Raw genomic sequence first — 72,089 nt, 5'->3', positions numbered from 1 at the left:
TTAAGACCTTAACTTCCAAACCTCAAATATAGGTCTAAATAAGGTCTTAATCAATAAATTTGGCAACTTTACTCCTTTGCACATCTTAATGGGACACAAAACCCATTTTATCCATATAGTTCCATGATATGAACACCAACTCTAGCACGCTTCATCAACACCCATCAAGATGACATTTTTGCACTAACAACATAAAAAATCCTAAGATCTAACATTCTAAGCTCCTAGAGTAGCTCAAACTCACAAGGATGACTCAAGGGACCAAAATATACCCAAAACAAGACCTAGATTAGATCTAACACATAAAGTCATCAAGATAGAAGCTTTATCCCTCCAAATGCTAGCAAAACTGATGAAGACTCTAGATCTAAGAGCTTTACTCCAACCAAGGCTTGAACACAAAGCTCCATCTTCTTCAAAGTGAGTAAAAACACCAAAAGTTAACCACCAAAGCTCAAGAACAAGCTAGGGTTTTATAGGGTATCTTTAGAGGGAATGAGGCTAATGAGGGAAAGGATCTTTAGTCCATAATGATGCTTAAATATGGTCCAAACCATAAAAATTAGGGTTTGTCCCCAATCAACGTATGCCCAGTGTACGTGTCCCCGATCAACGTATGCCTAGTGTATGTGCCCCTCCCTAAAAGTTTTGATTTTCACCACTTAGGACCAAGTTTGCAAACTAATTTAATATCAAGGGTCAAAATAAGACATACATGGGATCCGGGTGTTACAATTCTTCCCTACTTGAATTAAACTCCGTCCTCAAAGTCTGATGTCGGAAATAACTCTAGGTAATGCTCCCTCATCTTGTCCTCAGGCTCCTATGTCCACTTCGAACCCTTTCGGTGCTGCCACTACACTATCACGAGATCCACCACCTTGTTCCACAAGGTCTCCGTCCTCCTATCAAGGATCACTGGTGGTCTCTCTATATAATTCATGCGATCATCCACCTGTATATCCTCTAATGGAACCACTGCAGAATCATCAATCAAACATTTCCACATATGGGAGACATGAAAAGTACTATGGATCTGACTAAGCTCCTCGGACAGATCCAAAAGATGTGCAACCTTGGCCACGTGGGCTATCACCCTGAAATGACCAATATACCTGGGCCTAGATTACCCCGCTTCCTGAATCAAATGCCACCTTTCTGTTGGATTAGGTGTCTAAGCTCATAATTATAATTAGTATATACTTGAATTGATACTAGCATAGTCCTTTTGGGTTGCCTTCAAACTTGAGAATTGAATATGATGGCTATTAGATAGAGTAGAATGATTTATTAATTTATTACTTGGTTAATAAATTAATTAGAAATCAAAATAAATGATTTATTAATGTATTATGGAAATAATATATTAATTAGAAATCATATTATTTAATTAATATATAATCAGGAATTAATTTGAAATTAATTTTGGGATTATATGAATTAATTAAAACTATTTGGACTAAAGGTGATAATGTTCAATAGTTGAACATTAGGCAATTCTAGAACCTCCCCAAAGAGGGGGGAACAAAATCTGGAGCATCTCTAGGGTTTCCTTGGGCTCTAAGGGTTTCTTTGGGCTCTAAGGGTTTCTTGGATGCCTTAGGGAGGAAGTTAAGGAATTAGGGTTATCTTGGATACATTTGCCTTATCCAATACCCTCATAACACCTATATAAACTGATGTGTGTAAAATGCACTAGTTTTAATCCCACTTTTAATTATAATTTAGACACACAAAAGACAGTGTACCTGTCAATTGGTGGTATAGTCAAGCAAGCTGGATATCGAACACAGGGAACAATAATTAAACTAACTACTAGACTTATCTAAAAAAGCAAATAATAAAAGGAAAGAGGTTTTCTCTAGTTTTGCAAGACTCAACTTAAGTACTTAACTAAGACTCAAACAAGACAATTAGCAACTAAAACAAATAAAATCCAACTAAATTCAATATTAAAGGAGACTTCTGTTCAGGTTCAACATATTTATTCCTATGGTTGATTTTATGGCAAGTGCAATAGATTAATTTGTCATTGGCTACCGATTAATGTGATTAGGTTCATGTTCACTATTACCAGTGTTGCAGAAATCGGCCTTGGTGAGCGATTAATCGCTTGACGGCCTCGAACCAATTACGATTAGAGTGTTTCACGGAAATTGGTCAAAATCGGTCAAACCCGGGCTTGGTGGCCTTGGCACTCCTCGGCGGTCATTGGCGGAAAATATTTAAAAATTAAAAAAAAAAAAATTCAAATACTACACCAAAATTTTAAAATTTTAAATTATTAAGCTTTTAAATTTTAAAATATTATACTAAAATTTTTAAAATTTCAAAATTTCCAAATACTTAATCTTTTAAGAAATATTAATTTTTTAAATAATTTTATTAATAATTTAGGGAACAATAATTAAACTAACTACTAGAATTATCTAAAAAACAAATAATAAAAGGAAAGAGGTTTTCTCTAGTTTTGCAAAACTCAACTTAAGTACTTAACTAACACTCAAACAAAACAATTAGCAACTAAAACAAATAAAAATCAACTAAATTCAATATTAAAGGAGACTTCTCTTCAGGTTCAACTTATTTATTCCTATGATTGATTTTATGGCAAATGCACTAGTTTAATTTGTCATTGACTACCGATTAATGTGATTAGGTTTATGTTTACTATTACCAATGTTGCAGAAATCGACCTTGGTGGGCGATTAATTGCTTGACGGCCTCGAACCAATTAAGAACAGTGTGTTTGGCGGAAATTGGTGAAAATCGGTCAAACCCGAGCTTGGCGGCCTTGGCGGTCCTCGGCGGTCATTGGCGGAAAATATTTAAATAATTCAAAAAAAATAATTTTCAAATACTACACCAAAATTTTAAAATTTTAAGCTTCTAAATTTTAAAATATTATACTAAAATTTTAAAATTTAAAATTTCCAAATACTTAATCTTTTAAGAAATATTATTTTTTTAAATACTTTTATTAATAATTTAGGGTCCCCGATTAATCCCCGCCGAGTCTGATTAATCGCTTATCGCCAGTCGACCAACGAGCTACCAACGAGCGATTTTTACAACGTTGACTATTAGTAATCCTTAGAAAACAAATCAATTCAAACAGTGACCAATTGGTTAATTTAATGAGTAATTTTATTGATTCAGGTTAAATAAGACTTGTAGTTTGCTAATTCAATTAACTTCTTATATGGTTGTTCGTCACACAAGCTCACACATTGATTTACCTATTTTCTAATTAATCCCTAGTTTTATGTTCACTATTCCTAGGCATATAACATTGTTTTCACATAAATTATATGAGACAAGCAATCAATAGATGTTCATGCAACTTAATATACTTGATAATTAATAGAAAATAGTCATTGGCAACACATGAGGGTCTTTAACAAGCTTAACAAAACAAAATTTACAAAATTAAATTAATCCAACCACAAAATCAAACCATAGTAAAAAATTTGTCTACCCTAAACAGAAGAAACGAGTTTTTAGCTCATATTCATAGCAGAAAACGTCTAATAAACTAAACCTAATGATTCAAACATGATGTAAACACTAGATTAAGAAAAGAGAATATTATTGTGCCTTTCGATCTCCTCACACTTGAAGGCTAGGGTTGATCCATGAGTTCCAGAGCTCCAACTGCACTTTCAATCGCAATTCAATCCCCAAGGGTTCCAGAAAAAGTTCTTGTTTCGTGGGTTTATGCCCATTATATAGATTTATGAAAACAGGGGTGACTCATCGAGTCCATAGGCTGACTCGCTAAGTCCCTCACTTAAAATCCGTGCGTGGTTAGGCATCCATTTGTTCGCGAAGATTCATGCCTACTCGCTGAGTAGGTGTCCGACTCGCCGAGTAGATGTAGTTTTTTTTACTCTTTTTCTTCTTTCTAAAATTCGGAGCTTCCGATTGCATTTCCCGCTTCCTTTTGCTTCCAAGCATGTCTTTTAGGCTGAAAATATGATTTAAACATAAGTAAGTACCTTTTGTTGATTAATTAAAATAAAATAGCCAAAAAGTATTAAGATTCTACACAAAATATATAACTAAATATGCACATATCATAAACCCTTCTTAGGATTAAATTTCGCCTATGACTCCTCTAAGAGCCCAAGGGTCGGAATTTCTCTTTTATTACTCTCTCTTTCTCTATAGTATTCCTTGGTTTCTTGAGTTTGTTTCTAAACCATTAGAGGCGCGACACTTGTGGCGCTTGCTACCAAAGGTCTTTCAAGCAAGGATTCAAGATTGTTTACAATAACAATCTTAAAGGTATGAATCATAAACCTTATTATGTGATTTTCAATTATTATCCATAGATATGGGGTTTATACTTTGTTGTTCATTATTCTATGTTCAATTAGAGAAAACGTAAATATTCAATTAGGGTTACATGCACACATAGGATTGTATGTTTTGCTCAAAACCCATCACTTTCCAAGGTAACACCTTTAGGAGTACCATGTTCCCAACCTGGAACTCCAAGTTTGACCGGTGTCTATCTGCTTAACTATTATGTCGATTATGTGCTATCTGAAGTCTGCTGCAAACCTACTAAATCAATTTCGTCATTTTGAGCACCACCTTCGTACTCCCCATGACCAGTTAGACGAACTCACCCCAAAATATCGGGGTCCTACACTTCCTCCCGTAGAAAATATCAAAAAGAGGTCGATCAATGCTTGCATGATAACTCTTGTTATATGAAAATTCCGCCAAAGGAAGATACGCATCCCAACTGTTTCCAAAATCTAATACACATGTTCGTAGCATGTCCTCCAATGTCTGGATAGTCCGCTTACTCTTACCATCAGTTTGTGGGTGGAAAATTATGCTGAAATGCAGACGAGCACCCAAATCCTCGTGGAATCTCTTCCAGAACCTGTAAGTAAACTAAACATCCCTATCAAAGACCATGGATATCGGCACCCCATGCCGTTCCACCACTTCTTGAATGTGGATATCAGCCAGCTTCTCCGCCAAAATACTCTCTTGGATTGGAATAAAATGTGCGCTCTTGGTCAATCGATCCATGATGACCCATATCGAATCCACTCTACAAGCCGTCTGAGGCAATTTGGTGATAAAATCCATTGTAATCTCTTCCAATTTCCAAATGTGGACTTCTAACAACTCCATTTTTCCGTGAGGTCACTGATGGTCGGCCTTGACATTCCTGCAAGTCAAGCACCACTCCACATACCATGTTACATCTCGCTTCCTACATGGCCACCAATAGTCAAGCCGTAAATCTCTATACATCTTTGTTGCTCCAGGATGAATGGATAATCTTGACTTGTGCGTGGAAATCGGCACCCCATGTGGTGATAAATTCCATCGTAATCATTTCCCATTTCTAAACGGGGACTTCTAAGAACTCCATTTTGTCGTGAAGTCACCGATGCTCAACCTTGACTTTCTTGTAAGTCAAGCACCACTCTACATACCACGCTACATCTCGCTTCATACATGACCACCAATAATCAAGACAGAGATCTTTGTACATCTTTTTCGCTCCATGATGAATGGAGAATCTCGACTTGTGTGCCTCCTCCATCAAAACCTGATGCGTACCACTCCAATAGGGGATCCACACCCTTCGATTAAGGCTCAATAATCCCCGGCTATCATAATCCACGGAAGCCACTTGACCTACTATACGCTCACTCTTCCGGTGCTCTTCCTTTATAGCCTCAACCCGAGTTAGGGATGTCAAAAAGTCCCGTGGAACCCCGAACCCGTGGGGCCCCGATCCTGAATGGGGAATATTTGTTTCAAAAATTGGGGACGGGAGCGGGGGCAGGGGCAATATTAACCCCCGTTTTAGTTTCGGGGGCGGGGGCGGGGGTGTGTAGTCTCGTCCCGAACCCCCAATGGGGACCCCGTTAATATTATTTATATTGATATATATTAATTATAAAAATATAATAAATAATAGCAATGATTTTGAACTTCCAAAATTCAATTAAATATCATGTTTTTAAGTTTATAATATAACATTTTTAAGATGTTATAATATTTTTATTTTAAATATATAAACTTATGCTATAAATAACTATTTTTTTTTATCCAAAATGGTTTCTTTTAGCTCAAAAAATAACTTCTTTTAGCCTAAACAACACCTTCGTTCGCCCAAAAAAAAGTCAACCCAAATGGGGGCGGGGGTAATCCTGAAATTCGGGGGCGGGGGCGGGGATGGGGAGGCTAGAGATTTCGGGGGCAGGGGAACAGAAAAATTTCGGGGGTGGGGGCGGGGGATGCAATCCCCGCCCCGTTTGCCCCCGTTGACATCCCTAACCTGAGTGACATGTAACCATCATCTTAATTGCTCTAAGAATCTTCTAAAACTCTATTTTTCTTCACGTTTGATGCAATACTAATCTTGTTTATCTCTCGATCAACCCCGTACTTATGAAAAATTGTGGGTCTTGAATCTCGACTCTAAACGACATGACTTAACTCCTAAACGCTCTCGTATATCTAATTCTCTGTCTTTTCGCGTTTTCTCTCACAAGTCTCTATCAATAAACAACTAAAAGATGTGGAAAGCAGAAACATAACAATCTTAAAGTATTATTACATAACCAAATCAAAATAAAATAAAAACAAACACACTAAAATTAAACAAGACAAAAACTCAAAAGAAATAAAAGGATAAAAATTAATCATCATCCTCCTCATCACGTGCCCCGCTCGTTCCTGCTCCATCTCCACCCCGACTCCAATAGTTACTCCATGTAGGACAGATTGGATAATGATCTCCTAATTGAGGTGGTTTCTCAATGTTAAAGTGTCAGACCATGTCTTCCATAGTTCCCCCAATCCAATTCATACTTCAAGAAAATTGGTCAAAATAACCACCCATAGCTTCTTCTCCAAAACTAGCACCTCCCATGGGTGCATTATGATGTACTGGTTTTCTTCTCTCTCCATGCCCTCTCATATTCCTCCTTCCTCGCGGTTGCGACTACTGTTTGGGTTGAGCATGTGGCTCCACATCATTGTATACAGGTATACTCCAGTATGAACCCATCTTGACCACAACATGCATTGACTCGAAATATCCCATAGAAAGGTCATCCCCTAGCTTACGTGTTAACATCCTAGTAAATCATGGTGTAATAAGGCCATAATATCTCGCCAAGCGAGTAATAAAATGCCCTCCATTGATAGGGATTCCGGCTCGGGAAATGGCTACCTTGCTACCTAAGTAGTTAGCCAAATGATGAGGGATGTTACAAAATACTCTCGGTGTAACAATGCTCCACAAGAAAAATAAGTTCAAACCCGTAACCCTATCTCCATGTCTTTAGTGGTTGATAGAAAAACTAATCAACCGATGAAATAATCGATGAATCGGGGATTAAATATGATTCTCTTGTGAGACACCCGAATGGAACACTCCGTTAGCAATTGTGGCCCAAAAATCGTATCCACTGACACCCGACAAATATTCTCGAACAACTGTTCTCAAGAAAAGTTCAAAGGCTGGTGAGCACGTCTCATTTTCCTCATATATCCCCATACGCCAAGAAAATTCTGCGAGGCTACATTCCCTAAATTCACCACCGAGGCGAAAAACCAAAGCCCATGGCTAAAAAGGATCAAAAGTGGCATCTTTAAATGAAACTGAGGTGAAAAAATCCACACACAGTTCTTGGAAAACTGGATCACTTATGGGAAATAAAATTTCCACCCATTACAGGTGAAAGTAAAGCCATCCACTGAAAAAGTCTTCGTTAAATATGGAGCCATTCTTTCCATAAGTCCAACTTCTCCCAAACTCACCCAATCAATTCTTAGGGAAATGGAAAACTCTCTGTTATGAAGCCATCCCAACTTGTTGGTGAATATTTTTATCACATTCGAGGGCATATTAATTGGAATTTGATACATCTTGTGGCGATCAGAAACATGTCCTTGGAACTACTCGTTTGCCCTTCTTGAAGCCATTTCCTGTAAAATCAACAGACAAGAAACAACCAACAAGATACACAAAACACTTAATAGAGCATCAAAATAGAAAATCATAATACCTAGGACTCACGTTGTGAGCCCGAAGCTCACGTCGTGAGTTCGTATCTGGCAGGTTAAATCGAATTTAGCATGAACATAATCTGACTTAATGTGTGGTTGGGGTTTAGTAACAACTTGATTCTAAGTACGTTTAAGTAACATACAATAATTAAATAACACTAATTTGGAATCAATTTCAACACTTTGTCTAGCATAAACCCTAACTCTAAAATTGAAGAAATTAACAAAAATCAAGGGAAGAAATCTTACCAATCATGGAGAATAACACAAAAACAAGAGATTAAGGGGAAAAATCTTGGCAAATATCGAAGTTGGGGAAGCCTCTTACTTCCATTCCAAAGTTTTCGGGTTCCACCTCGAAGTAACTTCTTCAACATCAACAAAGATTAATTCGTCTTCACTCTCCTTGCTTAACCAAGATGTTGGACTTTTATATGCAATTACTTCAAGGACCGTAAGAATGGATGTTCTCATCTTTGTATGTCTACCTTTTTGGATTGACTTAAGTTCTTATTCCATTAACTTCTCCAACTCTTCAAGCTCATTTTCTTCTCCTATGTTGAAAAATTCACATTGAGCATCATTAATTTGAAATCCGTCTTTAACTCTAAAGGTAATTTCATCATTTCCCACTCTTAAAGTAAGTGTGGACTCGCGAATGTCTACCAAGGCTCGAGCAGTATTTAATAAAGGGTGGCCAAGAATGATTGAGACATTGGCATCTTCCTTTATATCCAAAAAAATCAATTGGAAACACGGATTTCCCGATTTTTACCAAAATATCCTCCACCATGCCCCGTGGATGAGCTACTGAACGATTCGTCATGTGAATTGTCATTCTTGTAGCCTTCAAATCGGGAAGATTCAACTTTTGATAGAATAAAAAGGCATTAGATTTATGCTAGATCCAGAATCGGCTAGAGCATAAGTCTTTGTGTTATTTCTAAATTCACACGGAAGAGTAATGCGTCCAGGATCTCCCATTTTCTTTGGTAACTCTCTCAATATTACTTTAGAACTTTGATCACCAAGTATTACCTTGGAATTCTTCTCTAGTTGCTAGCATGTATCGAGTAAATCTTGCAAAAACTTTACATATTCAGGAACCTTGGACAACGATTCAATGAAAGGGGTATTGATTGAAATACCCTTCACTTGCTTCATAAACTTCAAGTGTTCCTGCTCTAGTGGGTGAATATGAGCTCGAGATGGAAATGGTAAAGGAGGACAATGAGCTCCAACATCATCAAAAAATTTCTTTTCGGACTCACCCAAAGCAATAAATCATTCAAGAATAAGTGATGATACAGCTTTATCGATAGTTGTGTTCGATGAAATTTTGGAGAAAGAGCTTGGATGATGGAAGGAAAAGAAAACTAAGGGTTAAATGGTGCTACAAGAAGGAAATTTTGATGTTGAACATGAGTTTCAAGAAATAGAGAATCTATAAGAAGAAAGTAAGTACAATGAATTGAAGAAGGCTATCAAAATCCACCATGGCATGGTAATGACACCACAACGTGGAAATCTGAATTTACTTGATCATACATAAAAAACTATGACACCACGGTGTGGCAAGATGCCCACATCATGGTCACTAAACAAAGACCGAAAATCGAGTTGAAAGCTTTGCCCGAACATTTGGAGTATGCATTCTTGGAAGAAAATGAACAAATTCCAGTCATCATAGAAGTTGATCTCATACAACACGAGAAGGAAAGCCTAGTAGATGTACTCAAGAAACAAAAGAATGCCATCACATGGAAGATCAATGACATAAATGGCATTACTCCCTCATATTGTTCACATAAAATCAATTTAGAAGTAGGAGCAAAACTAGTGGTGCAACAAAAAAGGAGATTAAAACCTAACATGCAAGAAGTAGTCAAACTCTTAGATGCTGGTATCATTTACTAAATATTGGATAGCCAATGGGTGAGTCCAGTGCATGTGGTACCTAAAAAACGAGGCATGATGGTAGTAACAGAAGAAGAAAACAAGCTCATTCCAATAAGAACGGTAACCGGTTGGCATGTGTGCATCGATTATTGCAAGATAAACGATGCCCCATGTAAGGACCATTTTCCTTTACCATTTATTGATCAAATGCTCGAAAGATTATCTGGTCACCTTTATTAATACTTTTTAGATGGTTTTTTAGGATACTTTGAAATCCCAATTGATCCTCAAGACCAAGAAAAGACCACGTTCACTTACCCTAGTAAGACCTTTGCTTATCAACGGATTCCATTCGGGTTATGTTACGCACCCGCCACATTTCAAAGATGCATGATGGCTATTTTTCACAATATGGTTGAAAAGTTCATGGAAGTCTTCATGGATGATTTTTCAGGTTTTGGTTCCGCTTTTGACTATTTCTTGTGCAACCTATATTTGATTCTTGAATGATGCGCAAAGACCAACTTGATCTTGAATTGGGAAAAATGGCATTTTATGGTCAAAGAAGGGATTGTCTTGGGACATAAAGTCTCCGAATCTAGGATATAGGTGGACCATGCAAAGGTGGACACTATAGCCAAATTACCACCTACAACAAATGTGGATAGGGATAAGAAGTTTTCTAGGCCATGCGGCATTTTACCGCCGATTTACAAAGGATTTCTCAAAAAATTACAAGGCCTTTAACCCAACTTCTTTTGAAAGATGCCACATTCGATTCCACAAACGAATGCATTGAAGCCTTTCAATTATTGAAAGATAAATTAACCAATACCTCTATAATGATTGCCCCAAATTGGAATCTCCCATTTGAACTCATGTGCGATGCTAGTGATATTGCGGTAGGAGCGGTGGTTTACACTACCACAAAAAATAGCTTCTTACTGTGGTTTATGCTTTTGATAAATTCTGCCCTTACTTAGTTTTATCTAAAACTATTGTCTTTACTAACCATTTTGTCCTTAAGTATCTTTTTGCTAAACATGATGCTAATCCAAGACTGATCCGATGGGGGCTACTATTACAAGAACTTGACATCGAGATAAGGGATAAAAGTGTATGGAAGATGTGGCGGTTGATCACCTATCGAGACTATAAAACCTGGAGATGGAGAAATTATAAGAATACAAGATTGGAGACGATTTTAACGAAGAATATTTAATGGTATTCGCAGGAGAGGTGCCATGGTATGCTGATATAGCCAAATATTTGGCTAGTGATTATCTTCCAACAGGATTGACTCATCAAAAAAAAAATCGGAGATCAAGTACTACTTTTGAGATGAACCATATCTCTTCAGAAGTTGTGTGGATGGAATTATATGAATATGTATATTTGGGAAGGAAAGTTTGGAAATCTTGAAGCATTGTCATAACGGGCCCACCGGAGCACATCACGGAGCGTAGTACACGAAAAGGAAGGTATTTGATTCGGGATTCTATTGGCCAACAATTTTCAAAGATGCCACCAAATTTTTCAAGGAATATGATTCATGCCAATGATCGGGTAACATATCATCCCGCAACGAGATGCCCCAAAATAGCATCTAAATTTGTGAAGTATTTGATGTTTGGGGTATCGATTTTATGGAGTCATTTCCGATTTCTCGAGGGAATAAATACATACTTGTGGCAGTTGAATATGTTTCAAAATGGGCAGAAACACAAGCCTTACCAAAAAATGATGCTCGGGTGGTAGTAAGATTCCTTAAAAGATTATTTTCATGTTTCGGTGTACCAAGGGCTTTAATAAGTGATTGGGGAACTCATTTTGCAAATTAACAACTAGCCAAAGTGTTACAAAAATATGGTGTGTGTCATATATTTGCAACACCCTACCATCCATAAACAATTGGGAAAACTGAAGTCACAAATAGGGCATTAAAAAGAATTCTTGAATGATCAGTTGGTAGTAATAAGAAGGAGTAGTCAGAAAAGTTAGATGATGTGTTATAGGCATTTTGGATCGCCTTTAAAATACCTATCGGTACTACACCTTATAGGTTGGTATTTGGAAAGAATTATGTAACGCGTGGTTCATGGTATGTACTTTAATTATAATTTATTTATTTTGTAGAGCAACTCGACGAGTTGGGAGACCCAAAATCGTCGAGTAGAGATCAGAAGATATGCGAGTTTTAAGTAAACTACTCGACGAGTTGAGGGCCCTCAACTCGACGAGTAGGCTGGTAGGGGTGAAACCCTAATTTCGGGGATTTACACCCTATAAAAGCAATTTTAATCCCCTCATGCTAGCCTCATTCCCAGCCTCCAAGTCCGAAACCCTAAATCCAGAAACCCTAATGCATATGTAATCTTGTGAGCAATTTTTGAGAGACATTTTGTGTTTGAAGCTTGTGGAAGAAGTTGAGGCTTGAGGACTCAAGAAGGAGATTATAGATCCACCAACTTCATCCTATCCTCATCATTTTCTAGTAAGCAAGTCTCAAACTTGCTTAATAATCTCTTAGATCTCTTCATTATCTCTTTTATTGGGTTTTGGTCCAAGTAGCATGGTATTTGGGAAATGGACGTCCCAAGTTTGTATACTTTCAGATCCAGAACCTTAAAGGGATTTCATGGCATAAAGGTAAACTTTATGGCCACTGAATCCGCATGCAAGCTTTAGGATGTGATTTTGGACTTTTAAGCCACAAAAGGCCATGCATGGAGAGAAAGGTAGAGACTTTACGTATTCAAGTGGTGTCTAAGTTCTAGATCTCAGTTTGTATGCCTTAAATTGAAGTATTAATTGCTTTTAGGTAAATATCTAGGTCTTATAGCGTTAGGGTTTGAGCTAAATCACTCAAAGGAGGGTATTAACAGGTAAAGTGGGATACTTTACCCTTAAAAGGACATTTTTAGTATATGAAATAAGGAGCTTAGATATGAAGGATATCAACTTAATCCATTAAGAAGGGCTTAACAGACTGGAGAACTCAGCAAGTTCATTAAGGGACTTGACGAGTTGGGTCAAAATGACCCGAACCTATATAAGGAAAGACTCGACGAGTTCAACGACGGACTCGATGAGTGGAGTTGGAAAGTTCCGTTTCTACTGTTAGGAGAAACTTGATGAGTCCGTGAAAATCGACGAGTTGGATCGCAATTTCAAGGTTCTTCGGATTTTTGGAACTCAGCTAGTTGATGGGTCAACTCGGTAAGTTGAGTCAACCCAGGGTGTTGACTTTGACTTTGACTTTGACTAGGGGTAAAATGGTCATTTTACCCAAAGAAGGATTATTGGATTTTGACTAAGTTTCATTGTTATAATGATAGCCCATAGTCTTTGGAGCAGCCGTTAGAGATTCCTTACCGTGAGATTCGGCAGTCAGCTTTGCGAGGTGAGTTTTCTCTTGGTTTGAACAAGTCGAAGGCACCAAGGCCAGCCTGTATATTTTATGTGTATCGATTAGTAGCTGAGTGGGGCGGGGCCCGTATCTCATTGATAATCAAGTGTGGGTGGGGCCTGTATCTCATAACATTATTTTAGTATGGAATAGGATTGATTGATAGACTTGATTATACTTGTTGTCTGTGTGATATTTGTATGTATGCTTAGTAGTTAAGTGTGGGCGGGGCCCGTATCTCATAGTTAGAAAAGTGTGGGCGGGGCCCGTATCTCCTAGTCAGCGGAGTGTAGGTGGAGCCTATATCTTCTAGTCAGCGGAGTGTGGGTGGGGCCCTTATCTCCTATTTAGCGGAGTGTGGGCGGGGCCCGTATTGCCCTGATTGTGGGCAGGGACCGCATCTCCTAGTATTATGATTATGTGTATGGTATGTGGTAGTTTGGGTAGATTCGCTAGCTTCATGCTTATAGTTTTCAGTTTTGGTTTCAAGTACTTCCGCTAGCAAGAGCTCGGGATGACTACATTGCACACACCATAACATTTAGCGTGGGATGTTATACTCTGATATTTTGACATGTAATTTTGAAACAATGTTTTGACGTGATGTTTTGAGATACTATCACCTATGTTTTGATGAGATGATTTTGTTTACTATGGTTTTATTTATAAATTAAAAATGAAATTTTTGGTCATGATTTTTGGGCTGTTACAAGTTGGTATTAGAGCCTTGGTTTGAGGGATTCAGGAAAACTCTCGGGTGTGTCTAAAATCAAATTGAGGACTTGGTATAAGATTTTTAAAAGAAAATCATTTCTTTTACAAAAAGGATTTGGAAAAAAAGAAAAAGGGTGTGTTGCATGCAATCAACCGAGCTTAAGTAAGTTCTCCCAAATTACCCATAGAAGTTTATGTTATGATATGATTATGAGAACTGCATGCTAGATTAGGGCTAAGAATCTAGGAATGATGCCTTGTATGCCTATTATATGTGTATAAAAACTACATGCTAGTTAGGGCTAAGGATCTAGGAAGGATGCCTTATATGCTTGCTGTATAAGCTTATTGAACAGTATGCTAGTAGTGATTAGTCACAAATATGATAGCTTAAGAAGGACATGCTTGATTATGTTTACTCAATGCTCGAATGCTGCTTGCTTTGTGCTTTTAGGAGTTCTAGTTATTTTCAACAAACTAATGAACGAATACGTTAAATTACATATTATGAGGACTAAATAATTTCAGAAGGTTAGGTCTAGCCTCATTTCACAGTTCTTGTCTGAGTCCAACCATTGTAGGATAGGTGTAACATCCCGACTCCCATGTATAAATTTTAAAGCTTTTAAACTCACATTATAGAACCTACTCGACAAGTTGGTTACCCCCAACTCGTCGTGTAAAGATTTATCAATCCATGAGGATTTTAGAATCTACTCGACGAGTTGGAGGACCCAACTCGAGGAGTAGAGTATGTGCATAGAAACCCTAATTTTTAGGGTTTGCACCCTATTTAAAGGATCTTAAGTCCTTTCCCCTAGCCACCCTTTCTAGTTTCACATCCATAGAAAAAACCCTAAGTGAAATAAACCCTATTTGAGTGTCTGTGAGGCTAAAGTGTGTGTTTGGTGCATTTCTTGAAAAAGGCTTGAAGATTTAGAGGCTTGGAATGAGACGAATCTTGAAGATCCAACATCTACATTGTGTTGGTATCCATTTAGAGGTAAAAAGTCTTTACTTTGGCTTTCCATTGCTTAGATATCTTCTTATACAAGTTTATGCACACTTTGGTGCAAAATGGGGGCCATCTCGGGCTTGAGCTTGTCACAAGGATATGGCTTCATATCTGGACTCCTCTAGGCCCTCTTTGACATAAAGCCTAAAGCTTTATGATTGGTCCTTCTCCATGCCCTAAACTTCTCCTTAGACTTAGTTTTGGTGTTTTAAGCCTTTTGAGACCTTGCATGCACATAAAGTTAGCAACTTTACGTGGTAACTATAGGGTTTTGAGCATTCTAACACTCGTAAGGTGTACATGCAACCCTAGAAACCTTGAATCTATGTTTGTCTAAAATACATGCAAAATTTGATTTCCAAGGTTTTTAATCTTATCTTGGATACATGGGGAAATTTAAACATAAAAGATAGCTAGAAATACATACCTTGTAGTGATTTGGATTCCTTGAAAACCTTGTGAGCCTAGCACCCCAAATGTGATGCATCAAATGTCTCACACAACAACAAATGCACTTGGAATAAACTAGAGAGTAATGTCACACTTCTAAAAATCGGCTTGCCTTCTCTATATGCTCTAGTAGTCGATTTTGGTGTGTAATGTCTTACTTATATAGTGTGTTACAATTAGAGTTACACCATGTAAACCCTAGTTGTCATGACCTTTCATTTCCATGACCCATAGATTCAATAACCACCATGGAGCATCCTATGGGTTTTAGCCCAACTTGATAATCCATGAAGCATTAGCCCACTATACAAGTTATGGATGATTTACACAATCAACCTATATATTTAATTAGTCACCTTTTTGATCACTTAATTAATTCTTGATCAATACTAATTAAGTAATATTATTAATATATTAGAACTTATAATTAGTAGTCTTTAACGAACTCACTATATGACTCAGGAAGTGACTAAAGAACCCAGTCAATAGTGTAACATCCCAAATTTCGAGTCCAAAAATTTCATTTGAGTTAAGTAATTTATAAAATTGTTTACTGAAAACCTTCTCGATATCATAACAAACCATAAACCATCAAAACATGTCTCAAAATCAAAGCATCGAATAATAATAAAAAGCAGAGTACAATCCCATGAATCACAAAATGCGGAAATCTAATGTGCGTGTGATGTGCGCCAGATCCTTCCCCTTTGATGAAGAGGTACCTGAAACAAAACTGAAAACTGTAAGCACGAAGCTTAGTGAGTTCTCCCATCATACCACATATCATACATAACACATACTGTCAGTCATATCTGGGTGCCTGGCCTACCTCTTTAGTCCTCTTGACCGGTAACCTTGCCTAGCACACATGGGTGCTAGCCTACCCCTTCGGTCCTCTCGACCGGTAACCTAGCCTAGTGTATCTGGGTGCTGGCCTACCCCTTCGGTCCTCTCGACTGGTCATCGGGGACTATTTCACCCTTCTACTACTATCACATAAAATCATAGCACATAACATAAGATAACTAATGGGATTGGGCAATAACTACCCCTTTGGTCCTTCCGACCAGTACTGGGGTGTATCCTACCCCTACTATCATATAACACATAGCATCATTGCATACTAGCACGTAATCATAACGTATCACACATACCAGACAATTATCACAAAGACTATAATCTCAACTATAACTCATACTAGTGGGCCAGCCTTGGTGCCATAGACCCACTTCTACTGGAAGGTAACTCACCTCGATGTCGTGTAGTATCCGCACAGTCCTCGGCACGAGTATCAACTTGTCTCGACTCCTCAATCCCTACACAATGATCTTTCTCGATTACTATGCATACTAATAACCCTTACACGAGTCAACCCAAACCCAAGTCAAAGTCAAGGTTAAAGTCAACCTCTAGTTGGCTCGACTCGCCAAGTTGGCCCGCCAAATCCTCGAGTCCGTATTCCATTATCTGCTCCCAACCCAACTCTACTCATCGAGCCTAGCAAGAACTCCACAAGTTTTCCTTCAATAATAACATCGGGGAAATCTTCAATTGACTCGCCGAGTTCTTCCTTGAACTCGTCGAGTTCAACTTCCTCATATGAGCTTGTCTATTTTGTGACTCACCAAGTTGTATGAACAACTCGTCGAGTCTGTCCTCATGGGTTGGAAGATTGCCTTGGACTAGTTGAGTCTGTCCATACACTCGCCGAGTCCTATGATTTCCAGGTCCAAAAAAAACCCTTAGCAGGTGGAGTGTTCCTTCCACTCAACCAAAGCCATTTCCAGAAGACGATTATGGGGGAAAAACGTCCCGACTCGCTGAGTCACCCATGTGACTCGTCGAGTCCCTCTTTGTCCAAAACTATACAGTCAATTACAATGCGTCTTAACGCATTAAAACTATAGATCTGGCCTCATAGGGTCCCTTTTTTCACGTAAAGCTAAAAACTTGATGTCCATGCATGGATCTTTAAGCTCAAAAGACCAAAAATGAGGTCTACAAGCTGTTCTAGACCAAGATCTTATGAATTGAATAAGCATGATCATTACCACATCAAAAACAGGTTTATAAGTCCAAAAACAGTTTAGGGTAATGACGCTAGTCCAATTCCAGCCTTAAAAGTTGAAAAACTGCACTCTAGAGCACCAACTCGTCGAGTTGGTCAGAATTGTGCTTGGACTCGGCGAGTCCATTGTCCAGAATAGTAGAAAATCGATTTTTAAAGCATTTTGCATCAAGTATATAGGAAAACAACCCTAGGCTTTGATACCACTGAAGGGTTCTGAGCATTCTAACACTCCTATGGTGTACATGCAACCCTAGATGCTTTGCATCTATGTTTTCTCTATTATACATGCATACATTCAATATTTTAAAGCCTCACCCTAACTAACATTTAATGGAGTATAAAAAACATGAAATACAAGTTAGATGACATACCTTTTAGTGTAGTTGAAATCCTTGGACCTTTAAGAGCTTAACACTAATAGTATGAATGCCGCAAATGGAATCACAACACACCTAAGACAAAAGGAAGCTTTTGAGAGAGTATGATGCACACAAGAAATCACCTATATGGCTCTCCAAGAACCTCTAGTGCAATTTCACCAACCAAGGGGCTTCTGATATAGTGTGGCACATTAGGGTTACACTACGTAAATATTAATAGCCATGACCTTCCGTATTCCTTAGGATCCATGGGTTTAAACCTCCATGGATCATCCATGGGTTGTCACTTGGGTAGTAGCCCAACCTAAGGAATCATGGATCATTGGCCCACACTATAAGAATGACTGATTTACCAATCAATCCTTATATTTAATTAGTCTCCTTTTGATCACAAAATTAATTCCAAATTAATTCTTGATCAATACTAATTAAATAATATGATTTCATGTTAATATATTAGAACTTATAATATATTAACAAATCATAAATATCCTCTTCTCAAAAGTCTATCCTATCAAATTGTCCTGGTGATATGCAACCCAAATGTACCATGCTACTCTCGGGTCAAGTACATACCAATAATAGTTATAGGCTTAGACACCTAGTCTAATAGAGATATCCCACACATGATCTTGAGTTGGGAGCGATGGTTTTCGCTCTCAATATTTGGAGGCATTACCTTTATGGGGTCCGTTGTACCATCTACACGGATCACAAGAGTTTGAGGCATATTATGGATCAGCCAAACCTGAACATGAGGTAGCACAAGTGGCTGGACGTAGTCAAGGATTATAACTACGGGATCCTTTACCATCCGGGTAAAGCGAATGTGGTGGCAGATTCCCTGAGCCGTAAGTCGGCTGGATCTTCTATTCTAATGACATGTATAAGGATATCTGTGGATTCTCCACTTATAGGTTTGATTAGGTAGGCTCAGAATGAGGGTGTTAGAGAGGAGAACTAGAAGATTGAGATGATCAGGGGTGAGATTACCAAATTTTTATCGGACAGTCGTGGTTTGTTGACCCATTTCACTCGGGTATGGGTTCCTATGTCTGGTGGGGTCAGACAGATTGTGTTGGAAGAGGCTCATAATTCTTACTTTTCTATCTATCTGAGGGCCACCAAGATGTATCGGGATCTAAGTTTGAGTTATTGGTGGCTATGCATGAAGAGAGAGATCACTTGGTATGCTGAGAGGTGTTTGACCTATAGGATGGTCAAGGCCGAGCATCAGAGCCCACATGGCAAGTTGCGGCCTCTGGAGGTTCCCATGTGAATCGATTTTATCACCAAGTTGTCGAAGATGGCATAGGGTTTTGATGCTATTTGGTTCATCGTGAATCGATTGACCAAGAGTGCCTATTTTCTAGCAATTCGGGAGAGCTCGTCGGCCGAGAAGTTGGCTAATGTGTATATTCGTGAGATCGTTGCTCACCATGGGGTTCCTGTCTCTATTGTTTCAGACTCTGATGTTCCGTTCACCTCCCGTTTCTGGCAGAAGTTCCATGAGGAACTGGGCACGAGGTTGCATTTTAGCATAACTTATCATCTACAGACAGATGACCAAAGAGAGCGGACCTTTCAGACTCTTGAGGAAATGTTTCAAGCCTGCTTCAATGATTTTGGTGGGAGCTGGGACTCCTACCTACCTCTTGCAGAGCTCTCCAATAACAACAGTTTCCACTCCAGTGTTGGTACTCTGCCTTTTGAGTTATTGTATGGGCGGAGGTATCGTACCCCAGTCTGTTGGGGCGAGGTTGGTCATAGGGTCATGGGTCGGACCAAGGTGATTTTGTAGACTACATAGATGATTCAGCAGATCAGAAATGATTGCAGACTGCTCAGAGTCGATGGAAGAGTTATACCGACCGATGCTGATTTGAGTTGGAGTTTCATGTCGGTCACATGGTGTTGCTGAAGGTCTCACCCTAGAAGGGTGTGATTTTCTTCAAGAAGAGGAGGAAGTTGGGGCCTCGATATATTGGACCATTCCAGATTATTTACAAGGTTGCATATAGATTGGATCTTCCGGAGGAGCTCAGCCAAATTCATAGCACTTTCCACGTTTTGCAGTTAATGAGCACTTGAACTATGTTGAGAGATCAGTGGTTATTCTGGAAAGGAAGGTAAAGGTTCTGCATAACAAAGAGGTACCTTTAGTAAAGGTACAATAGCAGCATCCGAAGGGATCCAAGTGGACCTGGGAGCCAGAGGCTGAGATGTGGGAGCATTATCCGAATTCGTTCACCGCAGCAAGCTTCGAGGATGAACCTTAGTTCAAATGGGGGAGATTTGTAACATCCCGATTCCCAGGTATGAGAATTTTTATTAAAAAAGGTAATTATTTCCTTGGAACCCATCGAGTTGATGGCCTCAACTTGACGTGTTGAAAGTATTTGGGCCACGTATATTTTTGGACCAACTTGACGAGTTGGACAGGAAAACTCGATTAGTTGGTGGCTGATTAAGAAACCATAATTGAAGGGTGATTCACCTTATTTAAAGGCCTTATACCCTTTGGGTGGCCTCCTTACCCGTCTCCCCTGTCCAGAAACCCTAGTCTCGTGCTTTCTCTCCCATATTTTAGTGTGTCTGAGCTTGAAGAGTATTTTCTTGGTGTTCTTTTGGAGAGATTGAAGTTGGTGTTGCCTAGCTTGAAGGGGAAGCTTTAGATCCAGAATCTCCTTAAGTTTAGCTACTCTTTTGAGGTAAAAAGTAGAGAACTTGCTCATCTATTTCTTAGATCTCTTCCTTGGAAGATTATTGTCATTTTTAGCTCAATTTGGGATCATTCTTCGGTTTGGGCATTTCATGAAGTTATTACTTCAGATTTGGACATTTTGTGGCGTCTTTGGGCTTAAAGTTTCAAGCTTTATCAAGTTCTAGGCCGTTTTCATGTTTTAGGTCCTTTATTAAGTCTTCTTTGAGCTTTGAAGCCTCTTAGTGAGATGCATGGACATAAAGTTAGCAACTTTACATGGTTTTCTAGCTCTTGGGTATCAGATCTACATTCTTAAGCTTTAGAATGGATGAAAAAGGACTGAATGAGTTAAGCTGGGAAAACTCGGCGAGTTATCCTGGCAACTCAGGGAATTGGCTTGGGTTTTCCCGCTTCTTTGGATACTGTAGGAACTCGACGAGTTGTTATGTGCACTCGACAAGTTGGGTAAACATGGACTGTTGACCTTGACTATTGACTTTAACTTTAACCATGGTTGACCAAGTCTGACTTTGAGGACATTTTGGGTATTCGGGGTTTTGATAAACATGGTTACATGGTGGTTGTATGCTTTTGAGTCCGGAGCTGAGTTTTAAAGTTTGATTTTACCAGTTCAGCACTACTTGTGACGTGAGTTTTCCTCACTGTACATACGGGTCAAAGACACCAATGTCGGCCCTTTTTGGATGGTTATCCTGGTAGATAGGATGTTGCTATGTTGTTATGATATGTTAGATCTGTATCTTGGTAGATAGGATGATGCTACTTATTGATTTGTATGATTTGTGTTTGTCTGTTAATCGGCTATGTAGTTATGAGTTATGTATATGTCGACATGTGTGTGTGTGTGGTTGGGTTGAGGCGGTCCTACTTTGTGCTATAGTCCAACAGACCAAGGGCGTTCCGGATAGATTGAAGGCCTGTGAGGCGGTCTAGTCAGGCCAAAGGCCCGACGAGCGGTTCGGATAAGATGTAAGCCCTGCGAGGCGGTCCAATCATGCCGAAGGCCCTGCGAGGCGGTTCAGTCAGGCTGAAGGCTCATTTATGCATGATATGGTCTATTATTTTATGTGGTGGTATTTTGGGAAAGACTCACTAAGCTCTTGGCTTAAAGTTTTTTTTTTTATTATGTTTCAGGTACCTCATATGATCGCGAAATGGTGAAGGCTTGATCGTGCACCTCCTCATATTTTGTGTTATGATTTCTGAGAAAAACTCTGATGTGAAACCTATCTTGAAAACAATATGTAATAAATGATGATTTTTGGACTTTTGTAAAAGTTTTAGATTTTTTAAAATTTTATGGATGTTACACTAGAAATATTAAGAGAATCCTAACTTGCACCTTGCGTCTGGCCTAAAGGTGAACCTTCGGAAGAGCAAGATTTTAGGTATTGGGGTTTCTAGACGTAAGGTATCTTTTATGGCTCGGTCGTTGAAGTTTCATTAAGGCGAACGTTTGTTCTATTATCTTGGTATGTCGGTGGGTGGGGAGTCTTTTAAAGTGTCGACTTGTGTTCCTCTTATTGACAAGTTCCAAAAAAAATTAAATGTGGAAAATTAGAACTTTATCCATAGGAGGGAGACTAACTACGGCTGGTAATTCTCGACACGACCCACGACACGATCCGCAACACGATACGAAATAAATGGGTTTGGGTTGAGTTTTTTAACCCGCCAACCCGTTAACCCGCCAACCCATTTATTAAACGGATCATATATGAGTTTCTCAAAAAATAAACGGGTTGACCCGCCAACCCGTTTATATTCTCAATAAAAAAATTATTTTATTTTTAAATGTATTTATATATCAAGTATTAATATTTAATAAGTATTATATAATATATACCATTGATTCATAGACCATTTGACTATTTTGACATTTTGACTCGTGGTGGATGGTCTAAGGTTGTAAGTCGTAACCTCTAAAGCTAAGTCTGTAACATGTTTCTATAAATGTTTTTAATTTTCATTGGGATGTTTAAGACTTAAATGTTTAAAATTTGGACCCACGAACCTGCCAACCTGTGAACCCGTATAGATAAATGGGTTGGCGGGTCATATATGGGTTTATGTTCCAAACCCGCCAATCCGTGACCTGTATATTTAAATGGGTCGTGTTTGGGTTGACATATTTTGATCCGCCAACCCGCGACACGCCAACCCGAACACGACACGATTGCCAGGCCTAAGACTAACCTTGATAAGGTCCGTTCTTGGCAGCCTTGGAAAATTTTTCTTTTCGCTTTAAAGTCCTTAAAAAGATAATTTCAAAGCTTGAAAGTATTTGTAATGGGTTCTTATGGGATACTTCCTTAGATCAAAAAAAAAAAAAAAAAAAAGATCACCTGGATTGCACGACAGGAAACCATGAACTCCAAAGCTTTAAGGGGCTTAGAGATTAGAAGGTTACGCGCATGTAACCTTGCTCTTATCACGAAGTGATAGTGACGCTATAAAGATGATATATAAGGAATTTGGAAAAAGGTTATTACTTGCATTTATGGGGATCACGGGGGGCTAGGAGTGACGATACTACTGGGTAAAGGAGTACAATTTAGGGCAGAATAAGCAAGTGTGTAAGGATTTGGAGCCTTTTAATATTGATCTTAATACACTTTTCTTAGAAGCAACAATTATGGGGTAATTCGAGTGTAGTGAGTGGTGCTGGAGTCTTGATGCTAGTGGCGGTTTTACTGTATCTTCCCTTAGGAAAGAAATTAATAAAAGTTTCTTGGAGTATGCTAACATGCATACGGTTTGGATTTACATTGTTCCGGGGAAAATCAACACTTTCATATGCATACATGACTTGGTAGACTACTGATGAGAGCTAACCTTGTTTGGAGGGGGTGGGTATTCCAAATACGTTATGTCTGATGTGTAACGCTTTTAAGGAGAATGAAGATCATATATTTAAAGATCGTTCAACCACTAAGGAGTTGGGAGTATTTCTATGCGTTTGGTGGAAGGATGCTCCCATTGACAATGACTCTTTGGACAACTTCATTAGAGTTAACTCAATAAAAAAAAAGGATGTCATCTCTAAAACTTCTTATGGTTTAGGACGAACATGAATAGTTTGATTTTTAATAGCAAAGTGAAAAACTCATTCCTTCTTGCTTTTGATGTCATTGCTGATTTTTTTGGCTCAAAAATAAGATTACAGGGGGAGATCTTTGTCTTGGGACCTATGGGTTTATACCCCAATCTATGTCTTGTTGTTTTTTAATAAAATTTTGCTATCAAGAAGTCGTGTTTACCTTTTTTTTTTTTTTTTTTTTTTATCAAAATGATAACACACAACAAGAATTAGAAAAATGTTTTTACTTTTTAGCTTTAATGGAATAGTTGATTAAAAAATTAAGTAAAAGAAATTGAATTAGCTTGTCGAAAGAGACTGCAGACTTTGAACAAGTGGGACATTAATTTCCTCTTATATTTATCCAAACCAACGCATCTCTTGCAGGCTGCTTCTTCAACGACCTTCATCTCTCTCCATCTTCCCCATTTCTGGCAAAGAAAGATTGATATGTATCCCACCTCCAATTCATCTTCCGCATCTCAGACTTCAGGAGGAGATCCTAACGCCATCAATGGCAGTAACGTTAGCGGCGGTGGGGGAGGAGCACAGCAAGGCCTCGCTCGCTACCGTTCTGCTCCCGTCTCCTTTTTAACCACCACCGTAGACTCCGTCATCAATGGGCAAACCCAACATACCACCGTCGGAAATCACAATATGGTTGGCGGAGGCGGAACCCCTACTCGCTTTTTCTCACCTCCAGACTCGACCTCTTCGCATCTCTCCACCGGAGATCGGTTACAAACCACCTCATTCCGTTTAAACGAGTTCGCAACCGCTTTTAATGGTTTGAAAGGTACATCTCAGACTCCGTCTCCCTTATTCCGGCACGGCAGCTCCCCCGCCGGTTTTCTCAACACCCTTGTTTCTTCTACCCCCACTGGTTCGTCCCTTAATTATATTTTCACACCCTATTTTACTTATGTATCTAATTGAAATACATACTTAATTTGTTAATTAGCAGGAAGATTATATTAGCTCGGTTAAATTATAAAAACATCTTGACCTAGAAGTTTCCATGATGATATATAGTATTCATCGGACTACGCATAAAGGGAAACCCTAAAAATTATATTATATTCATAATTGCTTTCAACTTGCATTGTTCGTTTAAAACGTTTCAAAAATCATTTTTTTTTTATCTCTATCACTGTTCGTTACCTTTTAATGCGTATACCCTTACAACATATAGGTTTATCAAATGCATGGTTGAAGATATAATACACATTTGACCACCCTCGCTTAAACTCTTCAATTTCTTGATCTCTTTCTGCAATTTAATGTATTGCATATATAGAGAACTAACTTATTATTTAATATGAAATGAGGGCCTAATTTAGTGAATTTCTACAGGAATGCACATATATAAAGTATCACACACATTAGTATTCCAAAAAAACAAATGTACCAATAACACTTGATAAAATCGTAGAGACATGCACAAGGTAAATGTATTTTCATGCAAATACATGAGTATTTTTCCTATAGTTTTAAAGATAAAGCAATCTTATACGATATATATCATATACTTTCAGAAACTTAAATTCTAACTTTTTTTCATCGCAAAACTGGATATTGCTCTAAACATTATTTAATTATGATGTTTAATTCATGCAACGTATGTGTACTATTATGCATTTTCAGCACTCTTAATGGGGAGATTATTCATTAATTCACGACTTTCTGATGCATTCTGAATTTTTTTGGTAGTTGAAAATTTGAAATATATGATTAATGTATTAAATTCAAAATTGAATAGACTTATATTTTACATCTTTTGCACTAATACTTCAATAGTTATTAATTATATAGATACTATATATTATGCATATTTATCTCTTGATGGGGGTATTATTCATTAACTCACGAATTTCTTATATGTTAAGTATTTGTTAAGGTTGAAATTTTGAAATGATGAATTTATTAAATTCAAAATTGCATAAAATTATATTTTTACATCTTTTGCATTAATAGTTATTCTCTTTGATAAATAAAAGTTTTTTTTTTTTTTTTTTTATCACATATCTTCTTCTCATTCATTTTGCTACATGATTTTTTTTAATTTATTTTCATTTTCTTATTTTTCACTTGTTATTTTTCGAGATTTTCATTATTATATTAAATTTCTAGAATTATATATATGAAAGGTTCTCATTCTATTTATATAAAATTATCATTTTATTAATTTAAGAATAAATTCACATAAATATTAGAAACTCATTGATTTTTTTTTCAATTATTTTATAAACTATTTAATATTTACATATTGATATTAAACTTTTTATTCTACCTAATAAATTAAAATAATTTTATCACTTGTCGTCTTCTAATACATTGTGTTATTTATTTTTTATATGTCATTTTATGGTTTTTGCATTTTATTAAATTTCGCATAGAATTTAAATGTTATAATAAATGCATATTAATTTTATTAATGAACTTTACTTCTAATTTTAAAATTACTAAATTAAACCTTATTAGTTTCATTTATTTATTTATCTAAATTATTTGTTTAAATTAAAAAAAAAAAACATTTTATTTTTCTTATTTTTTTATAAATTCATAAAATACATGGATGTCACACCTAATTAGTTATGCATATCATTATATTTTGTAATAAAACAAATTAGGCTTACGTACATTATATTTCTCCAGATGTAATAGAACATATCATTACTTATTTATTTAAAATATAAGGGAATTTAGAATGTATGAATACAAGGTCTTCATTTGTTAACCAAAGGGCATATAACTCATGTTTAAACGAAAACCCTACGTTGAAAACAATAAACACCAATCCTTAATTGGACTGCCTATTACTTGGTTACATCCATTTTCCAGCACATAACAATTCCATCGAACAATTAATTAAGTTTCCTCCCACATATGGAAGATATATAAGACCTCAATTTATAAAAAGATCCTAAAAGTCTGGTATATTTTTTAATCAATGTTTTGGAATATTTTCAGTTAATATATAGAAATTTTTAAAATCAGATTTATCAGTCACATACTTATATATTTTCATAAACAAATTATTAACATATAAACATTCTTTTCTTGTTCACATGTTCCAAAACACTTATTTGTGCTAATTGGTTTTGCACTTAATTGAATTAAAACTATTTTAACATAATTATGTCGATCAATAGTATTGTCCTTTAAATATTTAACTAAATATTATATATTTTTGACACTCAATTGGAAGACATTCACATGAAACAAGATTGAACGAGTAGTTAAAAAGACCAATAATACACTGTATATGTAGACAAGTGGGACTTAAATATCATCCATAGGTTTTAAACAAAGCCCATGGTTTTGCTTTTCGAATATTTTTTTTTCTTACTGTTGTATTTGATTTTTAATTGATTAATTTGTATATACATATTTCTTTAGTTGTATATATATATATTCTACAAAACACTATAAATCGAGCCGATAAAATATATACTTAAACGATTATAATCTAACGAATAATAGTTAAACAAAGGTGTATAATATCCTACAACTCAAGCCCATAAAATATTTCCTTAAAATGTATTATTTGAAGCTTTGGATTTCATCATCTAATAATTGTTCTTTGATTTAAAATATTAAACATGTATTAAACCATATTACCATTATTATCTACTCTTCAATCGCGTTGACGTCGACTCTTTTAATATCTATTGTAAGTGCTTTGTATTTTTCTAAAATAATATAATTTTTATATCAATTTGCTATTTGAAAATACATCGTCGTAGACATTCAGACCGAAAAGACAAAGCATTAATTACGAACAAAAAGGCTATATAAAATATAATAAAAAACGGATGAAACTAGCTAGTAGTGTTTCTATACATACTTGAATACACTTTTATAGATAATAGTATGTGGTATATTAAATTTAGAATTATAATTCCATCCGTCATATCTTTTGGTATATATAATTTAATTATATATTGTATTTCCATTTATACTTATTTATGTTTATTGTAGAATTTTAATGTGACATAAAGAATATATTAAATCATGCATCGAACATAAAATATAAATAAATATAAAAATAAAGTGTCGCAAGTTGCAATTCGCAAGTTGCAAGTTGTAATTGTTTAGTTTCAAAGTTGGTTGATTGGTGGGTAGATTCAGTGCATCAATCATCATCATAACCATTCGTACCTGACCAATCACATGTCTCCCCTTCAACCCCACCTGATCCCCACTCAAACATATGCTCGTCGCGCATGTACCAGAATCTAATTTCCATACATATATAAATCATGTATAATAATAATAATAATTAATAATAATATCAAGTATGTATTTATCTACTTTTAGACGAAATGATATAGAACTATAATACATACAACTGCATGCATGTAATCATTTTTGATGCGATAGCAGTCATATTTCATTATTTAAAAGACATGAAAATATGTAACACCGAATTAAAGGTTTCTAATTACAAAACCGTTTAAAAATTAAATTGATTCTTACTTTTTATACCTACAAATGTTCCTACCAAATAAAATTATGATAAGTGTCATCTTTCCATATTTTTTAAACTAAATCATTAAGACTATATTAGGAATATATCAAATACAATTAAATTGAATGGTGATTTGTTATAATTTTAGTGGATAGGAATAATTGTAGGAATAAAAGGTAGGAGGCAATTTAATTTCTCATGTTATAAACTTTTACCAATATATGCAGCTGGTTTTTTATTTTAACTCTTAAATTAACATGTTATACGGATAAACTATTGATGTTGTTGTTTCGTAATGAATATATTTCGTATAACAATCATTTTTTACGTAATTTAGAAAACAAACATAATTATATGAACTAATTGATGAGATGATAATGTAGACGGAAGGGGTTCAAGATTAAGCTCTCAACTTAGTTTCACTGGAACAAGTTCTTTTTCTCAAATATCCGAAGAGAACAACATTGCAAATTCCCTAATGTTTTCAAACTCATCGCATAACAAAAGAGCTAAGCTTGACATCAATGGTCTTAATGTCATGGATTCTGAGGTACGTATTTGGATATTTTTATGCTGATCCCACTTATTATATGGAGATAATTAATTATAAAAATGTGATTTAGATTCAATTTAATTGATAAAAAGATTATATATACTAACAATTTAATTAAATTGAATTTTAGCTTAATTTTGGGCTATCAGAATCTGCTCTAGAGGCAGCCACGATGGAGAAGATGATGGACCTTCCTCATGATTCTGTCCCATGTAAAATCCGTGCCAAGCGTGGTTGCGCTACTCATCCCCGGAGCATTGCTGAAAGGGTAAATCAATGTGGATTTGTTTTACTATAAAGATAAGATATAGTAAATTATTGGATAAAAATGAATATTTAAATTATGCATTATAACATGATTATCTTATACACAAATATGTTGATGAAGACATGTAAAATACAAATAAAAAATGGGATATAAATACGATAAAGATTAATATCATAAAATAACAACCAATAATATATAGTTTAGTTTGATTTTGTGTTTAATAGTACAAAGGGTGCAACGGGTGGTATTCTTTGTATTTGGGACCCTTTGTTGTTTGCCAAATATAGATCGTTTTCTTCAGATTCTTTTGTTGCAGTGGTTGCAAACTCCTATTGTCACTTCATTTTTTATTATTTCGGTTTATGTGCCTCAGGGTATTTGGTTGCAAAGGGACCTTTTGAACCTAGTAGGTATGATTAATATTGGGAAAACTTAGGGTTTTGGTAGAGATAGGGATACTAATTTTGATCGTGATATCACTTTCCGAACTGATATTTTTATCTTATCTCTATGTTACAAGAAATTCAGTCTAAGATAATTCAAGTGGACACTTACGATTCTAGGTATAGAAATCGTAAGCCAATATACTAACGGATTCTATGAAAGTATGATAAAAAACGAGAGCTTAAGATCGTAATCCTCTTCTGAAGAGGAATAACTATTTATATATTAAACGAGATTAGTGTTTCATTAGGGTTAGGCCTTCATTAGTTGCTTTGGAAGCAAGTCATGATAATCTGGATTTAATGAGGATTTAGGGTTACCAAAACTAGTGGGATCCCAGCCAGGGGCTCTGCCTCTTGGACCCCGCTAAGGGCGTTGCCCATTGGAAACCACAGACTCAGGGGCGCTGCCTCCGGACCCCCGACTAGTCGTCGAACCGGATTCTAATTCAATCTTATACATGCGTGTACTCCGCACAACCCGGTATATATATTAGAGTACAAATTATGAAATCCCTTAGCACATATATTAGTTCCAATTACTTCAAATGATATGGTAACACTAAAATCACCAACAATTACTTGGTGTCATGGAGTGGTGGTAATCATGGATGCATTTGATGATCATCATTTGGATTCACAACGATATGCTTTGATGTTCCACTCTTAACTTTGCAGGTGTTTTTAATGAATGTATCTCTAATGCTAGTCTTGTTGACCTCCCTTTAGGAGGGTAATCCTTTACGTGGCTAGACAAAATAGGCAACTAAGATGAGCAAGATCGACCAATTTTTGGTGTATGGTGGCCTTACCGATGTGTTGACAACCTTTCTGGTTTAGCTCTTGATCGTCATTTATCAGTCCACCAACTGATTCTTCTAACAAAGGTTTCTGTTGATTACAAGTCGAGACTGTAAAATCCTCTTAGGCACATATATACCACAATAGTATCGCCCAACACGAAAACTTCTTAGGGGTTATACATCCTGAAATTGTTCGCATCTGGACAGGCTTATTAATAAAGTTCTTATGGGTGTAAATAAAGATCTTGGACTCGAGGTTGTCTCTAATCTTCCAAGGATCCAGTTCTGGCTAATGGGTCTTTAAGTTATGAGTTTCATCTTTAAAGGGGGTTGACATTAGGTGTCCCTCTGTCTCCTTATGCTTTTTTTGAGATAGCTAGAAGGATTACCTGTTAAGGTTTAGCCTTTCAGGAGGTTGGTTCTAAGAAGATCTTTTATGTGGTCTTTCTTTTGGGAAGCAGACCATGGAAACCACTCATTTTTTATGCAAATGATGTGATCTTTTTAGGTTAGTAGTCCCACAAAATGTTAACAATGTTGTTCGTATGGATTTCTTGTTGGTGTAACCTTTATCTGATCGATGTGTAGAAGGATGTCGTAAAAAGATTACTACTAAATTGTCATCTTGGAAGGCTAAGACTTTATTTGTGGGTGGTCGGCTAATGTTAATCAAGCCGTTCTTGGAATCTTTTCCAACTTATTTCATGTCTTTGTTTAAAGTGTTGTAGGCTATGACTTGAATTAGTTGGCGTAAGCTGTTGGGGTAAAAAGTCCATGGTGGTCTCGACATTGCTAGTATATTTGCGTTTAATCATATGCTATTCTGTCCAAGCAGATTTAGCGGTTTTGGTATTACCCCATTTCTTTTTAGGTTCGTATGCTAATTAAAGGCTATTCATGATGATCGTGGTCTTATTGGCAGCCTATGTCAACGTCCAATTATAGTTTAATATTCTAAATGTGTGTTATAGTTTGAGGAAGAAATGTGTGGATCTATTTTCTTTTTGAAAAAAACAAATTAATGATTGGTTGATATCAATCTTTTTATTGGAGGCCACGTAGGATTTAACATTTTTTTTTTTTTTTTGCTTACACAAGTTTTTTGTTTTCTTCATCATATCATTTGTAATTTTTTTTTTAATATCAACCAAATGAGTTCATGTTCTTCAGTTAACTATTTTTTCTGAATTATAATAAAGTCACTAGGTTATCAAAATTTAGATTGTGATATCAAGTTTCAAATTGCAAGAAGTTCTCTATATTACTACAATATTTCGATTTTGAGACAATTATTTTTCTTAATTATTTAGCATTAATAAAGGAGGATTAGTTCACATTTGGTTGACTCGTCAACGCTTATTAATTACTTCCAAGTTCTTATATTTTGTTGTTGATTTAGGAAAGAAGAACAAGAATAAGCGGGAAGCTGAAGAAGTTGCAAGATCTTGTTCCAAATATGGATAAGGTAGCCGTGTCACTTAGATTGCATCTTTTATTTTATGATTTTTGTTTTAATTCTATTTGCACCAAATAAACAAAACCTATAATTGTATCATTTTTATACCATTACATACAAAATATAATTACAAAGGTATTTTGGTGAAAATTCTTTTTGCAGCAAACAAGCTATTCAGACATGTTGGACCTGGCTGTACAACATATAAAAGGCCTTCAAACTCACGTTCAGGTTAGTAGAAACTATATTAAATAATAATAAATGAATGATAAAATATTCTTTTTAACTTATAAGTAAATTTTTTAAGTAATATACGTTCGTTATTAATTGTGTTACGAGATTTTAAGCACCAAAAAGGCTTGGGGGCATATTGCATGTTTTCTTGACAATGTTTCTGATTAATCTTATATTGTAGATCGTGCGACATGGTTAATTTTTGCTTCTTTTGTAGAGCCTTAACAATGAACTCCAAAATTGCAAGTGTGGATGCAAACCCAAATGAAAATTATATTGATGCAACAAGATATTGAAGGGAAGTCTCTAGGGTAACACATGATGTTGAGATAGACATCCAAGGGATCATATAAGAGCGTCATTGTTCACGTGAAAACGACTAGACGACCATGGAGTTGCATTCAATGGAAAGCAAGTTAACTTTAGCTTTGGTTTAATATACGTGTTCTTTTGTATCTTCCAATCTGCAGCACAACCAAATATATGCACATTTAATTCTTGATTAGGATATTTATGTAATTACAGGATTTTGGTAATGTTTATGTAATTATAGAAGTTACATCTAATTATTGGGTTGTATAACTATATCATGAGTTCCTTGTGATATTGTTTATGTGACGGGTATATCTATCACATTCATTAATTTGATTAATTTTGTTTGTATGTGTAATATCCCAACTCCCAGTTATAATAATTATATATTATATTTATGAGTAAACTGAGCAACTCGACGAACGGGAGCCCCAACTTGGCGAGTAGAGACGATTGGACCACATGGGTTTTACAACCAACTCGACGAGTCGGTGCTATAAGTGGAAACCCTAATCTTCCGGTTTTGTGTCCTATTAAAAGGGTCTTAAGCCCTCATTTCTTACTCACCGGTCATTCAACTCCCCTGTATGAAACCCTAATCGATCAAATTGATTTGTGAGTGATAAAGTGAGTGAGAGAGAGAGAGAGAGAGGCTAAATTGAGTAGTTTTGTGCATCTTTGGAAGGAGATTTGGAGAGCTTGACGTGTTTGATCAAAGAGGGGTTGTAGATCCAAAGTTCTTCAGTGATTAGCTTTAGTGCAAAGGTAAAATGTTTCTATTATGACCTTTCCTTTGTGAGATCTTAGTTTAGGGAGGTTTTGAGGGCTTTCTCCTATCTATCTTGAGACAATGAGTATTGAGCATATCATGAGGTTGAAACCTCAAATATGGACTGTAGGAGGACTTGAAAGCCCAAAAATTCGGGCTTTATTGAGCTAGAGAATAGCTTTTGTGCATCTAACCCTTGTTGGAGTTTGTATTGACATTATGAGCCTAATATGCCATGCATGAACGTAAAAGCTCGTAGCTTTATGTGACATTCGAGCCTTGGGAGTCTAAATCTGGAATTTGGGGTTGTAGATCTGCCTTAAAACGTCTGAATGAGAAAATAGATTGAATAGACTAACCGAGTCAATGAGCTGACTCGACCAGTCGGCTAAGGTTTTCCCCGATGAGTCTGGACATGGGAAACTTGGTGAGTTGATGAGACAACTCGACGACTTAAGTTGGGATTTCATGACATTTTTGAAGGAACAATGGGGACTCGGTGAGTCACATAGATGCACTTGGCAAGTCAGGTCAACATGGACTGTTGACTCGCGTGTTGTCGTATGTTGACTTTAGGGTTTGGTCAAGAGAGGTATTGTAGGGACCATGGAGGGGTAAAATGGTGTTTTACCCATCCCAAGGGTTAGAGAGAGAGAAAATAGCATTCGGTTATTTAGAGTTGTGATTGAGAATTTATTTGAGATAATTATCATATGTGTTAGGCGCAGGCTAGATCGGATTCGTGTACGTGGTTATTTTGCTTGTTTGCTTATGAGGTGAGTCTTCTCACTATACTTACCTAGAGTGGTAACCTATGTGTGTGACCGGAGGGTCTTATGTGTTTATATTGACTATTGTTATATCCTGCATTATGTCTTTGTGATTTATGTTGTGTATTATTCTGAGCTTATTGAGTTAAGACCGGAGGGTCCTCCTGAGTTGTGGGACTAGAGGGTCCCACTGAGATACATTAACCGGAGGGTCTTATTTGAGCATAGCTATGAGAGGCTAATGAGATATGTGTGGTATTTTGGGGAACTCACTAAGATTAAAATGGTGTTTTACCCATCCCAAGAGTTAGAGAGAGAGAAAATAGCATTCGGTTATTTAGAGTTGTGATTGAGAATTTATTTGAGATAATTATCATATGTGTTAGGCGTAGGCTAGATCGGATTCGTGTACGTAGTTATTTTGCTTGTTTGCTTATGAGGTGAGTCTTCTCACTATACTTACCTAGAGTGGTAACCTATGTGTGTGACCGGAGGGTCTTATGTGTTTATATTGACTATTGTTATATCCTGCATTATGTCTTTGTGATTTATGTTGTGTATTATTCTGAGCTTATTGAGTTAAGACCGAAGGGTCCTCCTGAGTTGTGGGACTAGAGGGTCCCACTGAGATATATTAACCAGAGGGTCTTATTTGAGCATAGCCATGAGAGGCTAATGAGATATGTGTGGTATTTTGGGGAACTCACTAAGCTTCGTGCTTACCGTGTTATGCGTTATGTGTTTCAGGTACTTCTCAGGATCACAGGAAGGCACCGGTTTGATTGTACACACACGAGTTGGAGATATATTTTGAAGGATCTTGGATGTGTTGTAAACAATTTATGAACATATGTTTTTGATAACTTGATATTTTGGAGATTTTTAAGATTATGCTAATGAGATTAAGGTGATTTTAAATGAAAATTTTATTTGAAAATTTACGGTGTTACAGTATGCCTTAACTATAAAATTGATCATTGTGTTTCTTAATGGTGTTATGATCTATTATTAATTATCTATTATCTATTATTAATTATTAACTATATATTATCTATTATCTATTATCTATTATCAATTATATCTTATAAAATATATACAGTAAAGTCCCAATATTTTAATCGATTTGACAAGAAAGTCCTAAACTTTATTTTTTTTTACAGTAAAGTCCAAATTACCGGCAATTTTTGACACTTTTACCATTTTTCCCGGTTAGCCGGTAATTAGGACTTTTTTGTCAAAAAAATTAAGTTTAGGACTTTCTTGTCAAATCGTCAAGTAGGACTTTATTGTCAAAAAAATAAAGTTTAGGACTTTTTTGTCAAATCGTTGAAAATATTAGGACTTTAGTGTATATATAATTTTTTTTGGTTAGAAATTTAATGGTATGATACTCTTTAAGCATAAGAGTTATTGAAATCCTTAACGTTTGCTTCTTGTTAAATCGTTTTTTAATCTCAACAAACCCACATTGAAAAAAAATTTGAGATAAGAAAGAAAGAAAGAAAGAAAGAAATAACTAGCGTTATGTTGACTTTTTGCAGCCCCAAAAATGGAGAAATAAGAAACCAAAAAAACGGAATTGCCCTTCTTTCCCTTCTCGACGTTCACACCCTTTTGACTAGGCATGTGTTGTTTGTGTTTGTATAAAGCCAGGGCAATTTCGTTTTTTTAGATTTCTAATTTCTCCATTTTTGAGACTGCAAAAAGCCAACACAACCCTGGTTCTTTCTTTCTTTCTTGATTATCTCAATTTTTTCAATTTCGGTTTGTTGAGATTAAAAAAACGATTTAACAAGATACAAACCTAAAGGATTTCAATAGGATCTAGCTGATTAAAAAAGGTTTCAATAACTCTTATGCTTAAAGAGTATCATACCATTAAATTTCTAACCAAAAAAATTATATATACACTAAAGTCTCAATATTTTCAACGATTTGACAAAAAAAGTCCAAAAATTTATTTTTTTGATAGTAAAGTCCTAATTGATGATTTGACAAGAAAATCCTAAACTTTATTTTGTTGACAAAAAAGTCCTAATTACCGGCTAACTGGGGAAAAAGGGTAAAAGTGTCAAAAACTGCTGGTAATTTGGACTTTACTATCAAAAAAATAAAATTTAGGACTTTCTTGTCAAATCGATGAAAATATTGGGACTTTACTGTATATACCCCTTTGGTGATCTATAATCTTAAACACCAAATAATAATTGTTGGTGGGTTACTAGTGGATTAGGGTGTACATGATAAAACAAGGGGTATCCTCTTTGGTGCTCTATAGATTTAGATTTTTTTGAACAGACAATTCTAATCTACTCCCAAGCTAACAACACCTAATCCACTTATGTCCACTACAGGACTTGAACCCTCAACCTCAAAGAAAGACAACAACACCTGTTACCGCTTGGCTACAATCCCTTTGGCCTCTATAGATTTAGATAAGATATAAATCATATTCCTATAAACATGTCTAATCATACACAACCTCTGGATCCACTAGCCTCGATGAGTTAGAGTCAACATGGACCGTTGACTTTGACTGATGGATGACCTTAGTTTTGACTAAGGTTGACCATGGTTGACTTTTGTAACACCCCAAAAATACGAGCCAAAAATTTCATTTTTGAAAACATATATTTAGCAAAACATTCGAATTAAAACGTTTATTGATCATAATATTTTATAAAGATATCACATGTCTGGAAAACATTTCATAAAAGATAATAATGTCAGAGTACACATCCCTAGGAAGATCTCATGATGCAGAATACGAAGCATGTGTGTGATGGGCCGCTACCGTGCCAACTCTTTCCCCTTCGAAGAAGAGGTACCTGAAACCAAAACTGAAAACTGTAAGCACGAAGCTTAGTGAGTTCCCCCACCATACCGCATACCATACAATCACATATCATACATATTGTCAGGCATTTCTGGGGTGCCCAACCTACCCGGTACGGCCATTCTGGGGTGCCGACTACCCGTGTCAAGCCATTCTGGGGTGTTGACTACCCATGTCAAGCCATTCTGGGGTGCTGACTACCCTTCGATCCTGATGACCGAACCTCGGGGACTATTTCACCCCTACTGCTACTATCACATATATCCTAACATAACATATTATCAGACATATCTGGGGTGCCTGAACTACCCTTCGGTCCTAGCAACCAAACTCGGGGACTAATCCCCTCCTACTACCTCTATCGCATATAATGTAAAAAGCCAGCATGCAAACATATCATCATATACTGTCAGACGTATATGGGGTGTCTGACTACCCTTCGGTCCTAACAACCGAACTCTACTACTATCACATACAACATATCATGCTAGCATATAACATATCAAGTAGTAGCAAACCTAGATGATATCACAAAGACAATCATTTATCATACATCTCCTACTGGTGGGCCGGCATTGTGGCCTTAGACCCACCGCTACTGGAAGGTAACTCACCTCGTAGTAGCTGTTGATCTGTGTGGGAATGGTCTGTCTGCTGCTGTTGCTGCTTCGGAAATCCTCCGACTGTAATTCCCACCAAACACTTAGTCAAATACTGCTAACCGCCCTAAGGGTAAATTGTCTATTTACCCTTAACAAGTCATGAGTCAAGTCACATTCAACTGCCAGTTGACCAGACTCGCTGAGTTGGCTTGCCAACTCGCCGATTCCCTTTCTCTATACCCAAGTCCAATAGTCCTTCATCTTACTCGCCGAGTTGTATGAACAACTCGCCGAGTTCGCCTTCATCCGTAGAACACTCTAAGCTGTGACTCGCTGAGTTGTATGAACAACTCGTCGAGTTGTTCTTGAGACAAGAAGATTGCCATGAACTCGCCGAGTCATGGCATTGACTCGCCGAGTGACTCCATGAGTGAGTCTTGTTTCCAACCCACTGAGTCATACCATATGACTCACTACTCCAACTCTCAAACACAAAAAGGGGAACAACCCAGGGACTTGCGAATCGACTTGCTGAGTCAGATGAACGACTCGCCGAGTCTGCCTCATGCAAAAACTATACACGTGATTTTGCTTGAATCCAGTCCATGCCATTCATAGATCTGGGTTCCTAGGGCCTGGTTTACACGTAAAGTTTCTAACTTTACGTGTAGATAATCACCAATGAAAGTTTTAGGGCTCAAAGTGCACAAAAAGGGGTAGATTTAGGACTTTCATGCAATATGACTCCATAAAGGCAGTAGATCCAAGCTCCAGGGACTAAATCATGCCTAGATCTAAAGGGTAACAACTTATTTGAAATGACCCAAAAATACGACCCAAAAATTTTTGTTTTTAATATAATCAAAACTGTAATCAGAGTATCAAATAATAAAACCATGCGTGATGTATTCCAAAACATAATAAAATACTGAGCGGAAAACTGTATCATGCTACATCAAATCAAACAACTAAATCAATCCCAGGTTAAAGCTGAGGCGGTGGTGTGTGCGATGCCGTCATCCCGAGCTCTTCCCTTTGCTTGCAGAAGTACCTGAAACCAAAACTGAAACTGTAAGCACGAAGCTTAGTGAGCTCCCCCAAAATACCACATACCATACATATCAATATCATATAAACACATATCGGGCCTTGCCCACTGCATCGGGACGAAGCCCGGAAACTGCATCGGACCGAAGTCCGGAACTGACTGGGACCTTGTCCCCTGCATCGGACCAAGGTCCGGAACTAACTGCATCGGACCGAAGTCCGGAACTGACTGCATCGGACCGAAGTTCGGAACTGACTGCATCGGACCGAAGTCCGGAACTGACTGCATCGGACCGAAGTCCGGAACTGACTGCATCGGATAGCATATTATAACAACTAGCATGAACACATATACTGCATACTACATCGGGCCGTAGCCCGAAACACATAGTACATAACACATAAAACATAGCTCACAATTCCTGTCTGAGCCACGAAGGCATCAAACATCCTAACTACTGCATCGGATCAAGTCCGGAAGCTACTGCTAACTGGACGGGCCGGCATTGTGGCCTTAGACCCGTCCCTATTGGAAGGAAACTCACCTCGTAAACTGGCGGCTGAGTGTGTGTCTCTGAAAGCTAACGGCTGCTGCTCCTGAATCTCCTCGGCTCAATAAACTCATATTTGCCCTTGGATCTTAGCACTACAACTCGTTTCCTTGCTTCTTTCTTCTTCTCCTTCTTCACACCTTCACAAAAATGGCACCAAATCACTTATAAGCTCTCAAGGGAGGATTAGGGTTCTCTCACTGTGTTCTCAGGGTGAAAGTGGCGAGAATGAGGCTATAATGTGGTTTAAATAGTGGGCAAACCCGGGGATTTAGGGTTTCACCCAGACGGACGGACTCGCCGAGTCCCCGGCTCCCGCATGCACAAAATACGCGACCCAACTCGGCGAGTCATGCTAGAACTCGCTGAGTCCCTCTTGAAAACTTAGACAATTAACAATTAATTAACATACCGGGAACGGGTCGTTACAATTCTCCCCCACTTGTCTCAGACTTCATCCTCGAAGTCTGCTACGGCTGGATCTGCGAATAACTCTGGGTAGTGCGTTCTCATCTCTTCCTCAGCCTCCCACGTCCATTCAGATCCCTTCCGGTGCTGCCACTGCACCTTCACTAGCTGAATGACCTTGTTCCTCAAGGTCTTGATCTTCCGATCCAAAATCGCGACCGGCCTCTCAATATAATTCAGGCTGCTATCAACCTGAATATCCTCTAGGGGAACGACTGCTGACTCATCCACCAAACACTTTCTCAACTGCGACACGTGGAAAGTGTTGTGGATCTGACTAAGCTCCTCAGGAAGATGTAACCGATAAGCAACCCGACCCACCCGGGTGTAACGCCCGGGTTTTCAGGGCTAAGCATTTTTGTCAATGTAATAGTCTAGGTCAACTATTGTAACTCTTTTTGAAGTAATAAATATGAAATATTTGAGTATTATGTGAATTATGTGTGTTTATGTGTTTATTATTTAATTATAAATGTATAATTAATAAAGAATAAAAATGAGCATCAAAATTAAAGTGTGAGATAATCCCGATATCTCTACATAAAGTTGTAGAATATGTCTCAAGGTTTCCGTGCATATAAAGAATGCCGAAATCCGAGCTATAAAGAAGAAGTTATGGCCCGCCGAAGTTTTACGACAAAACCGGCACGATACCGGGAGACGTAAATAGTGAATTTACGATAGAAGACTTTTTAGCCTTAGCAATCTAAACAAAAGTCGTAGAATATGTTAAACTAAGAACATCGATAAAAAGAACGCCCAAATCTGACTTCGTATGAAGAAGTTATGATTTTTCTAAGATTCGGCTTAGCAGTGCACGGCCTGAAACTCGAATTTTAGTTCGAGCGGTTTTTGGCTTACACAACATAAATGAGAGTTGAAGATCTCATTAATAGGAAATCAACGGTAAAAAGACAGACAAAAACAGAGTCCGTATGCAGAAGTTATTAATTTTACGCAGACGTTTAACAGTATAATCTCCTTGTACTGTTAAATTTAAGATCGGTCGAGAATTAGCTGACGGTGTCAAAATGAAAGTTGTAGATCTTATTATTACCTACGCGTGGATATAAAGAACGTCAAAAACGGAGGTCGTATGTGAAAGTTACGGATTTTAGAAGTCGGAAGTGTGCTGTGCAAAAATGGGTGATGTGGCACAATCTTGGCCATTGCTTTCTCCCCAAGGCTTGCCACCAGATGGTGACATGTGGCACCAAGTTCAGCCACATTTCACCCTATAAATACCACCTCTCCCACCCTCATTTTCTTCACACCTTTCCCATTCTTTCTTCTCTTTACTCTCTCTCTCTCTAGAACCTCTCTCTAGCCCCGAAATCCCCCGAAAAGCCTAGGGAACCTCCCTAGCACGAGGCGGAAGCCCCGGAGTGCTTGAAGGCTCTGAGAAGAAGAGCTTTTCGGCTCGGGAACGCTGCTCCAAGCAAAGCCCGGTTTTCTATAAAACCCGCTGTAAGTGAGCTACGCCTACGCTATTTTTAATATAACTTTTATTTAATTATAGTAACGTTATTAGGAACTTATAATAAATACTTGGGCTATTATTATGGGTTATATAAGTATTTTTTTGACGCTTATATAATAATAATAATAATAGCTAGACTATTAATTAGTCTCGACGAATAATAAACTAAACTCTAGTGGTAATAATACTAGGTTTCGTCGAAGAAAAATTCTTTTTAAGAAGCGAAGCGCTGTCTGAGTTCGGAATCACCACCTTTTCCGGTGAGTGCATAGTTACCTTCAACTTACACATAGATATGAAGTATTTTATATAAATTACGTGCTATGTGTGCATATTATCTGAATACTTGCTATCTATGCTAGATGAACGTTGTTATACATGTTTTTAATGATTTAAACTGTATATGTATTTTATATCTACGAAAATGTTAGGGTAAAACATGGGTAGATGTAATAGGTGATGTGTGATAAAATGATGAGAGGCCTCGATGTTGTTGTTGTTGATCCAGTCATCTAGCGGAGTATAGATGACGACCACGGACTCTTCTAGACAGTCTAGTGGAACACTAGCAGGTTCGCAACCTGTAGGTGTTGTGAACGATGTGTTCACCGGTGTACTCCATCCCCCACATGGTTGCCTATTAGGACATTTATTGCTGAGGAATCCCCTTAGCAGTAGTGTCCGTCCCGATGATGATCCTTAGGCTAGGTCCCTTATGATAGGTGTTTAGGGACGTAAAGTGAGGATAACGGGAACGGGTAATCGGGTTATTGTTGATTGATGAAATTAATAAACTTATTGTGGGTTGAAAACCCTATGTGCTCACCAGGCTCCCAAGCCTGACCCACTCAGTTTTATGCATTACAGGTAGTGGCGCATGAGCATAGGTGTGATGTTTTGGACGAGGGATTACGGATATAGGCCTGTAGATATGAAATAATGTAGTAAGGCTTATATTGTACTGTTTATACTTTTGATCTGTACGAACATGACATCCCGAGTCTTTTAATGAAATACATTTCTATGGAAATGCTTTTGATAAATCTTTATCATATTATTGTTTTGGGACAAATTCCGCAACCCTTTTATTAAAAGATAACTCTGATTTTGAAATAAAGTATAAACAAAACCGGTCTTTTCTGGCCGTGATTTTGGGGATGTCACACCGGGCCATAACCCTGAAAGGACCAATAAATCTGGGGCCCAGCTTACCCCTCTTCCGGAACCTGATGACACCTTTCCAAGGTGAGACTTTCAGAAGAACCATATCTCCCACCTGGAACTCCAAGTCCGAACGCCTCCTGTCAGCGTAGCTCTTCTGCCGACTCTGCGCGGTCTGCAGCCTACTACGGACCTGCTGGATCAACTCAGTCGTCTTGAGCACCACTTCGGTGCTCCCGATGACTCGCTGACCGACCTCGCCCCAGCAAATCGGGGTCCTACACTTCCTACCATACAGCATCTCAAAAGGAGGTCGATGAATACTCGCATGGTAACTGTTGTTATACGAGAATTCCGCTAACGGAAGATACATATCCCAACTGCCCCCAAAATCTAGAACACATGCCCTAAGCATGTCCTCAAGAGTCTGAATCGTCCTCTCGCTCTGCCCGTCAGTCTGAGGGTGGAAAGCGATGCTAAAATGAAGACGAGTACCCATCTCGTCGTGGAACCGCTTCCAGAATCTGGAGGTGAAACGAACATCTCGGTCTGACACCACCGATACCGGCACTCCATGACGTGCCACTATCTCTCGCACATAGATATCGGCTAACTTTTCCGCCGATATACTCTCCTGGATCGGGATAAAATAGGCACTCTTCGTCAACCGATCCACCACTACCCATATCGAATCCACTCCACGTACGGTCCTGGGAAGTTTGGTGATAAAATCCATGGTGATATCCTCCCATTTCCACATGGGAATGTCCAACGGCTGCATCTTGCCGTGAGGTCTCTGGTGCTCCGCCTTGACCTTTCGGCAGGTCAAGCATCTCTCAACGTACCAAGCGACGTCCCGCTTCATGCAGGGCCACCAATAATCAGGTCGAAGATCTCGATACATCTTCGTCGCCCCTGGGTGGATAGAAAATCGAGACTTATGAGCCTCGTCCATCAATACCTGCCGTACTCCACCCCAGTACGGTACCCACACCCTACCATGAAGCGTCAACAAACCCCGACTATCGTAATCAAACGATGCTACTCGACCCACTATCCTCTCACATTTCTGCCTCTCCTCCTTGAGGCCCTCCACCTGAGCCTCCTTGATCCGCTCCAACAGCGGAGTGATCACTGTCATCCTCATGCACAGATCCCTGATAGGGGCCGCCGACACATTGCGGCTTAGGGCTCCGGCCACCACGTTGGCCTTCCCTGGATGATAAAGGATCTCACAATCATAATCCTTTAGTACGTCCAACCACCTCCTCCGCCTTATGTTCAGACTCGGCTGATCCATAAGATACCGCAAACTCTTGTGATCCGTGTATATAGTACAACGGACCCCATACAGGTAATGTCTCCAAATCTTGAGGGCAAACACAACTGCCCCCAGCTCCAAATCGTGGGTAGGATAGTTAGCCTCGTGAGGCTTCAACTGTCTCGAGGCATAAGCTACCACATGGCCTCGCTGCATCAATACTGCTCCCATACCTGTGATTGAAGCATCACAGTAGACTACGAAGTCCTCTACTCCTTCCGGTAAGATAAGGATCGGTGCCTCGCACAATTTCTGTCTGAGAGTCTCGAACGCCGCCTGCTGCTCAGGCCCCCAATGGAATACCACCGACTTCTTGGTTAGTCGGGTGAGTGGCACTGCTATCTTGGAGAAGTCCTGAATAAATCTCCGATAATACCCTACCAACCCTAGGAAGCTCCGAATCTCAGATGGAGACCTCGGGACCTCCCACTGCATCACGGCCTCAATCTTGGCCGGATCTACCAAAATACCCTTCTGGTTGACGAGATGGCCAAGAAACTGCACCTCGCACAACCAGAACTCACACTTGGAGAACTTTGCGAAAAGTCTCTCCCTCCTCAAAGTTTCCAACACCTCCCGCAGGTGCTCCTCGTGCTGCCCCTGAGTCTTGGAATATACCAAGATGTCATCTATGAATACTATCACCGACCGATCCAACATCGGTCTGCACACGCGGTTCATGAGATCCATGAACGCGGCTGGGGCATTGGTGAGCCCAAATGGCATCACCACGAACTCATAATGACCATACCGGGTCCTGAAAGCAGTCTTCTGTACATCCTCATCTCTAACCCTCATCTGATGATATCCAGAGCGTAGATCGATCTTGGAGAACCAAGACGCTCCCTGAAGCTGATCAAACAAATCATCTATCCTCGGAAGTGGGTAACGGTTCTTCACCGTTACTTTGTTCAACTCTCGATAGTCAATGCACATCCGATGCGACCCATCCTTCTTCCTCACAAATAAGATCGGCGCTCCCGATAATAGGAACATCATCAATCGTCGTCCTGCCCTTCTCCCGGGCATCCAAGACGAATGCGATAAAACCGGCGCAACCCTACTGAACATAGCGCCTCGCCCTTGCGGCGGAACAAAAGATCGGACCACGCTGTGGCCTCTCGCCCTGAATCACTAACTCTCCCCCACTGGGAGTGCGAACCCTCACTAGCTGAAGCTCACAATCAATCACCGCCCCATTGGGGCTTAGCCAATCCATGCCCACGATAACTTTATTCCCTCGCAGGGGAATAGGAACCAGGTCCACTGAAAACTGCTCATCGAATATCTGAAGAGAACACCCTCTATGCACTCTGCCGACCCTCACGGTCCTATCATCTGCTATCTCAACCTCTAACGGACAATCCAGCTCCCCTGGAGCTCTGCTAAATTTCTTGCTAAGCGCATGCGATACAAATGATCGGGTAGCTCCCGAATCGAACAATACCAAAGCAGAAATGTCGTTCACCAAGAACGACCCTAAATAAAGCATATCATCAAGAAATATACAAACGATAACAATAATAATCAAAAGGTGAAGGAAAGATAACTACCCGTCACCACATCAGGAGTCGCTCGAGCCTCCTCTGCTGTCATCTGAAACGCCCGGCTCTTCGCTGCTGGTGCATCAGATCGGCCCTGCCGGCCATCTGTAATCCTCAAGGTGGCAGGGGCAGGTGCAACCACCTTCCCTGCTGCAGCTAGACTGGGACACTGGGACTTTTTATGTCCCCTCTGATTGCACTGAAAGCAAATCAGGTATGATGCTGAAACCGCAGTAGCAGGGGCCGTACAATCCCTGCTCATATGCCCAATCCGACCACACTTGTAGCAGCCGGAACTCCCTGCCTTGCACGCCCCCTCGTGCATCCTCCCACACTTGCCACACCAACCGTGGCTCTGCTGACTCCTGGACCTGTGATCTGAAACCTTGGGCTTTTTGCCCGCACTACCTGAACCCGAAAACCGCCTCCGGTTTCCTCTTCTTCTCCATCTCGAGATCAATCTCCCTCTCCCTGGCTCTAGCAATCATGTCGTCCAGCGTTTTACAACTGGACCGGCTCACAAACATGCGGATATCACTCCGCAACATCTCATGATAACGGGCCTTCTTCATCTCCTCGTCGGCTGCATACTGAGGAACAAGAAGAGCCCTCTCCCTGAACTTGGCGGTGATCTCCGCCACTGACTCGGTAGTCTGAGTAAGATCCTGGAACTCCCTGGCTAGCTGCTGTACCTCAATGACCGGTGCAAACTCCGCCCTGAACCTGGTAGAGAAATCAGTCCAGGTCATAGCATCCAACGCCGCATCATCCCCGATGGTGTGTCCGACCTCCTCCCACCAATCCCGTGCCCTGTCCTTCAGTAGACAGGACGCCAATCTGACCTTGTCCCCCTCGGGACACCTGCTAGTGCGGAAGGCGTTGGCCACATCTGCCAACCATCTAGTACTCGCTATGGGTCCCGCGCCCCATGATAGTCTGGAGCTCCGCACGCCCTGAACTCCCTGAATGTAAGAGTGCGCGACCCCATCACGGCCGCCATCTCAGCCCGGAAAGTACTCAATCTCTCATCCATCATCTCCAAAATACCCTACTTGATCGAACCGAAGATCACAGGAGTCTGCTCCAATATGATGCGGGTAACCTCAGAAGAAAGGAACTCTCTGGTCTGCTCATCCATCTGCCCGACCTCCGGGCCTGATCCCGATCTTGATCCCCCTCCGGCATCTGAGCTGCCGCCTGCTGGTCTCGGGCGTAAAACTACCATTCTGAAACATATCATAACAACATCAGAACATTGAAATATCTCAAGGGATCATGACACTGCTACTAGCTTCCTGGTCTTGTCTTGGCCTTCCTTGATTCGAGTACGGATCCTCTGCTTTCAGTAGTACAGGCCCATACTACCTTCCACATCTATCCGTACTTTCCTCAAGAACTGCCTTGACTCCACCAAGTCACTTCTACTACTGCTATTCTCTGCTACTCTCATCCTAGGCTTGCCCTAGGAAAATCTCAGGCTCAACACAACTGGTCCTCAGCTGCTGAAGGTTTCCTCATAACGCCAATTAGCCATTACCTAAACACCATCACATGTGATGAGGATCAGATAATCCTTCGAGTAAAAGACCCGTCCCTATAACGGTTGGACTCAAACAAGAGCTGCGCAATAGGGCCAGTTCCAGTACTCTGAGATTATTCAATCCTAGTCACATGTGGTGTGACGTGTTCACCTAATGGCTAACTCCCATCACTCGGAACCCCACTAAGCACAAAGCAAGCAGCATTCGGACACGGAAAACAGACTCAAGCAAACTATTCTCATAACAAGAAACTGCACTAGCATAAGATGCTAAGCTCCTGCTATCAGGCATAACCTAATCAGGCTATCCTACTGCTGTCTACTCAGTACTAGCATGCAATACTCATAAAGTTGTAACACATAAGCAGGCACATAAGGCATTCTCCTAAATCCTTAGTCCTATACTAGCATGCTGTTCTACTAAAACTGAAATTGAACAAATAACTTGTATGGGTAATTTGGGAGTACTTACTTGAGCTCGGCTGACCGCATGCACACACCTCTATCTTGTTTAAAAAAAATTCTTCCCTTCTAAGTACTTTCAAAATTCTTTTTATAAAACGTTTTTATTTTAATAAAATCTTTCATTTCCCTTAGTTTGAGTTCAGATACACCCGGAAGTGTATCCGAATCCCTCAAACCAGGGCTCTGATACCAACTTGAAACGACCCAAAAATACGACCCAAAAATTTTTGTTTTTAATATAATCAAAACTGTAATCAGAGTATCAAATAATAAAACCATGTGTGATGTATTCCAAAACATAATAAAATACTGAGCGGAAAACTGTATCATGCTACATCAAATCAAACAACTAAATCATCCCCAGGTTAAAGCTGAGGCGGTGGTGTGTGCGATGCCGTCATCCCGAGCTCTTCCCTTTGCTTGCGGAAGTACCTGAAACCAAAACTGAAACTGTAAGCACGAAGCTTAGTGAGCTCCCCCAAAATACCACATACCATACATATCAATATCATATAAACACATATCGGGCCTTGCCCACTGCATCGGGACGAAGCCCGGAAACTACATCGGACCGAAGTCCGGAACTGACTGGGACCTTGTCCCCTGCATCGGACCAAGGTCCGGAACTAACTGCATCGGACCGAAGTCCGGAACTGACTGCATCGGACCGAAGTCCGGAACTGACTGCATCGGACCGAAGTCCGGAACTGACTGCATCGGACCGAAGTCCGGAACTGACTGCATCGGACCGAAGTCCGGAACTGACTGCATCGGATAGCATATCATAACAACTAGCATGAACACATATACTGCATACTACATCGGGCCGTAGCCCGAAACACATAGTACATAACACATAAAACATAGCTCACAATTCCTGTCTGAGCCACGAAGGCATCAAACATCCTAACTACTGCATCGGATCAAGTCCGGAAGCTACTGCTAACTGGATGGGCCGGCATTGTGGCCTTAGACCCGTCCCTACTGGAAGGAAACTCACCTCGTAAACTGGCGGCTGAGTGTGTTTCTCTGAAAGCTAATGGCTGCTGCTCCTGAATCTCCTCGGCTCAATAAACTCAGATTTGCCCTTGGATCTTAGCACTACAACTCGTTTCCTTGCTTCTTTCTTCTTCTCCTTCTTCACACCTTCACAAAAATGGCACCAAATCACTTATAAGCTCTCAAGGGAGGATTAGGGTTCTCTCACTGTGTTCTCAGGGTGAAAGTGGCGAGAATGAGGCTATAATGTGGTTTAAATAGTGGGCAAACCCGGGGATTTAGGGTTTCACCCAGACGGACGGACTCGCCGAGTCCGGGATATGGACTCGCCGAGTCCCCGGCTCCTGCGTGCACAAAATACGCGACCCAACTCGGCGAGTCATGCTAGAACTCGCCGAGTCCCTCTTGAAAACTTAGACAATTAACAATTAATTAACATACCGGGAACGGGTCGTTACATTATTACAACCCACAAAGCACAAACAAGCTTGAAGAATGGCTCAAGAAGGACTTTCATGAAGCTATTAGGGACTATAAGCTTGAAAATAGAGGGGAAACGAGCTATACCTCAAGGAAAATGTTGATATGTCACAAAAATGCTTGGTCTCCTTCTCCTCTTCTTGATCTACTCTTCTTTCTCCTCAAAAACTTCAAGAACACACCCAAAACACTTCAATCTCATAAGGAAAAGGGCAAAAACGATGTTGGGGGCTCTGAGGGTGAATGGGGGCGAGCTTGGGGTGGAAATGAGGATTTAAATAGGGTGCAAACCCTTGAAATTTAGGGTTTCATCAAACAGCGGTGACTCGCCGAGTCCAGAATATGGACTCGTCGAGTCGCCAACTTAAACGTACCCCCGGACCGCATCCCTACTCGGCGAGTCGGACCTACAACTCGCCGAGTCCAAGGCTAAAATGACAAATACTTAGATAAATTTTACTTACCAGGAACCAGGTGCTACAAATCTCCCCCACTTATTTTATACTTCGTCCTCGAAGTTTGCCGCTCGATCCTGAAACAACTCGAGGTAATGCTCCATCATTTCTTCCACCGGCTCCCAAGTCCATTCCGAACCCTTGCGGTGCTGCCATTGCACTTTCACTAGCTCCACCGTCTTGTTCCTTAGATCATTCGACTTCCGGTCGAGGATTGCGACTGGGCGCTCAATGTAATTCAGGCTGTCGTCAACCTGTATATCCTCTAATGGCACCACCGCTGAATCATCCACGAGACACTTCCACAACTGGGAGACATGGTCCAGCCTATATGCCACCTTGCCCACCCGGGCTACAACCCTGAACGGTCCAATGAATCTCGGGCCCAACTTGCCCCGCTTCCTGAATCGAATGACGCCTTTCCAAGGCGACACCTTCTGGAGAACCATATCCCCGACCTGGAACTCCAGGTCTGATCGATGCTTGTCAGCATAACTTTTTTGCTGACTCTGCACAGTTTGAAGCCTGCTCCGAACCTGTTGGATTCTCTCGGTCGTCTTGAGCACCACCTCAGTGCTCCCCATGACCCTCTGGCCAACTTCACCCCAGCATATCGGGGTCCTACACCTCCGACCGTACAACATCTTGAATGGGGGACGTTCAACACTCGCGTGGTAGTTGTTGTTGTACGCGAACTCAGCCAAGGGAAGATAGGTATCCCAGCTACCACTGAAATCTAACACGCACGCCCGTAACATATCCTCCAAAGTCTGGATGGTCCGCTCACTTTAACCATCCGTCTGCGGGTGAAAGGCGGTGCTAAAATGCAGACGAGTGCCCAACTCATCATGAAACCTCTTCCAAAACCTGGAAGTGATCCGCACATTTCGATCTGATATCACTGACACTGGCACCCCGTACCGCGCCACTATCTCCCTGATATAGATATCGGCCAACTTTTCGGCCGAGATACTCTCTGGAATCGGAATAAAATGGGCACTCTTGGTCAACCGATCCACGATGACCCAAATCGAATCTACTCCTCGCGCCGTTCGTGGAAGCTTTGTGATGAAATCCATCGTAATATCCTCCCATTTCCACAACGGGATATCCAACGGCTGCATCTTGCCGTGTGGTCTCTGATGCTCACCCTTGACCTTCCTGCAGGTCAAACACTGCCCGATGTACCACGTCACATCCCGCTTCATGCAGGGCCACCAATAGTCCAGGCGAAGATCCCGATACATCTTCGTCGCCCCTGAATGAATAGAGAATCAGGATTTGTGTGCCTCCTCCATCAAGATCTGGCGCACGCCTCCATGATACGGCACCCACACCCTACAGTGTAGTGTCAATAATCCCCGGCTATCATGGTCGAAGGAGGTGACTTGTCCCACTATTCGTTCAGTCTTCTGATGCTCCTCCTTCATAACCTCCTGTTGGGCCTCCCGAATATGTTCCAACAGGGGAGTTACCACAGTCATCCTCATGCAAACATCCCTGATCGGCGCCGCCTTGCGGCTAAGCGCATCGGCTACCACATTGTCCTTCCCCAGGTGGTAAAGGATCTCGCAATCATAATCCTTCACCACGTCCAACCACCGACGCTGCCTCATGTTCAGATTCAGCTGATCCATGAGGTACCTCAAACTCTTGTGGTCCATCTAAATGGTAAAACGAACCCCGTAAAGGTAATGCCGCCATATCTTGAGGACGAAGACCACTGCCCCCAACTCTAAATCGTGCGTCGGGTAGTTCTCCTCGTGAGGCTTCAGCTGCCTCAAGGCATAAGCAATGACATGCCCCCTGTGCATCAACACTGCACCTAAGCTTTAGATCGAAGCATCGCAATATATCACAAAATCCTCCACGCCCTCGGGTAGGGCTAAGATCCGCGCCGCGCACAATCTCTGTCTCAGAGTCTCGAATGCTGCCTGCTGCTCAGGCCCCCATCGAAAGACCATGACTTTCCTAGTCAACCATGTCAGGGGTATGGCTATCCTGAATGAACCTCCGATAGTAGCCTGCTAATCCTAGGAAACTCTGAATCTCAGATGGAGACTTCGGACCCTCCCACCTCATCACGACCTCCACCTTGGCCGGGTCTACTGAAATCCCGTTATGGTTGACGAGGTGCCCAAGAAACTACACCTCGCGTAACCAAAACTCACATTTGGAGAATTTGGCATACAAGCTCTCCCTCCTCAGGGTCTCCAAAACCTCTCTCAGATGCACTCTTTCCTTTTGAAGATTCCTGTCTAAAATAAGAGCTAACACATCAAGATTAGACAGATCAAAACACTCCTCTGTCAATGGTTCAATGACATCCACAAAATTCAAAGATGAAATATCACTTGGATATCTCATAGCGTCATAAATATTGAAATTTATCACCTCCCCATCAAATTCCATGGACAATGTACCATCATAAACATCAATTTTCGTCCTGGCTGTTTTCAAAATGGGTCTTCCTAGGAGAATTGAACTCAAATTCGGTGAATCATCATCATCCATATCAAGTACATAAAAATCTGCTGGAAATACTAGTTCATTCACTTGGACTAACACATCTTCTAACACACCTTTGGGATGTACTAAAGATCTATCAGCCAATTGAATGATTACCCCGGTCTTCTTCAATGTGCCAATATTTAATGTTTTAAAGATGGAATATGGCAAAACATTGATAGAAGCTCCAAGGTCTAGCATAGCTCGTGGAACATGAAGATTACCTAATTTGCAAGGAACCGTAAAAACACCCGGATCCTTACATTTTTTAGGTAATCTTTTTTGTAACACTGCAGACACATTTTCCCCTACTTTAACAGTTTCATTCCCTTTCAACTTTTTCTTGGATGTACATAATTCCTTAAGGAATTTTGCATACCTAGGGACTTGTTTGATGGCATCAAGAAGAGGAATATTTACCTCTACCTTCCTGAACATCTCCATGATTTCATTGTCTTCTCTTTCACGCTTTGACTTGCTTAATCTTGAGGGAAACGGAGGAGGAGTGACTTTTACTTCAATAGGAGCTTGCTTGGAAGGGGTTTTTGACTTCTCTTCTTCTTTCTCTAACTCCATCTCTTCTTCTTCTTCAATCATTTTAGGACCTTCATATTCTTTACCATTTCTCAAAGTGATGGCACATGCACTATGTTTTGGATTCTTCTCAGTTTGCGCGGGTAGTTTGCCTTGTGACTCCAATTTACTCACAGATGTGGCGAGTTGAGTCATTTGTTGCTCCAAAGTCTTGATGCTTGCTTTGGTCTCATTTTGAAATGTTTGAGTACTTGTGGCTAAACTCTTAACAATGTCTTCCAAAGACATTCCCGATCCGCTTGAACTACTTCCTTGATGCATGTTTTGAGGTTGATATTGAGATTGATGAGGAGGTTGAGTTGGTTGGAAATGTGGTTGATAATTTTGTTGATGGTGCATTTGATTTTGAAATGGGGGTCTTGGTTGATAAGGTGGTGGTCTAGGCTGAAAATTGGTATTAGGTTGGTGCCAATTTGGATTGCTTCTTGGCTGGAAGTTTCCTTGTTGTTGACTTGAAAATCCCATAGCTTGAACTGGCTCTACATCTTCTTGTAACATGGGGCACATATCAGTGGGATGTCCAACTTGTGTACAAATGCCACAAGGTCTGACTATTGGTGGTTGCACGCCCTTATCTTTTGCAAGCATCATTACTACCTTAGTCAACTCAGAAAGTTGACTTTCAATTTTTGGAGTAGAAATTTCTTTCACCCCCCTTGGTGCATCACTATACCACTCTTCTTCTTGGACTGTATGCTTGGACTCTTCTGCCATGTTTTTTATAAGAACTCTGATTTCTGTTGGAGTCTTATCAGCTATAGATCCACCACTTGATGCATTGAGCAATCTCCTATCCCAAGATGACATTCCTTCACAAAAATACTGCAGCAACTGATATTCTGTAATCCCATGTTGTGGACATCTTGAGCACAATTTCTTGAACCGTTCCCAATAAGTATGCAAGGCTTCTCTCTTTTGTTGCTTGATGCCAATTATCTCTCTACGTAAAGCTGAAGCTCTCATTTCGGGAAAATATTTATCCAGAAACATCCTTGCAAGTTCATTCCATGTTGTGACTGACCCCGGTGGTAAGTCATACAACCACTCCTTGGCTGAATCTTGTAAAGCAAAGGGGAATGCCCTTAACTTGATTTGATCTTCTGTGACTTCATGTGGCTTCATACCCACACAAACAACATGAAATTGCTTAAGGAATTTATGTGGGTCTTCATTCTCAAGACCACGGAATGAGGGTAACAAATGGATGAGTCCAGACTTGAGTTCAAAGTTGATTGCTGCAGGGTAATTTATGCACAAAGGTTGTTGGGTGACATCTTGAGTAGCCCATTGTCTAAAGGTTTGTTCAGGTAGTGGATGTGGAGGATTTTGATGTCCTCCATGGTTGTCTGCCATGGTAGGAGTAGGTGAAGATGGTGGGGTGATACTTTTGGATGTTGGAGAGGATGTAGTTGATGGATTTGATGAAGAAGCTCTGGATTGTTGTTGTTTCTTTAAAAGTCTGACTTGTTTCCTTCTCTGTTTAGCAGATTTCTCTATTTCCAAATCAACTGGTAAAGGTGTACCTGTGCGAAAAGATCTTGGCATAAACAATTAGTACTACCGTATCCCCGGCAACGGCGCTAATTTGTTTGGGTGTCAAACCAACAAATGATGGGATAAAATAATATTAATATAACTCAAATCACTGCTATTTCTAATACTAAAGATAGTATAGAGTAAGCAGGGTCGGTCCACAGAGATACGAGACTTTTCATCTTGCCATATTTTCACACATAATACAAGTAATATTTAAATGGGGGTTTGTATTTAAACTTGAATTAAACTTCATAAATAAGAAAGATTGAAAACAAACGCAGTAAAAGAAGTACATTTCCGATTCTGACTCTTATATATGTATTATGTTGAAAGATGTAATATGATTATAACTCATGTTCAATCTAGGTTAGTAAGTTGGATATTAATAAACTCTAATATCCAAATTGGCAAAAGTATTCTATTCAAAATAAGCTCTTTAAATAAAATTTCATTTATTTGATTCAACCCAAATAAGCTCTTGCATTAAATCATTAAATGACATTAAGTTCTTGCACTAATTACCAACAATGTTTAACATTCCTCTTAAGCTTGGGAATATAAACATTTAATCTTTGATTGCACTAATTTTGATCTAATTACAACCAAATAAGTGAGTGTTACTAACATCAAATCATAAAACATATACGAATTTCATTATTTGATTAACTAGATTGAATAGAACCCTAGTTCATTGATCAAGTGAAAAAGAGAACTAATCAAACACATGATTAAGATCAAATCAAAGATTACTAGATGTTAAACATAAGTCAAATTCAAGTTACAATCTAACAACACATACTTAAGAATTCAGATTCGGAAATGATAATAAAATCAACCACATATATCTTGGTTGGACTACAAATCAAACAAGTTTAAACTTCAAATTGACTTACAAAAAGAAATTAAAGTGTTTTCCAAGTGTTAATCTACTTGCAAAAGCTCTGAAAATCTTCTCTTCTCCTCCCAAAATCCGACCTAACTTCCATAAAAACTGATTGTCTCAATTATAAGAAGACAAAACCACTTTAAAACTGCCGAGACGTTTACACGGCCCGTGTAAATCAAAGGGTTCCATTTACACGGCCGTGTAAACAAGAAAAGTAGAATGCTTAAGTCTTCCAGATCTTCGAAGTAGAATGTCCTTGCATATACGTTTACACGGCCCGTGTAAACCAAAGGCATAAATTTACACGGCCGTGTAAACTCCTGTGAAACCAAATTCTTCATTTCTTCATTCTCTCTCTTCAAAGCTCCAAAAATTCTATAACTTTGTATCCAACTCTTGATAACTTCCTCCAACAAGATCCAACCTTCATAAGTCCCTGAAATATTCTAAAAGCGTGTGAATGGAATTGCATCATGAAAAATCCCGAAATTATACAAAATGCATGAGTCTAAACCTAAATGTAATGCACTTTTATGAACTAAAACTATAAAAAATGAATGCATGAAATGCACCTAACACTCCTCGTGCTCCTCTTGTGTCTTGGAATAAACCAAGATTTCATCAATGAAAACTATCACAGACCGATCCAACATCGGTCTATACATGCGGTTCATGAGGTCCATGAACGCGGCAGGAGCATTGGTGAGTCCAAACGGCATCACCACGAACTCATAATGGCCATAACGCATCCGAAACGCGGTCTTCTGTATATCCTCCTCTCTAACCCTCATCTGATGATAGCCTGAACGCAAATCGATCTTGGAGAACCAAGATGCTCCCTGAAACTGATCAAAGAGGTCATGAATCCTCGGGAGTGGGTAACGGTTCTTCACCGTTACCTTATTCAGCTCCCGGTAATCTATACACATCCGGTGCGACTCAAATTTTTTCTTCACAAACAAGATCGGGGCTCCCCAGGGTGAACTGCTCGGGCGAATAAATCCCTTGTCTAGCAGCTCTTGCAATTGTGTAGATAACTCCTGCATCTCGAGGGGAGCCAACCGATAGGGTGACTTGGCTATCGGAGCCGCACCAGGAACTAGGTCGATCCTGAACTCTACCTGATGCTCCGGAGGTATTCCAGGAAGCTCCTCCGGGAACACATTAGCGTAGTCTCGCACCACTGGAACCTCGCTCACTGTCACCTTACCCTTCTCCCGGGTATCCATAACGTACGCGACATACCCTGCACATCCCTACTGAAGGTAGCACATAGCTCTCGCTGCTGAACATACTATAGGTCCACGCTGTGGCCTCTCGTCGTGGATCACCAACTCTCCCCCACTTGGGGTCCTGACCCGCATTAGCTTTTGTGCGCAATCTATCACCGCCCCATTAGGGCTCAACCAATCCATGCCTATAATCACCTTGTTCCCCCGCAATGGTATGAGAACCAAGTCCACCAAATAAAGCTCCTCAAATAACCTCAAAACACAATCCTTGAACACTGTTGATGCTCGCACCGATCGATCATCGGTAATCTCTACCTCTAAAAGGCAATCCAACATGCCCGAGGAGTCAGTAAACCTCTTGCTAAGCGCAAGGGAAACAAATGACCGGGTGGCACCCGAGTCGAACAACACCTGAACTGGAATACCGTTCACATGGAACGATCCTAATGCATATACACAGAGCACATATCAATAACATAACATCATAAAATAAAGTACAGGGAAAGAATCATACCCGTCACCACATCGGGTGCGACGCGTGCCTCTTCTGCAGTCAGCTGAAACGCCCAGCTCCTCACCATTGGAGCCTCTGCATTGCCCTGTCGGCCATCTGTAATCCGCAGGGTAGCTGGAGCTGGCGCCTTAACCGGCGTTGGTGATGTCAACTGGGGGTAATTGGCCTTCTTGTGGCCGCTCTGGTTGCAGTGGAAACACAACAACTTAGACGTCTGTATCACAGGTGCAGGGGTGGTACAATCCCTGCTGAAATGCCCCGTCTTGCTGCACTTATACCAGCCTGACAATCCTAATCTACATGCCCCCTCATGAGGCCTGCCGCATTTCCTACAGTGGCTCGGTCCTGAATGGCCTTTCGGCCTACCATCTGATCCCTTGGGCTTCTTCCCCGAAGCCCCTCCTGTCTGTCCCTCCTCAGTCTTCCTCTTCCGGACATGCTCCAGATCTATCTCCCTCTCCCTCGCCCTAGCAATCATAGAGTCCAAGGTAGGGCAAGCTGAAAAACTGACATGCTCTCGAATATCAGCTTGGAGCATGTCATGGTAGCGGGTCCTCCTCATGTCCTCATCACCCGCATATTGGGGCACTAATAATGCCCTCTCCCAAAACGTAGCGGTGATTTCCACCACAGTCTTCGTCGTCTGTCTCATATCCAAAAACTCTCTGGCCAGCTGCTGAAGCTCGACAGCCGGCGCAAACTCTGCCCTGAACCTGGTCGCATAGTCCGACCATGTCATAGCCTCGACAGCCGAGGCTCCCAACAAGTCGCTCACGGACTCCCACTAATCCCTAGCTTGATCACGTAAACACCCTGCTGCATATCTCACCTTCGACCCCTCAGGGCAGAAGCTAATCGTCTATGCAGACTCAATGTCTGCAATCCATCGTCTGGCAGCTATGGGGTCCTTCGCCCCATGAAAATCCAGCGCACCACTACCCCGAAAGTCCTTGAAGGATAGTGTGCGGGGTCCTGATTGGCCAGATGCCATTTCGCTCCTGAATGCCCGGAGGTGATCCTCCATCGTCTCCAATATCCCTTCCTTGATCGACCCGAAGATAATGGGGGTCGACTCAAGGATGCCTCTGGTGATCTCTGACGCGATGAAATCGCGTAGCCCCTCATCTACTGGTTCGAAACTTGGTCCCGAACCCGATCCCTCTCCTGTACTACCAACTACTAGCCTCGGGCGTAGTACCACCATTCCGAAATACTAAGAAATAACAACTGTTAGTGATACTGATACCCCTGGAGGGATCACAACCACTACAGGTTCCCTGGTCTTATCTTAGCCTTCCTCGGTTCGGGTATGGATCCTCTACTTTCAGTAGTACATGCCCATACTACCTTCCACATCTATCCGTACCTTCCCCAAAGACCGCCTCGACTCAACCAGGTCCCTTCCACTACCGCTGATCACTGCTACTCTTATCCTAGGCTTTCCCTAGGAAACCTCTGACCCACCCATCCCAGTCCTCAGTTGTTGATGGTCTCTTTGTGATGCCAATTAGCTATGACCTGAATACAATCACATGCGACGAGGCTTGGATAATCCTTCGAGTAAGGGACTCATCCCTACATTGGTTAGGACTCAAACAAGAGCTACACAATAGGGTCAAATCCAACACACTGAGATTATTCAACCCTGATCACATGTGACTTTAACGTATCCACCTAACAACTAACTCCCATCACTCAAAGCCCACATAGCACAAAGCAAACATCATTTGGACATAAAGAAAACAATATAAAGAAACTCTATCCTCGTAGAGAAAAACTGAACTAGCATACAATGCTAAACTCGTACTATCAGGAATAACCTAAACAGGCTACTCTACTGCTGTCTACTCAATTCTAGCATGCAACTCTTTCATATACTGAAGTACATAAAGCAGGCACATAAGGCATCACTCCTAGATCCTTAGTCCTATTCTAGCATGCAGTTCTACAGAAACTGATAACCATAAATAAACTTGTATGGGTACATTGGGGAATACTTACTTGAGCTCGGATGGTCGCGCACATCACACACTTTGGTCTTTCTTAAAACCCTTTACTTAGCCTTTTAGAAAACATTTTCTCTTTCCAAAATCTTTTAATCCCTCGATTTGAGTTCAAACACCCCCGAAGGTGTGTCCGAATCCCTCAAACCAGGGCTCTGATACCAACTTGTAACACCTCAAAAATACGAGCTAAAAATTTCATTTTTGAAAACATATATTTAGCAAAACATTCAAATTAAAACGTTGATTGATCATAATATTTTGTAAAGATATCGCATGTCTGGAAAACATTTCATAAAACATAATAATGTCAGAGTACACATCCCCAGGAAGATCTCATGATGCGGAATACGAAGCATGTGTGTGGTGGGTCGCTACCGCGCCAGCTCTTTCCCCTTTGAAGAAGAGGTACCTGAAACCAAAACTGAAAACTGTAAGCATGAAGCTTAGTAGTTCCCCCATCATACCGCATACCATACAATCACATATCATACATATTGTCAGGCATTTCTGGGGTGCCCGACCTACCCGGTACGACCATTCTGGGGTGCCGACTACCCGTGTCAAGCCATTATGGGGTGCTGACTACCCATGTCAAGCCATTATGGGGTGCTGACTACCCTTCGATCCTGAGAACCGAACCTCGGGGACTATTTCACCCCTACTGCTACTATCACATATATCCTAACATAACATATTATCAGATATGTCTGGGGTGCCTGAACTACCCTTCAGTCCTAGCAACCAAACTCGGGGACAAATCCCCTCCTACTACCGCTATCGCATATCATGTAAAAAGCCAGCATGCAAACATATCAACATATACTGTCAGACGTATATGGGGTGTCTGACTACCCTTCGGTCCTAACAACCGAACTCTACTACTATCACATACAACATATCATGCTAGCATATAACATATCAGGTAGTAGCAAACCTAGATGATATCACAAAGACAATCATCTATCATACATCTCCTACTGGTGGGCCGACATTGTGGCCTTAGACCCACCGCTACTGGAAGGTAACTCACCTCGTAGTAGCTGCTGATCTGTGTGGGAATGGTCTGTCTGCTGCTGCTGCTCCGGAAATCCTCCGACTGTAATTCCCACCAAACACATAGTCAAATACTGTTAACCGCCCTAAGGGTAAATTGTCTATTTACCCTTAACAATTCATGAGTCAAGTTACAGTCAACTGCCAGTTGACCAGACACGCCGAGTTGGCTTGCCAACTCGCCGAGTCCCTTTCTCTATACCCAAGTCCAATAGTCCTTCATCCTACTCGCCGAGTTGTATGAACAACTCACCGAGTTCGCCTTCATCCGAAGAACACTCTAAGCTGTGACTCACTGAGTTGTATGAATAACTCGTCGAGTTGTTCTTGAGACAAGAAGATTGCCATGAACTCGCCAAGTCATGGCATTGACTCACCGAGTGACTCCATGAGTGAGTCTTGTTTCCAACCCACTAAGTCATACCCTATGACTCACTACTCCAACTCTCAAACACAAAAAGGGGAACAACCCGGGGACTTGCGAATCGACTTGCTGAGTCAGATGAACGACTCGCCGAGTCTGCCTCATGCAAAAACTATACACGTGATTTTGCTTGAATCCAGTCCATGCCATTCATAGATCTGGGTTCCTAGGGCCTGGTTTACACGTAAAGTTTCCAACTTTACGTGTTGATAATCACCAATGAAAGTTTTAGGGCTCAAAGTGCACAAAAAGGGGTAGATCTAGGACTTTCATGCAATATGACTCCATAAAGGCAGTAGATCCAAGCTCCAGGGACTAAATCATGCCTAGATCTAAAGGCTAACAACTTATTTCAACCCACAAAGCACGAACAAGCTTGAAGAATGGTTCAAGAAGGACTTTCATGAAGCTATTAGGGACTACAAGCTTGAAAACAGAGGGGAAACGAGCTATACCTCAAGGAAAACGTTGAGATGTCACAAAAATGCTTGGTCTCCTTCTCCTCTTCTTAATCTACTATTCTTTCTCCTCAAAAACTTCAAGAACACACCCAAAACACTTCAATCTCACAAGGAAAAGGGCAAAAACGATGTTGGGGGCTCTGAGGGTGAATGGGGGCGAGATTGGGGCGGAAATGAGGGTTTAAATAAGGTGCAAACCCTTGAAATTTAGGGTTTCATCAAACAGCGGTGACTCGCCGAGTCGCCAACTTAAACGTACCCCCTGACCGCGTCCCTACTCGGTGAGTCGGACCTACAACTCGCCGAGTCCAAGGCTAAAATGACAAATACTTAGATAAATTTTACTTACGAGGAACCAGGTCCTACAAGTTTGGGAGTAATTTTGGGTTTATGACAAGTATACCGTTTGTTGCTTATAGGAAGTTTAGTTGGAGCTGCACATGGGACATATCTAATTCTAGCTTGTCAGTTCAACATTCATGAGAGGTGAGTCTCCTCACCATGCCAATGGGTCAAAGGCACTAAGGTCGGCCCATTATTTGTTATGTATGTGATATTGAGTTATGTGATATGCAATGTGCTAGTTGTATCTATGAATCCTTTATGGAAGACCTTGGGGGGTTCCTGGGGCACTTAGGTATAAGACCGTGGAGGATTTCCACGGCATCCTAGGCAAAGACCTTGGGGGGTTCCCGAGGCATTTGGGCTAAGACCATGAGGGGATTCGCATGGCACCTGGAGTAAGACCCTGGAGGGTTTCCACGGCTTCCTTATATGTTGGTATGTAGGTATTATGTGATATGTGTAGCATTTATGGCTAATATGATATGTGTTATGTGGATTGTATGTGCGGTATGCTATGGGGAACTCACTAAGCATTAGCTTACAATTTGTGGATTTGTTTCAGGTACTTCTGAGCCCAAGGGCAAGGGCAAGGCGTGATGGAACGGTGTGCACTCTCTCACCGATATTTTGTGGGACACTCTGATAGTTTTGAGTAAAGATATAATGAATGTGGATTTGAAAAAATTTTGTTGGGATTTCATGATTTATGGAAATGTGTCTGATTAATTAAAAATGAAAATTTTCTTTTGAAAATTTGGGTCGTTACAAGTTGGTATCAGTGCGTTGGTTTGAGGAATTCGGGAACACTCTTTGGTGTGTCAGGACTCAAACTAAGGGAATGGTCAAATTGTTTTCAAAAAATAAAATGAAAAAGATTTTAAAGAAAGGAAAAGATGAGAGTGCAATGCACGTGATCAACTGAGCCAAGTAAGTAGTTCCCTAAGGTATTAGCCATGTTATGTTGATGTTTGAGCTTTGATAATGATATGAAACTTGCTATGTGTATGCTTTTAAAATTATATACGGTTAGGAGCTTATAGCCTTAGAATGATTGATTTAGCCTTATTTCCTTTTCCTTGTTTGGTTGTGGTCCTAAGGTAGGATCTTGTATTCGAAAGTCTCTTTGATCCTTTTCTGTGTATAATTTACATGCATAAAGGCAACCATATATGATTGATATGAGTAGAGAAAATCTTAGGAAAACCTAGGATTTGAGAGGTGTGGTATTCCTGTGGAATGTGATTGTCAGGTAGAGCATCAGGGAGGGTACAGGTAGGTATGGAAGGTAGTATTGGGCCCGTACTACTGAAAACACAGGACTCGTACCCGAACGAATGTTAGATCTAACAATTCCAAGGAGTACAGTGTAGGAAGATCCCCTTTATGAGTATCATGATCATTATGATTTATGACATTTCAGTTCAGCATGGTGGTGACATGATTTGGAGCAGGGGGATCAGGATCGGGATCTGGATTCGGGGCTAGATCAGGCGACACTACCGATGTCATCGATGAGAAGCTGCGTGAGCTTATTGCAGCCGAGGTTGCTAGGGGCATCCTTGACTCCACCCCAGTCATTTTTGGGATGGTCAAAGAGGGTATGATGGAGATCATGGAGGATAGGCTATGGGCATTCAGAGCCGAGATTGCTATAGGCCAGGTTGGGGCACGAACTCCCTCATTCCGAGAGTTCAAGGCATGCGGGGTGCCGAAGTTTTTTGGGGTCAGGGGCCCCATTGTTAGCATACATTGGGTGATGTATATCAAGAACGCCCAACGTACGAGCTCTTTTCCGGATGCGGCAAATGTGTGATTGGCTTCTTGCATGTTGAGAGATAGGGCCTGAGATTGGTGGGGCGAGGTTACTAGCCAGGTGGGAGCAACCGGTGTGGCTGAGATGACATGGGCCGAGTTTGTTCAGCGATTTGACCTGGATTTTGCACCAGCCATTGAGGTGCAACAGCTTGTGAGAGAGTTTCATTACCTTCAACAGACCACTAATACTGTGGCGGAGATCACCACCAAGTTCTAAGAAGAAGCTTTGTTGATCCCATAGTATGCTATCGATAAGGATATGAGGAGGACACAATATCATTCCATGCCGAGGGATGATATCTGGGAGTTTGTGAGCTTTATAGGGTGTAAAACCCTGAATGAGATGGTGGAGAAGGATCGTGAGCGGGAAATGGAGTTGAGCTTCCGCACAAAGACGAAGCCTGAGCAGGAACAGGCAGCAGTAGGTCAGGCTAAAAAGCCTAAGACCTCGGATTCATCCAGTATGGTCCAGCAGGGCCGAGGCTGATGTGCCAAGTGTGGGTGATCACATGGGGGGCATGTAGAGGACAGGGCACAGTGTGTTATACTTATGGTCAGCCAGGCCACATGATTAGGGACTGCCCCAAGAACGGCTTGATATGTTTTCACTACAACCAGACCAAGCATAACTGACTCGGCGAGTAGGCACTATAATGATAAAACCTTAATTTTATGGTTTTCCCCCTATATAATCTCCTTAAGGGCCTTGAGGCTGACCTCTCATCACCCTCCAAACCATAAGAATATTTGTGTTAACCCTAATTCTCATTCTCTTCCATTTTGTGAGCTAGTGTGGTTTTGAAGCTTAAGAAGAAAGAGATAGTGTGAAGATCCAGCAAACCAAGCACCCATCCTTGAGCTTGACCTTCTTGTGGACTATTGTAAGTCTTCAATACTCGATTTTTATGCTAGATCTTGAGAGTACTCTTCATTTCCTAGTTCCTACCCTTTTTTGTTGATTGCATGCATGGGGTTCATAAAGTTTGCAACTTTATAAATCTCCACGGAAAATGGTCCCAAGGTGGGCTAGATCTGGCCTTTGGTCGAGTAAGGACACCATGCAAGGGTTTTAGGGCATATTTCCCTCTTTTTGGTCATTTTGACTTAGGGAAATGCATTGGGCATGCATGTCCCTAGAGTTTTGGACCATATGGCAAAGCTTTGGAGCTTTCCAACCTTTACTAAGGACGTTAGAGAATTTGTAATGATTCTAGAAGGTAAAGTTGGAAACTTTACACTTCTAGGTACCTTAGGGATTCAGATCTAAACCATGGAATCTCTGTATTTGATGTATAATCACAACAAGGAAACACGAAGGGGGACTCGACGAGTTCCCCTAGCAACTCGACTAGTCGGGTTGGGTTTCCCCATTTTCTGTATATCAAGTGAACTCAGCGAGTTGAAGATACAACTCAGCGAGTTGGATAGGGTTCGATCAAGTCTTCTGGACTCGGAAGGAACTCGACGAGTTGCTAGATGCACTCGACGAGTTGGAGTTAACATGGACCATTGACTTTGACTGATGACCTTGGTTTTGACCAAGTTTGACCACGGTTGACTTTGGGAGTAATTTTGAGTTTAAGACGAGTCTACCTTTTGTGTCTTATATGTAGTTGAGTTGGAGCAGCACGTGGTATATATCTGATTCTAGCTTGTCAATTTAGTATTCGTGAGAGGTGAGTCTCCTCACCATGCCAATGGGTCGAATGCACCAAGGTCGGCCCATTATTTGTTACGTGTATGCTATTGAGTTATGTGACATGAAATGTGCTAGTTGTATCTATGAATCTTGTACGGAAAACCTCTGGGGGTTCCCGGGGCACTTAGGTATAAGACCGTGGAGGGTTTCCGTGGTATCCTAGGAAAAGACCTCGGGGGTTCCTGAGGCACCTAGGTGTAAGACCTTGGAGGGTTTCCCTGGCATCCTAGGTCAAGACCTCGGAGGGTTCTCGAGGCATTGAGTTAATACCATGAGGGGGTTCCCATGGTACCCAGAGTAAGACCCTGGAGGGTTTCTAGGGCTTCATTATATGTTGGTATGCATGGCTTATGTGATATGTGTAGCATTCATGGATAATATGATACGTGTTATGTGGATTGTATGTGCGGTATGCTCTGGGGAACTCACTAAGCATTATCTTACAGTTTGTGGATTTGTTTCAGGTACTTCTAAGCCTAAGGGCAAGGGCAAGGCATGATGGCGAGGCGTGCACTCTCTCACTGATATTTTTTGGGACACTCTGATAGTTTTAAATAAATATGTAATGAATGTGGATTAGAAAACAATTATGTTGGAATTTCATGATTTATGGAAATGTGTTTGATTAATAAAAAATAAAAATTTTCTTTTGAAAATTTGGGTCGTTACATGGATGCTATGGAATGGCTTCATAGTTATTGTATCATTATTGGTCTAGGATCTTATTGTTATCTCACACATCAAATCGGGACTATTAGGCATAGTTTGGGAGTTCATACTTGGTATCAACTGCTGGAGCTTAAAGGGGAATGTGATCTTGGCCAGGTAGTTTTCATGAAGAATTATGCATGCAATACTAACAACTGTAGGATATACTATAGCAATGGATGTTTTTAACCCTGTGGTCCATGCCACCGAGAGGATCACACTTGATCATGTTTGAACCGTTAGGATGAAGCACTGGTGCTTGTCCCTGAGTAGAATCTATATCCAGTCTCCTTGCATCACCATTTTTTTTTTGTGATTTTCTTAGGATTTTAGAGAGTCTTTTAGTCCACATTTGGACATTTTCATTATTTTTGGAAAATCACATGTTTAAAAAGGAGCTCCATATATGGTCATTTTCGCACTTAGACCATTCGGATTATTATCACTACCCTTCGGTTCCACTTACATACTTTTGGGAACCAAATTTCAAGTCAAAACTTTTTTGTTGATAAAATCTTTGATATGAAGTATATTACCTTCAAGTTTCATTCTTGCTTTGAAAAATAACGAGACTTAAGCAAATTCCATGCAGTGTTTATCCTAGATGGGTGACCGATTCAATTATTGAACACAAATTTTCTCATATTTAGTCACCCGGCGTTTGATTTCTCATTTATTTAGGAATGTTTTATTATATATAGATCGAGTTATTTTCACAAATTGATGATGTTAGTAAGACTTTTGATTCAGATACTATGGGAGGTTTGGGCCAACACTGAGTGAACTGATTCCAACAACGATACCCAAGCGATGAAACCCAATCACACATGAGAGTAGGCGGGAGACATGAGATCACGCAACTTTCATAATAAGAGTGCACACTTAAAGAAGAGCTTCACGTGAGCCCGTCCTTCTGCTTTCTCCATACTACGGATGTTCTTCATTGTATGCATGTTCCATTGGGGCTGTGACGGACTATCCCTCCTTACTCATCTAGAGGAGTTGTCCTAGATGTGGTTTATGGTTCCATTGTCATCAAATGAAAAATTCTTGGGATAACAGCGAGATCAATTCTGACTATGTTGACTAACGGTGATCAGGTTCTATGGTTCTATCCATTCTTTTTATTTTTCATAAGATAGTTTATCCCAAGTTCATTTTAGTCTTGTCTTACTTGACGAAAAGTAAGGTTCAAGCTTGGGGTGATTTAATAACTTCATTTTATTACTTCTTTTCTTGGTTTATTTTTAGTTCATTCCATCTCATTTTAGTTAATCTTTATGCATATTTTCTCTTTTTGTTATTTTTCTTCTTTATCGGGTGCTTTCTAGTCTTTTGTGCTTAATTGTTGGATTTTCTGAAGACTATTCGACATGGAGGTATGGAATGAGTGCGAGACCTTTGGAGGCTTGCGATTTGCTTGTGGAATTGAAGTGATGCGATTGAGCTTGGTGTCAACATGAACAAGAAAATAAGTTAGACTTAATTTTAGGACGAGAATAATGACAAGGTGAAGAGAATTCGAGCTATAGAAAATTAAATGAGCATTGGAGAATCTTTGAAGAATTTGGAAGGCATAATTCAGCTCTCAAGAACTTGCACAAATGGGTTGAATCATTGATGAGAAGAGTAGGCTAGTATGCTAATTAAATGGGCCAGGATCCCATTCAGTTAGACCCACGCGGTTCGCATGGATCCACAAATGGTCCGCGTGGTTCATGCTGTGAAGAATCCGATTTTTTTAACATGAACCTCTATTTAGGGAAATTTGGTGGGGTGCTTTTGGCTAGCTTTTGGATCCATAATTTCAACACTTTTATTGTAGATTTTTAAGAAAATAAAAGGAGAACACATTGAAGAATAACCCCTTATTTCTTTCAAAAGGGTTTTTGAAGAATTTGAATATTGGAGTATTTTTCTTTCATCTTTTCACCTTGAACTATGTTTGGTACTTCTAAACTAATTTGTATTTCTTTCATTTTGGCCATGCTTGGCTAGACTTATGTTTGGTTGATTAGGGTTTAGCCCATGGATTATTGGTTGTTTTGAAGACTTAATGCTATCTTGTGTTTGAAATTTATGGAAATGTTTTCTAACGAAATATCTTATTGTGTTCGTTTATCTTTGATCATGAGCTTGGATGAATGAATTTTTGTTTTGTTTACTATTTTCTTGGTTAAGTAATGGACCTTCAAATTGGTAAGGAACAAATGGCTTCTATGTTTGTTTTCTTTTCATTTAAACCATGGCAATGTTTCCTCCATAATGATAATGTAAGCATTTGATTATCTTTTGGACTTTGTAACTCTTAAAACCTAAAGCTAATTGGTTTTCATAAGATTATATGCTTCATTGGTTTTGTGACTTTAATTAGGGGAATGTGTTAAGAGCTTCGCTAACCATTTTACTAACAAAGAAGAGTTGAGGCAATTTATGCTTATGAATTGCTATAGCCAAGTTAAATTAATTCACAAGTGTTGTTCCATTTAGTCTAACGATAAGTCAACTATGTTATCCATGTGGTGTCTTCCAAAATCAACCAACTTTACTTCTTTGAGCTTAATCAAATCATCTATTTATTTAGTTGTCATATTTACATTCTAGCTTAGTTTTAATTTTCTCAAACAATCAAAAAAGATTTACCCCCCCCCCCCCCCATTTTACTTTTACTCTTGTTTTACAAGCACTTGAACAAGTGATTTACATAGAGATTTAAATTGAATCAATCTCTGTGGATATGATCCCTTTAATACAATACACGGTTTTAGTGTAAAAGCTTTTGGGTTATTAGTTTTGTTGGTCTCGAAAACCGCCAGAACAAATGTGGGTTTTTGGATTCCTGACTAGTACGCTGGGTGTAAGAGGAGGTATGCTTAGCGTAATTTAAGGATCGTGCATTAGGAAGTTGTACTTTGTGCATTTTGGTCAAGTACGTGGGGTGTATGTCTCGAGTATGTTGGGCATACTCCCTAGAAGGCCATTTTGGGCTCTTGAGGTTTTTTCCATTGTTGGTTTTTCTTAGTTTGAGCCTTGTTGGGCTATTAGACTTCTTTTTGGGCTTTTGGTTTGTACCTTTTGGGCTCCTTTGGATTTTAGGCCCATATAGGGTTTGGGGGCTCATAGTTGGGCCTTGGGTCATTGTGTTGGAATTTGAGTTGTGTAAATTTGGACTTGGGCCTTAGGCCAAGTACATGGAAGGTTAAAAAGGTCTTTTACCCTAGTTTGGACTTGTAGGGTGAGTCATGATCCAATTATTGATTAGATGATTATTTTTCTATTGATTGCGCATGGATTATAGTGGGCCAGAAGCCAAAGATTTTTTCTGTAAAATTCGACAGTGCGAGGTGAGTCTTCTCACCATATCCATGGGTTGAAGGCACCAATGTCGGCCCTTTACTTGTTATGTGGAATGATATTTGTCTTTGTGATACTTGCTTGGAAGAACCTGGGGGTTTCCTGTGGCATTTGTATGGAAGACCATAGGGGTGGCCCATGACACTTGGATTTCAGACCATGGGAGCAGCCCATGGCATTTCAAGGAAAGACCACGGGGGTTTCCCACGGCACTTGGATGTTAGACCATAGGGGTAGGCCATGTCATTTCAGGGAAAAGACTATGGGGTAGCCCATGACAAATGTATGTATGGTATTTGGTATTTTGGCGAGCTCACTAAGCTTTGTACTTACAGTTTTCAGTTTATGTTTCAGGTACTTCTGTTTTCAAAGGGAAGAGCATGTGATGATTCTAGAGCACACATCACCTCGTTTCGCATTTTCTTGATTTACTATGATGTGATATGATGATTGATACATTTGTTTTATTAATTTACAAATGAAACTTTTTTGGGTCCTATTTTTGGGACATTACAAATCACGCATACATCGCCCATGGGAATAGCGATCAGATCAATCGGGTTAGCTACGCCAAAAATCTCAAAGACACAAACCTAAAAATACTTGATGCATAAATCTTGTGTTCGTTGGTGATAGAAATCCGCAATGGATACTCCAACTCTCCAAGAGGCATATCAAAACTCCTACTGAGGGACTGAGATACAAAGGACCGACTCACACCCGAGTCAAATAGCATAAGAGCAGACAAGTATGTCATTAATAAGGTACCTAGGAGAATCATAAACATAAGCATACTAAAATAATTGACAGAGTAATAAATTGAAACCTAGCCTCATCTGCAGTAAGTTGGAACTTGAGACCTCGAGGGCTCCACCTTACCTTGGCGCCCATCTGTGATCCTCAAGGTAGCCGGTGTTGGAGTCTGCGCCAACCTCACAGTGAGCAAGGGACAATTGACCTTAATATGGCTAACCTACTCACAATGATAACATATCCTAGTGCTCGATATTGGGGCATGCTGGTGACAATCATTGGTATAATGTCCCTCTTTGCCACATTTGTGGCATCCAGACGAAGATCAACAAGCACTGTCATGAGCCTTGCCACACTTACCACAAGTTTGGCCCATCTGTCCTCCAGATCTAGAATCAGCAGGTTTGAACCACTTAACTACAGGCTGTGACTACACAGGAGCCTGCCTCAACTCCCTCTCCTGGATCTCTATCTCAATCTCCTGCCTCCTCGCGGCCTCCTACAGCTCAACAAGTTTACAATAATGCTAGGTGGACACAAACTGGCATATATATGTCTTGAGCATACTCAAGTACCTCGTCATCTAAGCCTACTTAGAAGTAGCAAACTCATGGCAAAAAAGAGCCCTATGAGTAACATCTTGGTGATCTCTATCACCGACTCAGTCCCCTGCCTCAGTTCCAGATACTTCTGAGCCAACCTCTCCATCTACACCAAGGGAACATACCTCATGCGGAACATCTCCGAGAACCGTTGCCAAGTAACACCAGCTCTCTGCTCAGGAGTGTAAGAGCTAGTTAGCAGTCTCCACTAATCCTTTGCCCCTGACCAGAGAAGGTTTAGGGCGCACTTAACCTTCTAGTCAGTAGAACATGAACATGTGAAAAAACAACCCTCCATATCCAACAACCACCTCATCGCTACAATCAGGTCTCAGAACTTATCAAACTCTGCAAGCTTTGTATTGTCAAAGTCCTGGTACTAGAAAACTATCTCCCCTCTATAACGTCCCAAAAATAAGTCCCAAAAATTTCATTTAAAATTAATAAAATTAGTGTTCCAGAAACATCATCATAAGAATCCAGGTAAAACAAATTTGTCAACCATCACATTATATCAGAGTAAGTTAAGAAAATATGGAATGAGGTGGTGTGTGCTCTACAATCATCCCGAGCTCTTCCTTTTGAAAAAAGAAGTACCTGAAACATAAAATGAAAACCGTAAGCACAAAGTTTAATGAGTTCCCCAAAATATCACACGTATATAACTATAAAACACTATGTAACATACATATAATTGTCATGGGCTACTAGGGATGAGCATCGGAACCGGGTACCCGCTTTTGGAATCGGAACCGCCTCGGAACTGCCGGTTTTGGTACTGGAACCGCCTTAAGTGGTTCCGGTTCCGAATCCTAATGTTATGTAACTGCCTTAAGCGGTTCCGGTTCCGATTCTTGTTTTTTCGGAACCGCTACCTGCTGGGCACCTGCCGGAACCCGTATATATATATATATATATATATATATATATATATATATATATATATATATAATTTCATATAAATGTGTGTTACTTAGACCGATTTAGAATATATTCGTCCGATTTGTTCGTCTTCAGTCCGAATTGATTTGATTTGGGTCGAACTAAATTGTGGTTTTATCGAAAAAAGTTAACAAAATTAATGTGACCGGGTTACCCGCTCCCGGAACCGGAACCGCCGGTTCCGGGATTGGTTCCAAACATTTAAGAACTGCCTAGAGCAGTTCCGGTTCCGGTTCTAACTTTCTAGGAACCGCCTGTTCCGGTTGCGGTTCCAGTTCTCGCCAAATGAGGCGGGTACCCGCCTATGCTCATCCCTATGGGATACCCCATGGTCTTTACCTGGAATGCCATGGGCTACCCCTATGGTCTGATATCCAAGTTCCATGGCCTACCCCCATGGTCTTTACCTGGAATTCCATGCACTACCCCCTGGTCTGACATCCAGGTGTCATGGGATACCCCCATGGTCTTTACTTGGAATTCCATGGGCTACCCCCATGGTCTGATATCCAAGTGTCATGGGCTACCCCCATGGTCTTCATGCAAGCAAACATATAAAACTATCTACCACATGACAAATGATGGTCCAACATTGGTGCCTTTGACCCGTTGATATAGTGAGAAGACTCACCTCGCACTGTCGAATCTCACAAAAAGAATCTCTGGTTGTTGGCCCGCAAGAATCCCCGCGCTATCAATCACAAGATAATTATCCATAAATAATCGGATCCGACCCACACTAAGTGTCCAGACTAGGGTAAAAGACCTTTTTACCCTCTTCATAACTTGGCCCAAAGCCAAGGCTCAATTCAACAATCCAAAAGCGTAAATTCCAATTAAACTCCTAAAGCCCAAATATGGCCCAATTTTCCAAATTGGGACCAAATCCCATAGTAGTCCTTTCAAAATAATTATCAATCCAAAACTCGATGACCCAATTGGGCCCAAAAAATATAAGCCCAAAGGATAGCCTAAAACGAAGCCCAAACACCGAAATCCATTCCTACTGAGTATGTGGGGCGTACTCAGCTTGTACTCTAAGTGTACCAGCTTAAGGGATTGTACGATGCACGTACAGGCTTGTACGCCCAACGTACTCCTTCATTAATCCTAATCTCATATTTTTCTCCTTAATCCATTAAGACGTTGATCCAAAACATAGATCCGACTTCCTTGAGCTGGATAATCACGTAAAATTGCGAACTTTGCATTCATGCATGACTAAATGAAGCTCTTAAAGCTCAAAAGGACTTATTTGGTAACTTAACGCATGCATATGACCTTAAACCTCATAAAAGTGGCACCTTTATGCTTAACAACCTCATAATAACTCAGATCTAAAAGAATAAATCCTTCAAACATCTTAAGTTACCAATCAACCCAAAAAGAGACCTAAAATCATGAAAATCAAGACAATAATAGATCTAAGCTTTAACAAGTCAAGATTTAAATGTGATACCTCTAGGAGCTTGCAAAGTGATGAATGATTATGGATCTCTAAGTTCCCCACCAAGCTATGAACCTTCATCCTTCTTCAATCTCTTCAAAATGAGCAAAACAGCACCAAATTCTCCTCAAGAGCTCAAACCCACATTAATTAAGGCTAAGGGTCGATTTTAGGGTTTTAGGAGGTTTGGGGGCTGGTAAATAGGCCAGCCCTAAAGACTTAAGATGCTTAAATATGGTACACTCACTTAAATTTATGGTTTCTTGCACCCCTCGTACGCCCAACATACTCCTCGTACGCCCAACGTACGAGGCCGAGGCTTCGCAATCCTTCCCACTTGGTATGCTAAGCATACACCAGTGTACACCCAGAGTACTACACTTCGTAC

At 40.1% G+C, this 72,089-nt stretch overlaps 2 protein-coding genes across 3 annotated transcripts; one reads left to right on the top strand and one right to left on the bottom strand.

Moving 5' to 3' along the window:
* The first annotated feature begins 24,164 nt into the window (after nt 1-24,164).
* On the top strand, nt 24,165-32,424 carry LOC145000940 (transcription factor bHLH128-like). Of its 2 annotated transcripts, none has more exons than XM_078960242.1 (6): nt 24,165-24,590; nt 28,649-28,815; nt 28,949-29,086; nt 31,732-31,797; nt 31,951-32,019; nt 32,240-32,424. In XM_078960242.1, the coding sequence occupies exons 1-6, from the start codon at nt 24,245-24,247 to the stop codon at nt 32,288-32,290; spliced, it is 837 nt and encodes a 278-aa protein (XP_078816368.1). In that variant the 5' UTR covers nt 24,165-24,244; the 3' UTR covers nt 32,291-32,424. The 2 variants fall into 2 exon arrangements, with proteins under 2 accessions (XP_078816368.1, XP_078816367.1); XM_078960241.1 differs by having other exon boundaries at nt 24,165-24,677.
* An 18,623-nt stretch (nt 32,425-51,047) lies between these two features.
* Nucleotides 51,048-53,469, bottom strand: LOC145002318 (uncharacterized). Its single transcript, XM_078961614.1, has 3 exons — nt 51,951-53,469; nt 51,217-51,896; nt 51,048-51,080 (listed from the first exon to the last, which is right to left on the bottom strand). The coding sequence occupies exons 1-3, from the start codon at nt 53,467-53,469 to the stop codon at nt 51,048-51,050; spliced, it is 2,232 nt and encodes a 743-aa protein (XP_078817740.1).
* Nucleotides 53,470-72,089: the final 18,620 nt, after the last annotated feature.

This window comes from Lactuca saligna, chromosome 6 (genome assembly GCF_052625555.1).
Source record: "Lactuca saligna cultivar CGN05327 chromosome 6, ASM5262555v1, whole genome shotgun sequence".
Classification (NCBI taxonomy): Eukaryota; Viridiplantae; Streptophyta; class Magnoliopsida; order Asterales; family Asteraceae; genus Lactuca; species Lactuca saligna.
Note: the sequence above shows the minus strand (reverse complement) of the source record. Positions and strands in the feature narration are given on the sequence as shown.

Coding starts and splice junctions, on each gene's coding strand:
- LOC145000940 (XM_078960241.1), top strand. CDS start 24,245: ATGTATCCCACCTCCAATTCATCTTCCGCATCTCAGACTTCAGGAGGA. Junction 29,087..31,731: donor CCCGGAGCATTGCTGAAAGG/GTAAATCAATGT, acceptor TTGTTGATTTAG/GAAAGAAGAACAAGAATAAG. Junction 31,798..31,950: donor TTGTTCCAAATATGGATAAG/GTAGCCGTGTCA, acceptor TTCTTTTTGCAG/CAAACAAGCTATTCAGACAT.
- LOC145002318 (XM_078961614.1), bottom strand. CDS start 53,469: ATGCCAAGATCTTTTCGCACAGGTACACCTTTACCAGTTGATTTGGAA. Junction 51,897..51,950: donor TGCCATCACTTTGAGAAATG/GTAAAGAATATG, acceptor AGATGGAGTTAG/AGAAAGAAGAAGAGAAGTCA. Junction 51,081..51,216: donor CCATGGAATTTGATGGGGAG/GTGATAAATTTC, acceptor CTCTTATTTTAG/ACAGGAATCTTCAAAAGGAA.